A 72089-nucleotide genomic window follows, 5' to 3' on the forward strand; every position below is an offset into this window, starting at 1 on the left:
TTCTTTTTTATTCAACCTTTCTCGTTTCTGTTTTTGTCCAAGTCTAATTCTTTGGGACAATAGTTTACAATATGATTATGTAAGTTATAAGTTTATTAATCAGTAGAAATGAATATATGAATGAATAAGTTAAGTATGTGAACAACTAAATTATTCTAATTATCGTTTGTTTGTAGTTTATTTATTTCACATTAGATTAATTTTGATGGAGTTCCACATTCTATCATATCAAAATACACTTATGTAGTGTGTCAATGCTATAGGGTTTTATTTACATCCATCCTTTCATCTGTACATACATACATATATACATACACACACACACACACGCACAGAAACACGCAGGTACACAAACAAACGTTTTTCTTTTTGCGAACTTTTTCTCAGAAAAGAAAACTTTAAGACATTTTGTTAATTCTTTAAATCATACGTTATTACCGCGATTTATTTCGGTAATCAAATTTAACACACAACAAAAAAATAGTGTAGACACATATTTTTCAATTGTTGTTGTGTATAACAAAAGAAACCGCCATTGAAACCCATCACCATCAATAATGATAATAATAACCATTGGAAAGAGAGAGAGAGAGGGAAAACGAAAAGAAACAAAATAAACACAAAATATGAACAGAAAAATGTAGAGACCTTAAATAGAAAATTGTCATAACTACTAAATCATTGAAAATATATTTATTTTAATAATTCCATTTGGGAATTTATGTTTTTAAAAAGAAAACTTAATCTATCATTGTATTAATGCATACGCTACTGTTTTATATCTTCTTCTTCTTCACCTAATATGCTTTGTGCCCGTATGCATATATATGTACTTGTACACATATTCAAACACACACACAGACTTGCATTTTTATTATGGACGAATAAAATAGCATCAAAACTGTTTATCATTTGACATTATTTCTCCTCGTGAATTACAGAGTAATAATACTGCATTAATAGACATTAATCCGCATATATATGAAAGTTTTACCCTCTACTTTACGGATTTTACTGTCTGGGGTGAAATAAACACTAATCTGGTAATAATAATAATAATAATAATAATAATAATAATAATAATAATAATGGAAGAATTAATAAAATTATGGAGAAAATTTCCGATTATAAATAAGTTTGGAATATGAAATCGAGTCTGATAACAGCATGGATATGAGAATATTATGATTCTTAGTGAAGGTCAGTTATCATTTGATTGATGAGATTTGATCAGCGTGAAGGATCAGACAATAATATTGATAGTGATTACATTATTCAATGAGATTAATTATTGTAATTAAGTAAATAATGCTGGTGTATATATACAATACTTATTAGTATTTAGATGGTAGTTGGAGGTAGTCAACAGGAAACCCTGGACCCGGGTTTCGTGCTACTTGGCACTCGTCAGCAAGGTGTACCTGTAATCTTGAGGGAACTGGTGCTCCCTGGCGGATTCGATCTCGTGTCACCCAGCTTCACAGTCAGAGACGTTACCACTGAGCTATCCGAGCCGTGACTAGCCTCCTGTAGGACTGAGATGTAATCACAATTGATTGATCACTGGGTGGTGATCAATGTCATGCTTGTCTAGTCCTTATTAGTGCAGATCGAATGCTATCGATCATGTTGCAATGTGGCCACCAGTCTCTGACTGTGAAGCTGGGTGACACGAGATCGAATCCGCCAGGGAGCACCAGTTCCCTCAAGATTACAGGTACACCTTGCTGACGAGTGCCAAGTAGCACGAAACCCGGGTCCAGGGTTTCCTGTTGACTACCTCCAACTACCATCTAAATATCAATACATAGTGCCCGCAGTGTCGAGTCACCTAGACTGGTGGCCACATTTCAACATGATCGATAGCATTCGATCTGCACTAATAAGGACTTGACACACCTGACATTGATCACCACCCAGTGATCAATCAATTGTAAATACTTATTAGTGTTCTATTATTGAATGATTAATGAGTAGTGACTAATATCATATTTATCTAGTCCTTTAGTGTTGATTGAATTTTACTGATCAAGTTTTAGTGTGCTTATTAGTATAAGTAATCGCACATTGCGTAAACTATGTTGAGTTGACAATTGATTGGAGGTAATCGACAAAAAAGACTGAACCTACATTTCGTGTTAGTTGGCAAATGTACCTATACTCTTGAGGGAACTGATGCTCCCTGGTAAAATCGAACCTGTTATTATCCAGCTTCATAGATTGAGATATTGCCATTTAACTATTCAGGCTTCGACTGATCTCATGTAAGATTAAGATATTTACAACGAATTAACTATTGAATAGTGACCAATGTTATATTTACTCAGCTAGTGGTACTGTCTCTGATTGTGATTTTAGTCAACTTAAACTCGAATAATTAATCTAATACCCAGTTTTTACAGGATTACAGATATATTACTCAGTATTGTTTTGAAACAATTTTCTAATATCATTTTATGATCAAATGTTATCATTCTTAAATTAGATAATTATTTAGGACATTTTGTCATAGTTGAGATTAATTGAATCTATGATTCGGTACATCTATACCTATATTCATTAGTCTGAATGAGAGTTGAAGCGAGAATAATTTTTTATAGTAGTAGTCATCATTTGGTTTGTGTGAGGGCTGTGATACTGCCCGAGTGCCCAGACTGGAGCAGATTGTTTTCTTAGGGGTCACATCCGGAACATTTGACCTAAAGTTCTAATCCACAAGACAGTGGAGCAACGTTAGGAGATGCAGTCCCATGGTAGCCGGTGACCAATAATTGGTTTATATGCCATTTGTTCCCTCAGGATCCTGGAGTTCGTGTGCATCATTGGTTTGGAATCAGAGTTTTTCAACTCCCATAGGTGAACCCCCATATCCACCAACACGGACATCGATTCTTCGTCTTTTCAATTTCGTAAACAACAATAATGCTGAGAGAAGGCAGTGAAAAGGACTTCCCTGTCAGTGGTTGTATGCACGTGGCCACTTGATAGCATTTGGGAGCCAGTGTGTGGCAAGTATATATATATATATATGGCGCCCCTTTGTACTAATATTTCTATGTTCATATAAATAAATAAATATATTATTCATTAGTAAATTTCTAAAATTCACATGTGATCAGATCCCTCTCCCAAATAAAAGAATTCTTCGTAGTCACAATTTTTGTTTAATTAGTCATATTTTACTATCTCCCCTAGTTAATTACCTTCAACATAGATCTCCACTAAAAATTCCAATGTAATGTAAATTATAAGCAAATGAACATATTTATAAATAAAATATCCTACTTAATTCACTTTTGTATTGGTTATTTGATATCCTATTAATATCACTTCAGATATTTGTAGTAATATATATACTTACTATATGTGTATACACTACCATCGTCATCTGGCTCCAACAACCTGTTTAATGTCTACTCTCATATTCACAATGTAAGTAACAAATTTAAATGAGAGGATTTTACATTTCATTATTTTGTCAGAATGGGGATTTGTGGAGATTGTAGTAATTCTAATGGTTGAATTCATAAGTTGATCTAAACTAAACCAGCATTGAAAACCTGGAAGCACTGGACGACTGTTTAGTTCTAGCATGGGACTCGCCAACAATACAAATCCATGATCCCACACGTGGGACTCGAACCCAGAACCATCAGCCTCGCGGTTCGGTGTTGTATAGATTAGATGTTCGCACACAAGACATAGGGTCCTGAGTTCGAGTCCCACGGGTGGGATTGTGGATATACATTGCTAAGGAGTCCCATACTAGGACAAAATGTCTGTCCGATGCTCTCAGGTTTTCAACGGTGGTTTCGTTTAAATTGACTCATGATTTCACCTATAAAAATTTCGTTGTTTGTTTGTTCATTTTTTTCCTACCAGTAACAAAAAAGAAAACAGTGGTTAAGAGATAATTAATTTAAGCAGAAAACAAGTAATAGATATTTATAAGACAAAAAAATGGATACATATGGATAGATATACAATACAAACTTCCACATATTACCTTCAACATCACCCCTTGTAAATGTGTTCATGTATCTATATTTATTATGTCGAAATGAATTCATAAAATAGGTGTGAGATAGTAGATTAAAAATAATCAGAGAAAATGAAAATAGAACAAGAAATAAAAAGTGTAACGAATTTGCAAATGAATATAAATATAGAGATTGTGTTAACCCTCAAGGGTGAAATATGACAGATTTCATTTAACTAACTTCATTAATATATAGTAGTTATTGATAATAGAAGATAATAGATAAGTTCATATATAGATTATCAAAATGTTTTTGTGGAGATTTTTTAGAAATTTCACTGGTTGAAATCATGAGTCAATTGGAGCTACACCACCATGGAAAACCTGCAAGCACTGGATGGCCGTTTCGTCCTAGTATAGGACTCCTCAGCAGTGCACATCCACAATCTCGCCCCCCACGAAAATACAACCCAGAACCTATCAGTCTCGCGCCAGGCGCTTAACCAACTACACCACTGAGCCGGCATCCAACAGTGTTAATGTCTAACTTCAACTAATCCACAAAATTGCGCCACCGTACACCAATGTTTTTAGTGAGATGATATCTCACAACAGACTCGGTTGAACTCCACTGGTAACGGCTTCTCACTAGAAATCCAGGAGTATCGCTTGAAGTCAGTTACTAGTGAGTAGATGATTATTATCAGAAGGGGTTCTGTAGAGATTTTAGTGATTTCGATAGTTGAAATCATGAGTCAATTGAAGCTAGACTACCATGAAAAACCTGGAAGCATCAGACGGCCGTTTCGTCCTAAATAGATTATTGAGTAGTATATATAGAAATTTTTAATTGACATTGAAACAATCATAACATTTTACATACGTATAGTTCCCTTTTATCATTTTGAAAAGAGTAAGAATAAAGATTCTAGTAGAATAGTATGGATTCATTTATATTTCGCTTGGTTCTTGTCAGCTGCTTACAACCTATGGTATTTAAAATTAATAATCTTATTTTATCAACTGAGCTCTATTCACTATATTCCTATCAATGTTTACTCATTATGTAATCACTTGTTCCTGGCCCTTTGAACTATTGTCACAATCAATGTTGTAGAATGTTCTTTCACATAAGGAATATATATTTACAATATTCAGTCTATTTAGTTTATTTAAACCCTTGCTATACCATACGAATATGTCCTCCGTATAACTTCCAACCAAACTCTTTCATGTAAATAATTTAAACCCATTATGTAATCATGTTTTTAAATATCACAGGTTGTAAGCAGTTGACGGGAACCTACGAAATAAAAATGAATTCATGCTATTCTGTTAGGATCTTTGTTCTTGCCCATTTCAAAATGACATTTTACTTAGCTCTAATGATTAATTTTCAACCTTTAACCATAACTATTAAATGAATAGTGGTTTTCTTTCTTTTTTTAACGGTGTTAACAAAATATATGCTGAATATGTATAGGTGTACACTTTTCCTCGCTTCAAAACGTAATAAATAAAGACATAACATTCAGAGGAATAAATTGTTTTCTGAATGTAGCCACGTTTGACCATGAATCTAAACCGGTAAAAGAGTGATCATATGAATTCATATGCACTTGGTGTTTTTTTACTTGTATCTTCCTATTGTTCTTTAGGACTGCAATTGATTAGTCTCTTGTTGGCATATGTGCATCCTGAGTGGATTGCTTTGATATAGCCTTAAGTCATTAGCTGTTTAAGCGAAGATGGATTACATTGCTATCCACTATCCATCTTTGTATAAGAGTTCACAGTTATTAAAAAGATAATGTATAATTATTGTCTTTGATGTAAATCTCGAAACCATAATAACTAACTGTATCGTTTTTATTATTTTTTTAAATAGTTGAGATCATGAGTGAATTGAAGCTAGACTGCTATGGAAAACCTGGAAGCACTGAATGGCTGTTTCGTCCTATTGTGGGACTCTTTAGTAGTTAGCATCCACGATCCCGCCACGAGGGATTCGAGCCCAGAACCTATCGGTCTCGCGCGGGAACGCCTAACCTCTAGACCATTGAGCTGGCCGGCATCCAGCGGTGTTAATGTCTAACTTAAACCAATCTAGCTTCAATTGACACATGAATTTAACTATAAAATTACTGAAATCTCCACAAAAACTCCTTCTAATAATAACCATCGTATGCACACTAGTGATTGGCTGAAAGAGGTATTTCCTGGAGTTCTAATGAGAAGCCATAATTATTCAATTCTTAATTCATCTAACATAATATTAATATAATTATCATAACACACGTAAAGTAATCAACCTGTTTTTATCTTCACAAATATTCTTATTTAACGAACATTGAATAATGAACTAGTGTCTTAAAATGGCGAAACTATAATTTCTGGACGAACCAATGAAATATAAGTTAACGAGTCACGAATTTTGGCGCGAAATTCATCCATACATTTGAACAAATAGAGTTTTGACATTATAGCTGATATCAGTTCGTGATAAAAACCTTAAATCTAATTTTTAGCTTTAACTATCAACTGTAAATGAGAATTCTAACTGCTTTATAACCTTCATTTGATCCTAATCAGTAAGTGTCCATTCTCAAGGTCACTTCAGCGTCTCTCAGTCGGTTGTCCATAAATTATAGTTTCATCCTTAACATTTTGAAAAGAATAATCAAATTAAAAAGACAAATTCTACCACCCCAATAGTAGGTAGAAGGCACTTTAAATTAATTTACACAGATAAATGTCAATTTTACATTACATACCCATTCATACAACCAGATTTAAGAAGAAACATACTACTTTAATATTTATTTGTTAAATTTACTTCAGACTAAAGTTATTTAAGATCTGTAATAAAGTTTATCTGCAACATGATAATAAAAATTATATGAATTCACTTGGTATTGTTTATTTGAGTCTTCTCATTGATGTTTAAGACTGAAATTGTTCAGTTTCTTAATTGTATTTAAACTTTATTCGATTGCACAAGCAAGTGGTTATTAGAACTCAGTAACTAAGTGGATAACGCGATGGAGTTTGAAGTGAATGGTACTGAATTCTAGTCCCAAAGTGATCATCAATTCTGAGATGTAGGTATATCCAGCTGACGAATCCTAAATAGGACGAAACGCGCATCCTGGATTCTACTGTTAAACACTATCCATTTTTGCGTAAAAATTACATGAAGTTATGAAATTTAGGTTATTTTCGCAGAAATTAAATGATAAGATTTGATAATGTAATCTTATATAACTATTATTATTATTATTATTGTTATTATTATTATTAGCTTTATTGGATATCATATTTTTGGCACATTATAGAATTCTCAACACAAAGTATTTCAGCAGGTTTCCATTTCTTATTTCTTGATCACTGTTAACGATAAATATTGAATGATCACCAGTTCGATGCTAGCAGTTCAGGAAACGACATCTAAATAATGTTCATTCTTTTTAATACATGTTGCCAGCAACCACGATATCTCCCATTGTACATTATTATAACTCGTACAGCGAAATGTCGTAAATTGTTTCATAAACGCATCTGAATAGGTTATGTAATTAATTAGCATAATGATCTGTTCAAATAAACAAGGAATTAGATAGCTTGTTAAAATATCTAGATGATAGGAACAGGTAGTCCAGATATTCAAGCAAACCGCCTATATAAATTCTAAATATAATTTCAAAGAAAAAAAAAACCCTGGTCATAATTAGGAATGTACGAATGAAAATAAAATGAATAAAGTTTATTTCTTCATTATAGGGACAATAAAAGTAGAATATTTGATTAAATAAAATCATTTAGTATTTAGACAAAAATAAGCAATTACAATTATGTACGGTGGTGCAACTTCGTGGATTGGTTGAAGTCCGACATTACCACCATTGGATGCCGGCTCAGTGGTGTAGTGGTTAAGTGCTCGCGCGCGAAGCCAGTAGGTCCTGGGTTCGAACCCTGCGTGGTGCGGGATCGTGTGTAAGCGTTGCCGAGGAGTCCCTTTACTAGGACGAAACGGCCGTCCAGTGCTCCCAGGTTCTCCATAGTGGTCTAGCTTCGATTGACTCATGGTTTTAACCTGTGAAATTTCTAAAAATCTCCACAAAACCCATTCTGATAATTACAATTATAATTAGAAATTAATCATTCCACTTTCTTTTTTTTCTAGTTTTAATAGAGATAAACCACGTACATTAAATCTAATTAACTCATCAATATCATCATCATGATTAACACTTCAAATGTGTGTTTTCAAGTGTGTGTGTGTGTGCATAGTGTGTCTGTGTTTATGTGTATGTCTTCGTCTGTAATATGTCTGTACACTTGTTTGTCTGTAGTAATAATTTACTTCCTAATTAAATTTGACACTTTTCATGTTTTCTTCTTCCTTTCATTAAGATAGTGAAAATAAAATTTCTTGCAACGAAAGAAGAAGAAAAGAATGAAACAAAATATCAATTTATACAATATAAATAACCAGTAGTCACCACCACCACAATAACAACGAGAAAAATCGATTAATTTGCTTTAACAATCTTTGTTTTTCTATATTTGAGAAAAGAATGAGTAGAAACTATTATTATTGAATAAATTAACTTTATATTACATAAGTTGAATCGATTATAATAAACCCAGTTAACATTTAATTATGGTATACAATTTATTTACACAGTTTCTTTTTTCTTATTATTTTATTTAGCTATACAATGTAATAATAATTTAATTCATGATGAAAATTAACAAAGGGGTACTGAATAGATATGCGCCACACAGGTCATTTGATTTGTGTATGGGCTGTGACACTGCCCTGGTGCACAAATCAATGTAAATGGTTTACTTAGAGGACCATTCCTCGAGCATTTGACCTACAGGTCTAATCCACAATTCACTGGAGCAACGTTAGTAGATGCAGTTTCATGATAGCTGGTGATCAACAATAAGTTCATATACTTTTTGTTTCCTCACGATCCTGGAGCTCATGTGCACCATTGGTTTGGAATCAGAGGTTTTCAACTCCCTTAGGTGGATCTTCCATATCCACCAACCCAATTAAAGCGCTGAACATTCGCTTATCGTCCTCTTAATTTCGTGAACAACAATAATGATGAGAGAAGGTATTGAGTAGGACTTCCCTGATAGTGGTTGTACACATGTCGCCATGTGAGAGCATTTGGAGAGAGAGAGCTGACTTTCCCCACCCTCAACTGTGCCATGGCATTTAGGGGGCTAAAATTTCCTAACTATAACGTAAGCATATGTATAGCGTTCATTAGCTTTGACATAGATTTCAATAAGATCCTACTGATAAATAATAACTTGGAGATTTTTTTCTACAGTTTACATTATGGATTAGTTTTAGGTTTTTTAAAAAAACCATTGAAAATCACGAAGCACTGAGCAGCTAGTATGAATATTCTAAAACTGTTCACATCCAACACTTCAACAGAGATTGAGTCCGAAACCTTCAGGCCTCAAAGTGAACGCTTAAAATTAAGATCACAGGGTTGATGTTTTAGGTACTTAGATTTCTAACATTAGTTAATTCGCGGTATTATACAACCATCTTCCAATGCTTTTAGTAGGTAATTGCCTCAAATTTGACAAGATTGAACTCAACTGATCATGTTCTCTCATTGGTTATCTCTCGAAATTAATCAATTGTGACTTGTAAAATTCACTAAGTTTAGAGTTAAATGAAAACAATTCATCAGTGATATATTGCATATAGATTACTCATGGATCCGGTTCATATAACGTGAAGAAGTGTTGTACATAGTACATAACTTCAAAGTGCCCTTAATTCAATATTCATCACTGGGTGGTGATCAATGTCAGGTGTGTCAAGTCCTTATTTAGTGCAGATAGAACGCTATCGACCATGTTGAAATGTGGCCACCAGTCTAGGTGACTCGACACTGCGGGCACTATGTATTGATATTTAGATGGTAGTTGGAGGTAGTCAACAGGAAACCCTGGACCCGGGTTTCGTGCTACTTGGCACTCGTCAGCAAGGTGTACCTGTAATCTTGAGGGAACTGGTTCTCCCTGGCGGATTCGATCCCGTGTCACCCAGCTTCGACTACCTCCAACCACCATCTAATCTCAATATAAAGTGCACGCAGTGTCGAGTCACCTAGACTGGTGGCCGCATTGCAACATGGTCGATAGCATTCGATCTGCACTAAATAAGGACTTGACATTACCTGACATTCATCACCACCCAGTGATCAATCAATTGTGACCAATATTTTGTAGTATTATGTGTATGGATTATTGAAAAAACCCATTAATACGGGGAAAACAATAAGTCGATGTTACCTGGTTTTAAAAATAACTTTTCTAATAACTGATTTGTGACAGATGATATTACTGAATTAACAATCGTTATAGAAGTTTAATATCATATAGATTTTAGAATGAATTAAAACTAAAGATCAACTATAATTCCGTTTGGTATTTATTCAGTTTACCATTCATTTTGTTCCTAAATCAGTATGATATTTGTATGGTATCTGTTCAGCATAATATTTCTTTTATTTCAGTGTGATGTTTAGGCAGTATAACATTTATTCGGTGTAATATTTATTCAGTATAACATACATAATCCGTTTAGTAGTAATTCGGTAGCAAATCAACTTTTGTACTCTCAATATTTCAGTTATGTTTAATATTCGTTGACTAATGATTTTATGACTGTAACATCGATATATGGAAAAAGTATCTGGTCAATATGGTTGTTGTTGTGTTTTTGAAGGGTTTTACCTTCCTCCATCGTGTTGTACAAATCACAATTTTCCTCTCCCTCCCCGTTTGAAGTATTAATTATATGAATAAACACATAATGAATTATTTTTTATACTACAAGCTCCATTGAAAACTGTAAAAATCAACACTAATGAGTTACATTGAAATCATTGATCGATCAATATTAGACCACTGCAAAGTACCTGGAAGCACTGGATAGACGTTTCGTTCCAGTATAAGACTCACGCACACGGGACTGAAAGCCAAGACCTTCGGTCTCGTGTGTGGACGCTTAACCTCTAGACAAATGAGTTGACACCTAACGGGGTTAATGTCTAATTTCAACCAATTAACGATGTTGTGCGACCATCTTTCAATACTAAAACGAAATAGCCATTGATCGGTTCATAATTTCGATGAAATTCAACAATTTCCACAAGCCTATATTGAAAAGTAATAAATTATTATGATTCTTTTTAGATATTACACAATAATTATAACGTTTCAGATATTTTGAAATATACTTCATTTCGTATGGCTGATAATTTTACTGTACCTCTAAATGGTACTTCTTCATAAAGAAAACTAATCTACACAAATTCATCAAAACAAACTATCGTTTTCGAATATGTTTTATGCTAATAAAAATCATAGAAATTGTTCATACCTATTGGTTTTAGGAGAGAGAAAAAAATAAAAGAACCTACTACTACTACTACTACTATTGTACATTGCTTCCAGGTTCTCCATGGTGGTCTAGCTTCAATTGACTCATGATTTCAACTATCGAAATCACTAAAATCTCTACAGAACCCCTTCTGATAATAATCATCTACGCACTAGTAACTGACTTCAAGCGATACTCCTGGATTTCTAGTGAGAAGCCGTTACCAGTGGAGTTCAACCGAGTCTGTTGTGAGATATCATCTCACTAAAAACATTGGTGTACGGTGGCGCAATTTTGTGGATTAGTTGAAGTTAGACATTAACACTGTTGGATGCCGGCTCAGTGGTGTAGTTGGTTAAGCGCCTGGCGCGAGACTGATAGGTTCTGGGTTGTATTCTCGTGGGGGCGAGATTGTGGATGTGCACTGCTGAGGAGTCCTATACTAGGACGAAACGGCCATCCAGTGCTTGCAGGTTTTCCATGGTGGTGTAGCTCCAATTGACTCATGATTTCAATCAGTGATATTATTATTATTATTATACAGCCATGTCAAATCAAATTTCCTATTACGTAACAATCGAATTTTAAGTTACACCCAAATCACGCTCTATTAAATAATAATAATAACAATAGGGTCCTCATTAGATTATATGGTATGCACTCCTCATCTCCCCCATCTTTTTTTCTATGAATTAAAGAATGAAACCAAATGATATTCCTAGTCCTTCATTCTATATCTATTTATCCTTCCTTTTTACTTATTTTTTGTTGTTGTTGTTGAAGCTATAGTACATATCAAGTTCTATCTTGTAATGAGAATCTGTGATATTTTCTTGCATTCATCAAACTGACTTCTTTATATGATTATGATTAATTAGGGAAATATTATTATGGGCTCTCATTTGAATAATATTTCAAAAAATTATGAAATATATAAACATTAGTTTCTTCCATGTATACCGTTATTAATCAATACACGTTATACTATTTTATTTAATGTAAATGGCAAAGATTCGCCCCCCCCTCAATAAAAACAAAAACAAGGAACATGAAAACATGTTTTCACAAGATTTTGAAATTATGACAAAATTATAAAAGAAAAAAAATAATGCTCTTTTCAGTGGGGTGGGGGGTGGAGTGAGTGGGATGATGGAGAGGGGAGTATCAAAATTATATATATATATATATATATATATATATATATATATTTTATGCTTCATTAAACTAATATTTTCACTGATATTATTCTTTTCACAGACATTGACACACACACACACACGTAACAGAGATTCGTGTTTGTGTTCAGTTTATTTCTATCGCTTTTTAACTATAGAAGACAGTCGTTGGTATTTATCATGAATTCTTTTAATACTATAGAAATTTGTAAACATGTCAGTGTGGTTTTATAGTCATTTATCTAATTAATGATGCATATAACTTATTATTCATATTCCCAGTATCTTAGTTAATAGGTTAATTAATCTAACAAGAATTAAGGTAGATTGAATAATATAAGTAGTAAGAGTAGTCAGTAATGATTAAGAGGATATTGTTAGTTAAATTTTTTAAGGAAAATTAATAACTAAGCCTCTTTAAAAAATTCTCATGAAATATAATTTTTAACTAGTTTTAATATCGAAGACATTGTTACAATTTAGGTAAGTTAAAGAATAGATAACATCTAGGTCTTGGGTTCGAATCCTGAATGGTGGGATCGTAGATGTGCACTGCTAGGGAGTCACGTGCTAGAACGAAACTATCATCCAATGTTTTCACTGGTGGTCTAACATTGATCCATTTATAATATCAATCTAAAAAGACTAGTACTTACTTACTCACTTACTTACTCACTTACTCACTTACTCACTTACTCACTTACTCACTTACTCACTTACTCACTCACTCACTCACTCACTCACTCACTACTTACTTACTTACCTACTTACTTACTTGCTTACTTACTTACTTATTTACTTACTTACTTACTTGCTTACTTACTTACTTACTTACTTGCTTACTTACTTACTTACTTACTTACTTACTTACTTACTTACTTACTTACTTACTTACTTACCTACGCCTGTTACTTCTCATGGAGGAGCATAGGCCGCCTACCAGCACTCTCCATCCAACCCTGTCCTGGGTAATTCTTTCCTATTGTCTCCAGTTGCTATTCACTTTTTTCATGTCTGCTTCCAATTCCTGACGCACTGTGCTCTTCGGTCTTCCCCTTTTCCGTTTCTCTTCACGATTCCAGGTAGGCGCCTGCCTCGTGATGAACTTTGGTGATTTCTGTAATGTATGTCCTATCCACTTCCAACGTCTTTTCCTAATTTCCTCTTCAGCTGGAAGCTGGTTTGTTCCTTCCCAAAGTAGGCTGTTGCTGATGGTATCCGATCAGCGGACATTGAGTATCTTTCATAGACAACTGTTTATAAGCATACGTTGTGTTTTGATGATGGTTGTGGTAGTTTTCCAGGTTTCAGCTCCGTACAGTAAGACTGTCTTGACGTTTGTATTGAAGATTCTCACTTTTATATTGGTTGATAGTTGTTTTGAGTTCTGTATATTCTTTACTTGTAGGAATGCGGCCCTTGCTTTGCCGATCCTCGTCTTTACGTCTGCATCAGATCCTCCTTGTTCATTGGTGATACTGTCACTGATGAGATAATTTTTTGTTAATTTCCAAAACTATCTGTAACCCTTAATAAAAAAGAATATTATGTAATTATGGAGGGTGAGATCAATGTATAAAACGATTGAATATACAAAAAATAATACGTCTATGTAGAAAATTTACAGTACAAAAGATATCTGATTAACTATTTTTTTAAACACAAATAATAGAGTAGTAGCCCAGTAGATAGATAGTTTGACTTTCAATCACTAAGTCACAGGTAAGAATATAACCCCCATCTCAACTAAGCAGTATCACTATTTCTCACATTTAGAGTGGTATTCGAAGTCAGATACACGAATCCGTACTCGATAAATGAATTAATAAAAAAAACTGTGGTTTAACTCAGATGATAAACCTCCGAATTTTCAGAGTACTGTTATACCAAGTGATCTGTGGAATAACTAATATTAAGATGAAACTTATGATAAACAAAATACTATACTACAATGTATAAAAATATTTAAATAAAACGAAAAATTAGGGAGAACAACTGTGAATTCCATTTCAAAACTATGTATCATTCAATCTGCAAAACGGTAATTGTGTAGAAGAGTTTATCATCATCATTGTCTAATCCTTCGTGTCAATCAAATGTTATTGACCAATGTGATAGATGTCATTTTCATCCTTAAACTAGACGTGTGTGTGAAGACAACTCAGTACTAGATAATTATTTCATACTGGTTTAGTGTTTTTCATTAAGAACGTACAATGCCATACGAGACCTTTGATCGTGGGTGAACATTGTTGAACCATATCCACAACCTTACCGGAGATCGGTTTTAAGAGCTTCAGGCCAAGAGTCAACTGTTTAACCCTTAGACCAATTATCTAATGCCATTGGTGTGCAAGTGACTCATATTCGGCATGGTTGGACTACACTTGTTAGGGATTTTCACTAGAATTGCCAATGACATTAAGAGATGGTTGCGCAATATTGCTAATTGATTCAAGTCAATATCAAATTCGTGGTCTAAATATCAAGCGCTTGCCGAGTTATCAGAATGTTAGGGACTAGGTCATAAAGTGAAAAAATTAACCACATTTCATTTTCAACTATATCTACGCAATGGACATGACTGTATAAAAGTATAGTACAGGGACAATCCAATCAGGATCGAGAACGCGAATTTTGAGGTTTTACAAGAAATTCAAATATAATGTATGACAAAGAGTAAAAATACCTTTTACACTGCTCAAAATGTTCACAATGATAGCGAAAAATTCTTTTTGTAACTATAGAGTAAAAACGACGGTGTTAAACGTATCCGATGCTTAATTATGTCTTTTTAGATCGCATATAACAGGCAAATTGAAACTATCCTAAACTTAAACTTTTAATTTTGGAATAAATCTTAACCTGGTGGCACCAGATTTTATGAACAAACTAATTTGATAGTTCCTCTAGTATTTTTAGGCGAAATTTATCCGTTCATATGGCTATAGAACGTTTTCGCATTTACGCTAATGCTTGTTCTTAATAAAAACCTTAACCCTTAACCTCCCATTCTAGTCCTACATGCCGAACCCTAATTAGAAGTATTATACATACACTATTGTACAGCTTGACAGTACGTTCGTGGGAAAATGATCCCTGCGCTGAACTCCATGTTTTTAGTACTTAAATGAGAATGATGTCCACCTACGACACATAAACTCGTCTCAATGTACATAGATTTTCAATTATCTCGAACTTTTTAAACGAATCAGACAGATTCTTAACAGACCTCACATTGTTTTTAACTAGGGTTAGGTACACATTTTATTAGGAAATTGAAACAATCAATAGACTATTCATGTAAAAAAATTTTACACTGAAATATTACCATAAACTATTTATTTTTTTTAAAAAAAGCTGTTTTCTGACTGTCTAGAACCTAGCAGATATCAAAAGAAAGAATAGCAACTAGAAAGGATCGCCCAGGACAGATTTCGGTGGATAATGCTGGTAGACAGCCTATGCTCCTCCACGAGAGGTGACAGGCGTAAGTATGTAAGTAAGTACCTAGCTAAAAAGTCATTGCGATTATTTTAAGCTTGTCCCTATACTATACTGTCTGTAATCTATGACTTGAGAATGTGAATACTGAAAGTAGCTATCCATATAAATAAATAAATAAGTGTTTTTTTCAAATATTAAACAGACAAATAAACAAACAAACAACAACTTGATCACTAGATGAAAAAAAAGTTTAAAAGAATTAAATTCCGTTTTCATTTTATACTGATAATCAGGTTCGCTATGTGTTTTGTTTTATTAATCAGAGTACTATCAAATGATTATGTAGCATAAACTGTAATGATTAAGCATGAATAGTTTTGTATCTTACAAAGGAAGCGAGTTATGAAGTTAACTACTCATAATAAACAAAAAATCAATTAATAGTTAAATTCATAAGTCGATTCAAGTTAGACCACCATTGAAAATCTGTACGCAATGAATGGCCATTTTGTCCTAGTATGGAACTTTTCAACAGTGAGCATATACGGTCCCGCCCGTGGGACTCGAACCTAGGACCTTGGGTCCCGCACGTGGACATTTAGCCTCTAGACCACTGAGTCGGTACCCAATAATGTTAATATCCAACTTCAACCAATCTATGGAATTAATGAATGAATGTGATCAATGTCATATAAATTTTATGAGTTAAAGATAATTTTCGAAAAAAAAGCAATACACTTCTTCCCACTTTTTTCTTTCTATACACATAAAATTGTTAAGATGACTGGCACGTGTTTATCTCTACTAACCTCATTATTATTATTATTATTATTATTATTATTATTATCAACAGTGCTTCAATTATTATATTTATAGTTCATCTAATACACATAAGACACAATATGTGGATTGAAGTAACAATCAAGGAGCGTGTGTGAGTGTGTTTATGTATGTGAAAGAGAGAGAGAGACATGATAGTAAAATCAAAGTCAAATGCCGTAATATGATTAATTTGACAGTCTATAACTATAACAAATAGTCATCTCTTCATTACTCACTCAATATGGATATGGATAAATTGAAAGAGTACATCTGGTTAAGCGAAAATAGTTTACGGTGACTGATCATATGTGAATATCTGCTAAAAAAAACGTAAGTTGGATATCGTTTACAGAGAGTTATAACTAACTAACTAACTATGTGTCAAAATGGTATTAAAAATGATATTTAAACTTCATGAATAGAATAAATACAAATACACTTAAATCACAAATAATGAATAGTTAAGGTTAATAATGACTGGTAGGAAAAGGATATTAATTAATTAATACTTATTATGAATAGTAATAACTAACATATCCAGGTGGTTACTTCTTCTAGTGTTTATTTTTATCCATTATTTATTTGAGCTACTATCAAAACTACTGCCAATAATAATTACAACAATATATCATTAACTACAAAGCGAGTTTTATAGTAATTTTCTTACTTTATAGAATGAATGATTTGTGAATTGATTTCTTTTAAGATATTGTTGAAAACTAAGGAGGACTGAGCGGCTGTTTCTTCTTAATATCGAAATTTCCAACAGTTTATAGTCAAGATCCCACTAGAGATCGAAGTTAAGGGCTTCAAATTTTGTGGCAAATGCCTAATCGTTAGGGCTGCTAGGTCAACGTAGAATGATCCAGTTTCAACTCCCATGTTAAAAGTATAACAATTCTCATTAATTAAGTAAAGTGATCATTGTTCTAAATCTCAAGGCGATTGAAGTTATAACCATACCATTGTATGTTGACACAGTAATTCTATTGGTTAAACGTTTATCGTTAGACCTTGCGGTCCTATATTTAATTTCTGATAATGCCGAGAGTTCACTGTTATGAGGGATACCATACTAGGGTGAAACCACCTATTGTTTCGATAATATCAGACTTAATAGTACTAGTTGAGATTAACTTAAAATATATATGATATTTAGAAGGGGTTTTGTGAAGATTGAAGTAATTTCAGTAGTTGTGATCATGAGCCAACTGAAGTTAGACCACCATGGAAAACCTCAAAGAACTGGACGGCCGTCTCGTCCTATTGTGGGACTCCTCAACAGTGTGCATCCACGAACTCACCCCGCGAGGTTCAAACCCGGGACTTATCAATCTTGCGCGCAAGCACTTAACTACCAGACTACTGAGTTGGCATCAGAGTTACTATCTCACAAATGACCTGATTGAACTGCACTGGTCACTGCTTCTTACTAGAACTTCAGGATATACATCTTGAAGTCAGTCACTAGTGCGTATATGTTACATGGTTAAGCGCTCGCGCGCGAGACTGATAGGCCCTGGGTCTGAGTCCAGGATTCACACTCATAACCATTCAAGTAAGTTGAACCCACAATGTTGAAGCAAGATGTTGAACAATAAAAAAATCAAAAAAGTCATTGAATCCGAATTCAGCCACATATATTCTGAAGTTTATTCATTTTATAGCAAAATGTATCGAGTTCCATCTCTACACCAAAAGTAGAATAAAAAGCATGTTCTACTAATATTTCATTTATTGATGAAAACTACCTAGAAAATAAGAAATAAACCTCTCCAAAGCCAATGTTTTCATTATTAGCATAGGCGGTTTGTAGGGATTATCAAGTTTTATAGTTTATATTACAGACTAACCTCGAACAATGTGAGGCGCTTACCTACTAATGGCATTGAAAGACAATTGCGCAATATTGTAAACTGATTGACCTTAAATATGTTAATCATTAGATACTGACTTAACAGTCTAAATACTCGTCTCTAACCCTTAATGTTCTATGTTCAAATCTTAGGGGGATCATAGATATACAGTGATGGGCGAAACAATTATTCAGTACTTCCTGAGCTTTTATTTTTATGTGAGGTTCATCTAAAATGTAAATTGTAAACTAATAGTTTAATAATGTAACTATGTATAAGGAACGTTACATAATGACTTTTATTTCAATAGTTCCCAGATAGGACGAAACATGCGTCCTGGATTTTACCGATAGCCACTATCCATCTTTGCTTATAAAGCTTGTGACTTAGGGCAATATCGAGCCAGTCCGCACAGGATGCATATATGCCAACAAGAGGCTGATCAATTACAGTCGTAAAGAACAACGGGACGATACAAGCAAACAACATCAATTGAATATAACTTCACTCCATTGCACAAGCATGTGGTTATCAGGACTCAGTAACTAAGTAAATAACGTGATGGCGTTTGAACTGAACGGTACTGGATTCGAGTCACAGAGTGAGTGTCAACTCTGAGATGCAAGCACATCCAGTTGACGAGTCCCAAATAGGATGAAACGCGAGTCAGACTAGTTTCCACATCTAGCCACTACCTATTTTTGCTTATAATTTATTCATGTTTAGATATATCTGTCTGTCCGCTTAATCTTCGAATAAAAATTGACAACGCTTTTATGATAATCATAGTTTTAAGTAAAATCCCCATAGAAAATAATACGATTGGCTTAATACATGAATGTGCGTATTCCATTCTATTAGTTAATATATAGTAAGAGAGTAAACCAAAAAAAGGAGAGAGAGAGACAAAGACTAATGAACACAAATTTGGTGACAAGCCGAAAATGGTCTATTACTGTATGTCATTTTATCTACCGACCAACAGAAAAACTCGTTGATTTTAATGTCCGCCTCACTATATATATACATATCATTTCAGCTTTCTTCACCCCATTCTATGTTGACGATATATAGTGTATGAGGGTATATAATGATAATCTGTTAACTCTTACACACACATATATATATATATACATGCATAAAATGGTATTTACATACCTATTTTTACTACATTTTAGGGGGTAGACAAATATTAGTCTTGTTGTTGTTGTTGTGGTGGTGGTGTTTTTTTCTCTTCAAAATATAATAAAGCAATGAAAGGGGTAAGAAAAAGGGAAGTTCAATGAAAAATTATACAGACCAAAAAGAATCAAATTTTTTCTTTACTTTTTTTTTAATGGAATGAATATGAAAGTTTACCGACAAATGGAAGAAATTGTGATATTTGTTATTGTTGATATGATGAGATAGACTTTTCATTGCTTTAACAATGATACTATTCATAATTTAGCATAAAACTTTAAGGAAATATATATATACATAGTGAGACAAGAGTACACAATTACCCTAAATATAGACACATGAAGTTATTTTCCCTTCTTTTACAAATACCTCTCACAATAATATGCATATCATTATATAAACAAATAGAAGTACACAATTTTTCACCAATCCTATTAAATGATTATTATAATTACCACAAAAGATAGATTTCACGTTCATTCTGTTTAACACTTCCTTTAATAAATCCTCCCCACAAACACAAACGCACACACACACACACGCACAAACACACCTATGTTTATCAACTAGGAAACATTACAATTTATTATTGTATGATTCAAATCAATTTACTATTGATAAATCTAAATGAACAATTGAGAATGCTTAAAAATACAATAGATTATCATCAATCTTTAAATCATCATCATCATCATCATCATCATCATCATCCTCATCATGACCATCATGATCATCATCATCATCCATCATTGCATAAATCATTACCATTAATATCATCAATATCAAGACCATCAACATTGAATACTTCTTCGAAATATTCAATAAAATATGGTCATTTATATAAATTATCAAATAAATTTAAATTAAATCGTATTAAAGATATTTCATTATCATCAAATAGATTAACAAATAAACGTAAATTAATTACAAATTATACACATAAATCAATGAAACAAAAACGTTTCACTATGTATCCATCATTATCTATTTCATCATCTATATCTAAATCCCCGCAATATTCATCTGGATCATTCATAGATAATTGTTCAATTGAAAACAACAATGATAATAGTAATTATTCAACAGTATTAGAAGATCTAGATGAACAACATGGATTATTATGTAAATCTTTACATAATCATCTCTCTTCTAATTCATCCACTTGTAAGATGATCATAGATGAATGTGACAATAATGATAAATTAACAAATGATCTAAATCATTTAACAAATGATCAAAATTCATTGATGAAATTATCTGGTAAAGCATCAGCATTTTCAATTGAATCGATCATTTCAAAAAATCAGAAACAAATTCTAAATTATAATGGAATTATTCATTACGATGATGATGATGATGATGTAATCAATAATGATCAAGATTTTTCAATGTCACAAGTTTCTTTATTATCAACAAAGAAATATATCAATGATCCAAAAAATATAATCAATTCTGATCGATTGGAAAATCATTCATTATCATATTTATCTAGTCCAATATCAAATGGTAAGTAATAGGAATAATTTAATTGATTGATTATTGATTTGTAATGAGTGATTATTTCTATGGAACTGTTTCCTATTGGTAGACCATAATTGATCTTAGATTAATAAATCATTGTTCTATAACTTTTATACCGTGCTATATGATAAAAGAATTGGTTTTTTTTTTAAAAAGATTCGATTAGAAATGTTAATTTCAGTTAACAGGTTAGCAATATTATTTATTTCTATTCTGTACTAAGTAGTATGTATCAGTCAGTCAGCCAGTTAGCTACAACGTAGGACCAGGCATACATATGCATCGGTCCAAGTTCCTATACCTCATTAATACAACAAGATGGACACCGGATTCATAGAAGTAGTTAATTCAGAGGTGGTAATATATAAAAGAAAGATTGCAATAAGGATATAGTACAGGCAGAAAGAATTAGTTCATAGAAAGAAAGATATGAAGCGATTTTAATCTCTTAGTTTAAGGGAAGACAAAGTGTATACACCGACGCCATTGTGATTGATTCTGAGCTATGTCATCTAGAGTTTCCAATCATTGGCTACGATAGTCAGGCGGACCACAACCAAGTAGTCTGCATCTACCAACATAGCTCAGACTAGAAGTTAGTGACTTCAAGGACTAGTGCCACATTTTGGTTTGGCCGCTCCTAACTTTCTTCCAACCATCCCCAACACTAGTCAACATCAGGCGTCGTGGTAATCGGTGCTCAGGCATACACAACACGTGATCCAACCGTCTTAGTCGATGGAGATTTACAACCTCATAAACTGATTTACCATCATTCCCTAATACCCTGCGTCTAACCTCACTATTACTTACCTGGTGATCCCAGCAGATACGAGCAATATTTCTAAGGCATCTGTGGTCAAATACTAGTGGCTTACGAGTGTCTTCTACTCTTAATAGCCATGTTTCGCAGCCGTAAGGTAGAACAGAACGAACTGCTGCGCATTCCACTTCTCCCTTTATTAATATACGGATATGTATACACAGTTATGATATTCCCTGTATTCCATACACTTTGATCATGATTATCTTATAAAAATCTTCTGATTAAATTTGAACAAATAACTTGTTTCACAATCGTTGAATACCTAATTGATGGTATCATGTTATAAAGAGATTGAAGTTAAAAAGGACTCCAATGTCTCGTTCAACAACCTGACCTAAGTATCTTCAAATGGTAATAATCAAACATCAAAATTATTAATCATTATTCTTTATTATTAATCTATACAGACTAATAAAAAGGCACTATTATTGTAATCCCTCATTACTTATCAGAAATAGAAGTGATCAGTGTATTAACCATAGACATTTATTAAAGTACTAAATGAATTCTGTAAGTATTCTGTTTCAATAAAGTAAGACTAATAATTACATAACAGGATCATATGCAAATTTATTGATTTACTAGATTCTGTTTATTTGTTTACAATCTGGAAACAATTCTGTTACTAATTATTGGAAGAAGGAAGAAAACAACAATTCAAAATATATGTTCATCCTTTATATCAGAAAAATCATAATTATAGTTAGGTTTCAACTAGTTGGCTATTCATTTAAGAATGAAACTGACTAATTGAGTAAATTTTCCTTCAGTTAAGAAGATAGAAAAATAGGGAAATTATGTTTGACAGTCCAATTTGTGTCTGTTAAAGATAGGTATCTATCTTAGACAGTGGATGAATTGTTGTACAATGTCATAAATCGATTGAAGTTGTATATATTAACACATTTGGGTGATGGTTAAGTGGTCTAAAGGTTAAACTTTCGTTCATGAGATTCATTTTTCTGAGTTCGAGTCCCACATACGGGATGGTGAATACGCACTGTTGAGGAGAATAATACTAGGACGAAAGGGACGTCCAGTTCCTCCAGGTTTTCGGTAATGGTCTAGTTTTAATCGACTTATGGATTCAACTCTTAAAAATTACTTCAGTTTTCACAAACCCCCATTCTAATAATATTTAAGATTATTGAAAAAAAAGTTGCATAAATAACTTTTGAAACTAGAATCACTAAGGCAAATAGGGGTTAACAACTATATGTTTGATTTAAAGCTTTGTATAACGACAATTTCAGCAAAATATGATTCATTTAATGATTATGTTGTAAGATTTTGAAATATATTAACTGTTATAAAAATGATCAACAATTGAACTGTCAAATGCATCATGTCTTTTTAGCATAATCATTCATGATAATGTACTCAAAGATATAGAAATTAACCCTCTTTTCTATTATCTCCGTGTATGAGCTTTATTATGTACATGTAAACTGGTACAAATGAATTAGATATAACATAAGATGGGTAATTGTCTGTGTTTGATTATTACAATAATCTATAAGTTTGATAAAGAGAGACTGGGCTTTTTTTATATTTCTCCTAAAGGAATAATGCTATTGTTCTTAGGTTGTAAATAGATAAATAGGATTGAATAAATAAATGATCTTCATATTCAGAGACAGGTTTTGTGGATATTCTAGTAATTTTAATAGTTGAATTTATGAGTCAGTTGAACTTAGACCACCATGGAAAACCTAGAATCACTAGATGGCCGTTTCGTTCTAGTATAGGATTCTTCAACAGTGTGCATCTATCTCGCGAGGCGGGATATTTATATAATTCTACAAATATTACTATTCTTACTTTATTCAACGTTGTAACTAATGAAAATGGGTAATTAAACGGGAGTGATACTGAAGTTTGAAACATCTTATTAGTATGATCTCTACCCCTTGAATTTGAAACTTTTAGATACAGTAATGAATATTCATAATTTGATATTTTCAGTTGATATTCCCTTTAATTTTTTCCTCAGATCGATAGCATTTATTAGCACTACGAAATATCTTTGTAAAGTCTGAACTTATTCGTAACCTTTCATTAAAATCATGAACCGATATAAGTTGAACCGCTCATGAAAACATGGAAGCACTGAACAGCCGTTTAATCCTAGTACTGGACTCCTCAACAGTGCTCATCCATGATCCTCTATGAGGGAAGCGAATCCAATGCTTCCGAGTTTTCAGTGGTAGTTTAACTTAGATCAGTTTATAATTTCAATAGAATTCAACAATCATCACAACCCCATACTGAAAATTATTTATTACAATTGAAAAATATTGTAATGGACAATTGTTTGGAAGGAATCTGTGTAGATGTAACATAAACCAGAAATTACCCCCTTCATATCTGAGAAGAGAAAGTAGTAACTATATTCATACAGAAAACTACATTTTTCTAGGTTGTAATTGTGACTAAAAGAATAGACTTTTAACACTGTCAGTAAGTTTGTATATGGATTAAAAGATTGTAGAACAATAGTTATGTGGTGTGATAAATCATAATGAACATTGAAATGTACTTCTTTCTCACACTGAAAACAAACGATAATCATTAGCAGTGATACTAGAAACTGAGAATAATAGTGTATTGAGTATGTTACAAAATATATTTTTTATAACTTTCATATACAGAAGGTAACATTTTTCATTGATCTTTCTTGGGAAGAAAAGTCTTTTAGAAATACTTTCTGGTACCCTAAATAAAGTTTAAAGAGAACTTAATTTGAAATTATGTATGAAATAGACCATTAGACTATTATCCGATGAAGATTATGCTAGTTTTGTTATGATATGAGAGGTAAACAAATTTGATGATCTAATAAAATAACATACTGTTTCTTAAATTACTAAAGTATGTTAAAATGAACAATCAATATTTGTACAGCCATATATTAACTATGAATACTCAATATCTGATTATGATGAACGAGTAGTTTATCTTTGAATGATCTAATAGTTCATTTGTTGTTGTTGTCGTCATCGTTGGACCGATTCACACGAAGAATTAAAAGTTCATTTTTCTAACCCACTAAGTACGTAAATCGATAAAAAACAATACGCACATTACTTGAAAATAAATACATTACTCTATAACATTTTAAATGGGAAGTAGTCTAGTGATATTTGGATAATAGATTTTAATTGTCGAGATCATGAGTCAATTGAAGCTAAATCACCATGGAAAACCTGAAAGCACTCGACGGCCGTTTCGTCATATTGTGGGACTCCTCAGCAGTGCACACCCACGATCCTACCTCGCGGGAATCGAACCCAGGACCTATCAGTCTCGCTCACGAGCATTTAACCACTAGACCACTTAGCCGGTATATAACGGTGTTAATGTCTAACTTCAACTAATCCACGAGATTGAGCGACACATCTACCATTGTCATCAGTGAGTTAATATCCCACAACTGAGGGGTCCCACAATATGACGAAACCGCTGTCCAGTGCTTCCAGGTTTTTCACGGTGGTCTAGCTTCAATTGACTCATGATCTCAACAACTGAAATTACTAAAATCTCTACAAAACCCCTTCTGATACTAGTAGATTTTAGTCATTATTAAATACTAATATAGTATGTGGTTGATTAATTCACATAGGATTACGCTTTCATCGATTTACTAAAATGCACAGCTACATGATAAAGATTTAGAACAAAGTGGTAACATAAATATCGTTATATTTCTCTCTCTCTCCCTCTGTTCCTCTATGTTAAATACATGTTTTTGTATAAGCTATTACTAGGTAAAGACTGAATAGGACTTTATTATAACCACTATTGAACGCTTAACGATAATCAAATAACCAAACTGTCTCACATTACATAACAGATAAATAATTAATTTCTAAACTCATAAAATTCAATAATGATTTCCTATAGTAATGGATCCTAATCAGAAAAAAACTCGTATAAAGTGAATAAGTTCTTAATAGCTACTTCATCTTGATCTTGAATAAATCAATAAGTCTCCCTTATCAATTCACAGTTGATAGGATTCAGCACTTTTAGATCTCATGTAACAAGTATAAAACCTTTAAATCATGGAATAGAAATACATTGAGAGGAAGTTATAAGATTCATTACTCAAAATCATTGTCTTATGGGTTTAACTTGATGGACTATGTATATAGACTACAAGTTACCACTAACATATAACGTGTAAATAACTGTCGCCCCCCCACCAGAGTTTTATTTCCAAATGAATTTCCTTTACGAATTCTTTGGTTCATACTAGTTGAAAGTCTTAAATAAGTGAGAAATGATTGTGTTGTTGAAACTTTTTTTTAAAAGTCACAACAACTCGACACAAATGATTTCCATAATCGGTTGTTAAACAGAAATAACCAACCTACAAAATAACATGAAGTCACTATACAACACAATTTCAACTTTAACTATTTATAGTTAGAAAGTCACTAGAAACATATATACTTAGATACAATTTTAATAGTTTTATTTTGTTTTTTTTATCAAAACAACAGATCACATACACACGCACACATACATACACACATACATAAACACATATATTTACATATTGTTCCTTAGTTTGCCTATGTTCTCTTCATTTAATGAACCTAATATGAAATTATGATACAATGAAGTCAATTTATTTATTCGTTTCCCTTCTCTTATAACTTCTTTTACGTTTCCCCACAAATGAAGCATCTATTAACCATGTTCGAAACCATTCAAAAATTTACCAGCAGTGGTAGTATTACCACTATTATTATGATTGTTACCACTACTACTGATAATAGTAGTAAGAGACCCAAGATATATATATATATATCTATGATTATGACGTTTTGAAATTGTTACAAAACATTATAATCGTCAAGATAACATATCTCTTCTTTAAATTCAAATATGATTTGCCGGTTTTATTCAATTATATGAACAAAGTATCATTGTTTATCAATGATCATTATAAATTAATTGCCCATATTTTAAAATTAAAACAAACAAACAAACAAATAAATAAACACCATCTCCACCATTTCAAATCAAATTGTAATTTATCCTATGACATTTAGTTACTTATCCATCATTGAAATGTATATTTATCAAATGTGATAAATTGTCTGTAATATATATGTCTACATTGGTATTTCAATACATCACATGCAACAACAACAACAACAACAATTACATATGGAACACTTTTATTTAGTGACTTTATGAGTTAAATGAAAATTAGTACTCTTTATATATATATGTACACATGTTAGGACGGTGATAATTGCCTCGGTTACTTAGTATCTTTAAATGATGATAAATATAGAGTTTTGACTGAAACAGGAACATAATTTGTATTCAATAATCATTAGGGTATTTAATTTATATTAGCTAACGGATATGTGTAAACCAATATTATCTATGTATTTGGCTTTATATATGTATGTATGGTAATAAGTGAAGTGTGAATTATTTTAATTTGTTTTTTCAAGATAACCTAACCTCATCATAAACAGTTCTGCTTATAATTCTAGTATTTGTAATTTGTATGTGCGTTTTGTGGAGATTGTAGTAATTTCAATAGTTGAGATCATGAGTCAATTGAGGCTAGACTACCATGGAAAACCTAAAAGCACTGGACGGTCGTTTTTTCCTATTGTGGGACTACTCAGCAGTGCGCATCCACGACCCCACCTCGTGGGGTTCGAACCCAGGATTAGTCGGTTAGACATTAACACCGTCGGAGCCGGCACAATGGTCTAGTTGGTTAAGCGCCTGGCGCGAGACCAGTAGGCTCTGGGTTCGAGTCCTGTGAGGCGGGGTCGTGGATGAGCACTGCTGACGAGTCCCACAATAGGACAAAACGACCGTCTAGTGCTTCTAGGTTTTCCATGGTGGTCTAGCTTCAATTGAAAATAATAAAGGCAATTAATTTATTCACCTATTCAGTGATTGATTTGACTATGAGAATAAGTGGTCGGTAAAGAGACTGAAAGATCTCGAAGATCTAGTAAGAAATCATGATCAATGAAGTTTAATCATTCTGAAAGTGATAAATTTGCCTGCCAATAGAATAAAGTATTTGTGTAATATCATTAATCGATTGAAACTAAAAAAATCAAACCATAAACTATCAACTCATTAGTTTTAATTTATCATTTTACTATCTGAAAGTTCTGGATCCAACCCACTAATGAAACAGTTATCCATTACCATATGGTTTTCAATAACTTTCTAGAGTATGATTTTTAAATCAATGAAATTCTATGGGATAGTTAATCGATTCTGTATAACTCAATAGTGCGGAAATTATTACAAACCGCACACGCACACACACCACACACATATATATATGCACAATTACAATTACATAACATAATAATAACATTGAGTAGGATTGTGAAATTCGATATTAACCGTGTAACATTTATGTTGTGTTTCTTATCATTATCGTTTTTATTTTTATTTTGGTTGTTGTATATGAACTGATGTTGTACACGTAATCAATTCAGTAAAAACAAAATGGTTTATTGACTTTGTCTCTTCAAAAGATTCCAATAAATTAGTAAACTTCATTAATGACTTGTAATTCGATAAGATATAAAATTTTATTTTTGTTAATAAGACAAAATTGAAGTACCGAATATCGATTAAATGGATTATGGGTGTATCTGTAAAGTGTGCTATGATACCCAATATATATATAATATATACATGATGATGATGATGATGATGGTAAATTTATCTTTTAATTAAAATCACAATCAAATAGTTTATCATATGTTCGGGATTATTGAGTTGAGTCAATAATATCACTGATTCAATTATGATTTGGTTCACTCTATATATCACACTTTACCTCATTAATACTTTAGAGCAAATATTTTGAAGTTCGTCATAGTGAGTATACACTTAATATAATTAATATGGTTATTATTACTATTCAGTTGTAGATCCCTTTATCAATAAAAATATGAGTCATTACTTAGAGGTTTTTTAGCAAGTTACTTTTCTACGGAATGGGTTCGCTAACCCCATGCCCCCCTCCTTTTTATCCCGGCTTGGGACTGGCAGTACCCCCAGAGGGGCTTCAGGCGGAGTTCCCTTCATCAATAAAAATATTGGTTATTACTAGAAACTTTATCAATCATCTACTAATAATATTCGAAAGTATTAGATTAGATTTCAAGAATTGTATTATCTTTACGTAAAAATTGGGAGGTCTAAAGAATTCCAAGTTTACATCAAATAATATATGATCATCAAGTAGATAAGATGGTAGGATAGGAAATGAAAAAGAATTTTTTTGTTTTATGAATAGACATTACACCGGTGAGCACTTGCTATTCCTACAGAGGTTGGTCTCCCGAACTTTAAATGTTGTGGTGAATACCTAATTATTAGAACTACTGTGTCACTATAGACATGTCTGAATTCCATGGGTCATTGAAACCTTAAAAACTCACCCAGAAGTGAATCACTAGTGATCACATACATATAACTTTCTAGCAAACTGTCTTGTGGCGATTTATTCAATCTTCAAAGTGGGAAAGTTCTATACTAGGATGAAACACATATTCAGTATCTCTAGTAGTCTTAATGTCATAAAATGTAAGTGTAAATGGTATAGATAGCTTTAAAAAAGGATTATGAAGTAATTATCTAATGCATCTATGACTTTTTAGTTCAATTTATCAACTAATCACATTTAAGAGGCTGTAGAATCAAACATTTAGTATATTTAGCTAGGAAGTTCATATTGTAACTAATTACAGAACCCCTGATTTGGTCACACATCTTTTCAGGGATCAAATTCACAACATTTAAGTCACTGGGAATGCATATTCTCCTTACATTACTGTGAAATAATCTATTAGTTTACACTTTGAGTTAAAATTAATCTACATATTACAGAATAATAAATATCCAACATATTTTGTTTTAATAAAATCAGTTTTTAATTCGATCACCTATTTAAGCTTGATTTTGTCATCTTGATCTAAACTACATTGTATGTCGATGTATATTATTAACATTGGTGTATACATTTACATGATTTACAGTAATATAATGGATCTAAACTCCTTGATACTTTAAGACATGGTTTCCTACTGATTATGATCTTAACATTCTCCTCTCTCTCTCTCTCTCTCTCTCTCTCTATATATATATATATATATATATATATATATATATATAGTAATTTATTAGTTGAGATCATGAGTCAATTGAAGCTAGACCACCATGGAAAACCTGCAAGCACTGAACGTCCGTTCCGTTCTAGTATGAGACTCCTCAGCATTGCGCATCCACTATCCCGCCCCCTGGGATTCGAACCCAGGACCTATAGGTCCCGCGCGCGAACGCTTAACCTCTACATCACTGAGCTGGCCATCATCCAGCGGTGTTAATATCTAATTTCAACCAATCCACGAAATTGAGTCACACATCTATCACTATCTTGAGTGAGTTACTATCTTACAACAAACCCGGTTAAACTCCATTGGTCACTGTCACTAGAACTCCAGAATGATGAATAATTCTGAAATTACTATATTCATTCTTTCTGTTCCCTCCATAAAATAAAGGTACTTGCTTTTTTATTCAACTGTAAATAACAAGTTGTTTTCTATCTTTTTTCTTTCGTTTTGGTTTTTAAACAATTTTTCCTTCAATCTGTCAGTCGATATATCTATTCATACATGTGTGTGCATATATAAATGATTCGATGATTCTCCCTCCACCACCACCACCTCCTCCTCCTCCTCCTCTTTATCATCATCACTGTCACCATAACCATCATCATCACCATCTTATATTTTGTTGTTGGCAGGAAATCGATCAATTAATAAAGAGAAAGAGATTGTAACCGATAGTTAGGTACATTTAGATTAGTTATTATTGTATACAAAAGTATAGAGATAAATGTATTTCCTTTTGTTGTTGTTGTTGCTGAAGTGAGAATAACTTCTTAACTAACTTAAAATGAACAAAAATAAATTAATTTACCATAAAAATTGGTCGTTTAGTTTAATAATAATAATAATAATGTGAAAGATTTATCACTTAATTAAATTAGATAAGAAAAGGGAAGAACAAGAAGAAGATGAAGAAGAAGAAGAACAAGAACAAGAACAAGAAGAAATAAGGAAAATGATAAACCAAATTATCTCGTCAATCAAATTTGTCCTATATTAAATAAATACAAGTTGACAGACACAATTTATATCGTATATATGTATAATTAGTCAAGTTATTGTATAATGAATAAATGGTATTGTACGCCAAAATTCGAACACACACATGCACGCATACATACATGCAAACTACGTACGTACGTGCATACACATATACACGCAAAGGGCTAACAATTTATGACACTTGGAAATTATAAAAACGAATATATACTAAATACTTGATTATACTAGTTATGAGACCCTATTAATAAGTTTCATTCATATCCATACATATAATCAATAAATATGTACAAATCTTTAAAAGTAGATAGTAATTCTTCAGTAAGATTCGAACTTGGATCCCAAACTTTGTATATAGAAAATTGACTAGTAGTATAGTTTCTTTCAAAACAAACAACTCATAAGTAAGTGTTATATGAAGAAAAAAAGAATCGACTATTAGATGATAATGCCATATATTCTTTTAGGATAGTTACAATTGAATTTGATTGATTATAGTTATGCCATTTGGTTATATAATATACTACTGTTTCATTTTATTGATCAGTAGGTTATGACTAGAACTGTGAAAAAGAAAGTAAACTACTGACTATGGCTAGAATAGTTATCTTGTTTAAACATCTTAATTTCTAAGCGTTTGAGAACAATAATAATAGTAATCAAACTTTAAACTGTAAAACCGATATATACTTCAGGTGTAACAACATATTCGATGATAAAATATATGTATATATACTCTTGATAGCTATTATTGATTGATATCATTAGTCGATGAATGTTAGGCTACCGTTGAAAACCTCGATGGTTCAGAGGTTAAGTGTTCGAGTGTGAGATCGAAAGCCTTGGGTTTGAGTCCTGTGTGCGGGGTGGTGAGTACGCAACGTTGAGAAGTTCCATACTGAGAAGAAACGGCCGCCTAGTGCTTTTAGGTTTTCAGTAGTGGTCTAACATTCACCGATTCATGATCTTAATTTAAATCAGATTTATCATCTATAAATAAAGTCACAGACAGCTGATTAGCAATTTCATACAGAAGAGGTTAGTGATAAGTGATTGGTGTTTGATTACATATACTTTTGAAATATTGCTCGTATATAGTCTAACCAATGAGTAAATTGTGTTGACGTTAGTTGTAAACTATTAGATAGAGACTAATACTGCTATAAATCTTTATCAACTGAGATAATTATGATGTGCTATACATGCTCAGCTATCGCCGCATGCTGATGATATGTGATTGGTGGTACAGAAGTTAACCGGATAAAGGCTACACTACTTAAGAATGAAGCACGATACCACTATGAATTCAGTGATTGTTTGATTAGACGATATTGGGGGGGGGTTGAATTATTCTAATCAATCCAACTACAATTTCTTTAACTTTTGATAGTAGCTAACATAATCAGCCCAGATCTATGAGTGTTATAATAATAATTTATGAACTTTTCACTGTCCATTATCATTATTGACTTGTTATGAAATATTAATTACCGAAGTCGAATAAATTTTAAATACATAATCATTATTGTCTGCTTACTATATAATTCTCAACTTAAAAATGGGTTTCATGATAATTCTCCTTTTTCAAGTTAACTAGAATAAATTAAACTTGGTCTGAAGACAAATAAATGAACTAACATTTAATTAGTAATTTCAATGGTTGAGATCATGAGTCAGTTGAAGCTAGATCACCATGGAAAACCTGCAAGCACTGGATGGCCGTTTCGTCCTAGTATAGGACACCTCAGCAGTGCGCATCCACGACCCCACCTCGTGGGAGTCGAACCCAGGACCTATCAGTCCCGCGCGCGAGCGCTTAACCACTAAACCACTGAGTTGACATCCGATGGTTTTAATGTCTAACTTCAGTCAATTTACGAAATTGAGCGACACATCCACCATTGTCATCAGTGAGTTACTATTTCACAACAGACCTGGTTGAACTCCACTGGTCACTGCTTCAACTGACTGAAGATCTCAACCATTAAAATTACTATGATATGCACAAAACCCCTTCTGATATTTAATTAATAATTAATAAAACTGGTAAAAAGAAATACTCTACATGAGATGACAGAGATTATTTACAGCTTAGAATGAAGATATTGGAGGTATTATAATCTCTGAGAGAGAAGTATTTTCTCTTTGAAATATATACTGCTGATGATGTTATTTAGAAGGATAATGAATGTTTCACAACTAAATCATTTAGTATAGGGGTCACAATACTTTCAAATACTTCAATATATATTACTTTTATCCACTTGAATGAGTTGTCTTATAAAACATATGTATAGAGAAAATATATATTTCCTATCTATTTTTCCTTTGTTCTTCTTTTTACCTTAATAAATTAAATCTTAACTGAAATTATTTGACAATTATGACAAGTTTACATAGGTGAAATAAATAGGTTTCGCTTCTATCGTCTTGTACTCTTCCTTGCTTTCTTCTACTTTCTTTACTTTCGTTTCTGTTTTTCTCCCTCCCCCTTTCACTTCATTAGTATATTCACCAATATTGTTACAAATAAACATTAGTATTATTGATATACACTTTATCCTATTCTCTGTTTGTTACTATGACAAATGTTAATTTAAATAACTCATAGTTAATGAGATAGATAGGTAAATAGATATTTATATGAGTATTTGGTTTCAATATAACAATTATATTTGTCTATATGTTTAAATACATGTATTAAAGAGATTTGTTTTCATTGATAATGAAATGGTTTCTCTTGTCGGTTTGTCAAATATTCAATGGTCTAGTGATTAAGCTCTTGTGCGCGAGATCGATAGGTCCTGGGTTCGAATCTCACGAGGCGGGATCATGGATGAGCACTGTTGAGAAGTCCCAAAATAGGACGAAACGACCGTCTAGTGCTTTCAGGTTTTCCATAGTGGTCTAGCTTCATGTGGCTCCTGATTTCAACCATTGGAATTATTATAATATCCACAAAAACCCTTCTGATATGAAATTGTTTGTATTGAGTTTATGTATGCGTCTATGGAAAAGGTAAAGACTATGTATTTTCTTTGCAGTTTTATTCTTAGTTTTGAAACTTATAACTAGTTGTAATGAAAATCCCACACTTGTACATATATGTATATACATACGTACATGTATTCATGTATTCAACTATAATGTTAATTTATAACATGAATTGCATTGAAATCATTTATGTCAATTACCTAATTACGAATGAATGAACTAGCCTACACAACATCCTTTCAACTAAATTGAAACAGTTAACTATTTAATGACTTATTTCAAAATTTCCCTGAAATTCTAGTTAGAATTAGTGCTGTGTAGATATGTCGAGAATAAAACAGTTAGGATTAAGTGGATTAGATGATCATGGAGTTATATTCCGAATCTACTGAAATTAAAACTATACTATTACACAATGACTCAGTAATTCTATTAGTTAAAAGTTCTCCATGATAAAAGGAGAACTACGAAAGACATCATCGAAAAGATACAAATGTTTATTAACAGTTGCCTACGCAAAATAATTCGGATCCGTTGGCCAGACACTATCAACAACAACTCACTGTGGGAGAGAACAAACCAGATCCCAAAGGAAGAAGAGATCAAGAAGAAGCGCTGGAAGTGGATAAGACACACATTGAGGAAAGCACGCAACTGCATCACAAGGTAAGCCATCATATGAAATCCTCAAGGCTAAGGGAGGAGATGAAGACCAAAGAACACATTACGCCGAAAAATGGAAACAGACATGAGAAGAATGAACAATTATTGGAAAGAGCTAGAAAGGCAGGTCCAGGACAGAGTGGGTTGGAGAATGTTGGTCGGCGGCCTATGCTCCATTAGGAGTAACAGGCGTAAGTAAGTAAGTAAGAGACTAGGAGGTTTTGATTTCTATCACTGACAGGACGATCGATACTTATTGATAGTAAAAGTCATACTAGGACAAAGTAGCTGTCTATTTCTCTTTAGTTTTCATTGGGACCACAAATGAAATCAATCTGTCACGAATTCAGTCTACTGATAAACCAATATTTGAACTTTTTCTAAAGAATATAAATATTGTTTTAGTGAATGAGAACACGAGTGGGGACAATCAAATGCAATTAAACACAATATTACAGAGTTCTTTGGTAAATGTGAAAACTATACGTTCAACACTTCATTTGCAAATTGTCCATCAATTGTCTCAAACTTCATTGTTTCTTCGTTTGCATAACAAATACTCTATGTTCCCGTTCTCTTCGATCAAATCTTTCCAACCTTCTATTGCCAGGCATTCCATTTCTAACTGGTGTTATATATTACTTATGCCAACATAAGTAGTATACACCCCAATCTGATTTAACACTTTTAATAAATCACGTTTAACGAATTAATTATTTTTTAAAATCACTCTCTCTAAAGTTCGATGATTCAATAAAGCATAAATAATTCCTATTTATGAATGAAATGAATGTAACTAATGATTATAGCCAGATTTACAGTTGTATTTACTGGGGAAAAAGATGGAAATTGAAGTTACACAATTAGAAACTATAGGATTAAGTAAGTTGTATACATATCTTATTTCATTCCATACAGGTGATAAGGAAAGAAACAAACATGGGAACTAAAATCAAACTCGATCAATTTTAAATACTAAAAAGCTACATGAAAGTCATCAGTACTAAAATGTTATTGTTCATTTAACAAGATATCCGTTGAACTGATGTTCATAATGTTATTTGTTTGAATACTATTATAAAACATTGTGTGATAGCTCTCTGAAAGGAACAATTAATCAAGTTTCCTATATTATTGTGAAAGAAAACTGTCGTTTCAAGTTATAATGTGTATTATTTCATGTGAGAAATTCATTTTCCCAAGGCAAATGGAAACAAATTAAGGATATTGGTAAAAGGAGTAGGGGTTGTGGAGATAGTTAGATTTTCATAGTTTAAATCACGAACTAATCTTAGCTAGACTACTACTTCAAACCAAAAGTCACTGGACATTGACCTTGTCTTAGTATAACATTCCTTACTAATGAACATTCACGAACAGGTCGAGGATCAAATCTAGGATCCTGGAACTCAAATCGTGAACGCTTAACTTATAGACGATTAATGATATTTCCTGACCATCTTCTGTTGCGTAAACTGGATAACTGTCTCATCACCGACATGTGGTCTCGGATATGCACTACTGAGAAGTACCATACTAGAACAAGACATCTGTCATCTGCTTCTTGGTTTTCAACAGTGGTCTAGCTAATATTAGTTCATGGTTTAAAGTATGAAAATTATGGATAATTCGGTCTTACATGGATCAGTGGTTGTACTATTTTATCATTATACAGGACGTTTTGTATTACTCACTCTGCTTTTTTTCTCCTCTGTTAGATTCTTCAAAAAGCCCTCATCACTCATTACAATCAAGTGTAAATCGACAATCTTATATGAATGAAAACGAGTTTAAGGAAAAAACAGTAAAGGAATCCAATCTGAATGAAGAATTTCAACTATCTAATGAATTGAATACAACGATCAATGACCTTGACGATGCTACTGATGATGACGGTGGGGAAGTATTAAATAATATTCATTGTCTTTCATCTGTAACACCATTAAATCTTTCCATAGACAATAAATTTATCAATAGAAATAATGATAACTGTACATTTGATTTAATCAAACCTACTGTAAATTTGTCATTTCCTTTCCAATATTCTAGTTACTATGATAATTGTAATCCAATAACTAATATGAATATGCATAAATCTGAAAGTCATATCAACGACAATACTGGAATAACAGTAACAACAACAAACTGTATCTATAATAATGATAATAATAATATTCATTATCATATTAAAGAGAATGATGTAATGAATAATCGGAAGACTCAACAATATTCCACTCGATTTCATATCATGAATAATTCAAACAACAACAATAATAATAATAATGAGAAGAAATCTAAAATGGATCAACAAATTGATGTTGAATCAAATTCAACAGAATGTATTCGTAATGCTACAACAACAACTACTACTATCACTAATTCATCTGGGAAATCTAGACGATCAAAATGTCCGAAATCATTGAAATACACACGACTGTAAGTTGTATTATAGTAAAAAGCTGATGTTATGTGTGATGTAGTTGTGTGGAAGTTTGTTTAAAGTGTAGATTATATTCTTTAAAGATTGATCTCAATCGGTGTACTATAGAAAATCAGGAAAAACTGAACAGCTATCTCGTCTTAGTATGGGACTTCCCAGTAATGTGTATTCAATGTTTCAACCAACTTGGGTTTATTTAATTAATATTAACTTATAAGCAACAATTAAAAATAGTAATCTCAATAGTGCAGATCATGAGTCAATTGAAGTTAGACCACTATGGAAAACCTGGAAGCACTGAAAGGCAGTCTCGTCCTACTGTGAGACTCCTTAGTAGTGAGCATCCACGGCCCAGTCTCGTGGTCGATGTGTCAATCGATTTCGTGAATTGGTTAAAATTAGACATCAACACCACTGGATGCCGGCTCAGTGGTTTGGGAGTTAAGCACTCGCGCACAAGACCGATAGGTCCTGGGTTCGAATCTCATGAGACAGGATCGTGGATGGGCACTACAGAGAAGTCCTGTACTGGGAAAAAACGTCCGTCCAGTTCTTCCAGGCTTTCCGTGGTGGTGTAGCTTCAATTGACTCATGATCTCAACTATTGAAATTACTACAATCTCCACAAAACCCTTCTGAAATTAAAAATTGCATTCATGTTATACTGATCTGAAGCTTCTTTTTAATGAGTTTGATCACTTTTCGCTAAATCTAATCTACATAGCTAAGTATCACAAAACCAACCTAAACTAATTTCATATTCACTAGTCAGTAGTTGTTATAACAAATTTTAGTTAGAGTTAGCAGGTTCAATTCTAATATCGTGATTTCAGAGGTACCTATAGTGAAATTATTGAATCACTTAAATCATATTCAATGGCTTCAGTTTGTAGCCTCACATAAAATATTTCGTTTTGAGCGATTAGTTAACTGTACTAACTCTTATAATTAAGTCGAGGATTACAGACAGATACACTGATATGTACTTGATATACGAGTCACATAACAAAGTAGATATACGTACGTGTGACAATACCCAATGTATACATTCTATAGAAAGCTGTTTTAAAGTTTGTTAATATGAATGTTTTGATTCGTAAAATGGTGAAAACAAAGAATGTCTGTCAATAGATATGTTGTAATCAAAAGATAACTATAACCCTATACTAATAGGTAATTAACTGTTCATGGGATCGAATTATTGATCGGTTAGTTCAAATGAAATGATATTCAATGATAGTAGAGTAGAATATGATTATATATTATCTAACAGATAAGCGGTTGTATCATAAGAGATTTTCAGATCATTCATTTCTCAATGAACTTATGACCTGATTATCAGACCAAATTCTTGTCCACCACAAATTCACATAGTATAGATTATTATAATTAAATGTAATGGATGAAATGGTTTTATTGAAATTCTATCACTAAATTATGACTGATAGAATTCAGACAAGTTAGCAGCGAAACAGTTCAGTTTCTATTAAGTTTACAGATACTCATTACCAATGTGTTCTATGTTAAGAAGAAGCTGTTTCCTAGTGTTCCTTGGTACTTTACAACACTCTAAATGAGTTCAGTCTACGATGAATACTATTTACAAATAAAATGATTATTCTTTATAATATTTATTAAATAATTCATTAAACATTTCATTTTCTATGAATCTTTTCATTTATTCATAACAGTAATTGTTTAAATCAATCGAGTAATACATCCAGATCAGAGGAATTACATTTATCCAATACTCATTTAACAACAAAATGGTCAATTGATGACAAACAACAAAGAAGTCAAAAAATCAAAATACTGGAGAATGATAAACTTGCACAAATTAAATGTCGTTTAGAAACTAAAGAGTTATGGGAGAAATTCAATGAATTAGGCACTGAAATGATCATTACAAAATCTGGCCGGTGAGTTAGGAATTATTATTATTATTATTATCATTATTGTTACTGTTATCAGTTGATCATGATTCTTTCTATTATGAATGTATGAGACTATTAAATTCCCTGAATGATTTATTACATTACTTAAGTTTTATAAATAAAGATGGATGATGGCTAGCAATCGAACCCACGACGTAGTAGCTAAGTGGATAACACTATAATATTTGAAGCGAATAGTACCGCGTTTGGGTAACAGATTGAACATCAACTCTGGAATACGGCTACATCCAGTTGACGAGTTCCGAATGGGACGGAACGCGCGTCCTGGATTCCACTACTAGCTTCCATCCATCTTTGCTTAGAATAACATGAATTCATTTATTTCACGAATTCACCTCAACTGCTTATAACTTAAAACCATGGTACTAATCATTAAAACAAAACATGTATATACACTTTACATTAGAAGTATCTCTTGCATAAATTATATTAACATATGAAGATAGAATAATACTATGAATAATAGATCATAATATGGAAGAATTAACATTATTCAAAAGTTCACTTATAGGTTAAACATATGAATATTCTAGAAGAGCACAGAAACAGAATTTTTATTAATTTTAATAGTTGACATAATGTGTTAATTGAAGCTAGACCACTGTGGAAAACCTGGAAGCACTGAATGGCCGTTTCGTTCTACTGTGGGACTCCTCAGCAATGCGTACCCATGATACCGCCTCTCGAGATTCAAACCCAGGACCTATTGGTCTCATGAGCGAACTGTAGGTCTTGAGTTCGAATCTCACGGGGGAGGGATCGCGGATGAGCACTGCTGAGGAGTCCCATACTAGGACGTAACTGCTGTCTAGTACTTCCAGGTTTCCCATGGTTATCTAGCCTTAAATGATTCATGATCTGAACTATTAGAATTTTTATTCTCGAAATTAAAGATCAATCGTGTAATACATACTTAAAAATATAAATTATTGTTTAAACTTTAAAACCTTTATTTATTTATTTTTTTGTTGAAAAAAATTAATCTATAGACGAATGTTCCCAGTAATTCGTGCATCATTCAGTGGATTAGAATCGGAAGCAAAATATTTAGTTTTAATGGATATTATTCCAGTTGATTGTAAACGATATCGTTATGCATATCATCGATCAAGTTGGTTAGTAGCTGGTAAAGCAGATCCAGAATTACGTTTAAGACATTATGTACATCCAGATTCACCATTTACTGGTGAACAATTAATGCGACAAACAGTATCATTTGAAAAATTAAAATTAACCAATAATGTATTAGATAGACAAGGTTATGTAAGTTATGTTATCTTTTTAATTTTGTTATTTATGCTAAGAAGATTTTAAACGATCTACTTTTTAATATCAAATGGGTTTTGTGGAGATTTTAGTAATTTCAATGGTTAAGATCACGAATCAGTTGAAGCTAGACCACCATGAAAAACCTGAAAGCACTGGACGACCGTTTCGTCATATTGTGGGACTCCTCAGTTGTGAGATAGTAACTCAATGATGACAATGGTGGATGTGTCGCTCAGTTTAGTGGATTAGCTGAAGTTAGGTATTAACATCATTGGTTGCCGGCTCAGTGGTCTAGTGGTTAAATGTTCGTGCGCGAAACCAGTAGGTCCTGGGTTCGGGTCTCACAGATGGAGAGGTCGTGGGTCTTGTTTTTGTTAATTAAATAATATCAGAGGGGTTTTGTAGGTATTATAGTAATTTTAATGGTTGAGGTCGTGGATGCGCACTGTTGAGGAGTCCCACAATAGGACGAAACGGCCGTTCAGTACTTCCAGGTTTTCCATGATGGTCGAGCTTTGATTGACTCATGATCTCAACGATCGAAATAAATAATATCCTAAGATTATTGTCAATCATTGTATATACTGAATTGTTCCATTCTATTTAACAGAGCATAATTAACCAAACCTTGTTATTCATACTCTGATTTAATTTATCAAGGGATCTAGGTCCATGGAATGTTTTAGAAGAAAAAAACGCCTCTTTGAAAAGCTAATCATATTTCATCATAATTTTAAATTCTTTGAACATTAATTTTATCTCTGAATTCGTGATTTTTCTCTTATATTGTGTGGAGAATCATAGTTGTAGTATTGTATGTCAATCTTGTAGTATATCGAGTTTGAATATATCCACTTTCGTATTAGAAGAATATCTCAATTGTTAGTAATTTTGAGATTACTCTAAACCATAACAGTTTACTTCTTTTATTCTACACAATCGATATTTCGGTCATATACAATTATAAAATTTAGTTTAAAGATAACTAGATTCATTCGAAATGAGCTAGATTATATGATTTTGGTATTTTCAAGGTGGTAGTGATTTCAGGAAAACCTTACTCGACTTAGGTTTAGGGTTATTTAGCAAAGTGTACCTGTAATCTTGGGGGCGTAGACGTTGTCACTGAGCTAGCCGGGCAGTAACTAATCTCCTGTAAGACGGAAATTTATTTACAATTGATTGATTACTGAGTAGTGATCAATATCATGTGAAGCTGGGTGATACGGGATCGAATCCGTCAGAGAGCACCAGTTCCCTCAAGAATTCAGGCACATCTTGCTAACGAGTGCCAAGTAGCACGAAACCCAGGTTCAGGGTTTCCAATTGACTACCTCCAACCACCATCTTATCTCAACATAGTGCACGCAATTTTGAGTCACCTAGACTAATGGCCACATTGTAACTTGGTCGATAGCATTCGATCTGCACTAATAAGGACTTGACACACATGACATTGATCACCACCCAGTGATCAATCAATTGGGAAACGATAACTATCTACATTGACAAAGGAAAAGAAGGTAATAATTAGCACTTATGACTTGTAAAATTCGAAGAGGTTCTAAGACTTTGGAAGAATAAAGGATTGAACATTACTCTTTTGTACAAAGGGATCAAACTTAAAATAGTGAATTACTATAGACTCAACTGCGCACAAATTCATTATACAAACCTCTCTTAAACCAGTTTTTTGACATTGTAGAAGATATTGGACGACGATTTACGTGGTGTAATGTGATTTTAATTGAACTGTCGATCGATTTGTGTTCCTCTTTAAGTAGTCATGTAGGACAGTGTTCAAATATTCTCATTGTACATCCAATGTCATCTACTCAAAATAGATAATCTCTCTATAACATGATTTGATTTGAACAATTAACTAATTAAATGAAGTGATTTAGCGTGAGTAAAAGACTTTTATACATTTTGAGTAGGATAACGAATTAGTTAAGAATTAAAACTCTATAAGAAGATTCTTGTGATAATTGCTTAACTTGATAGTTCGAGAATATCAAAAGGATTTTATTTGGTGACATAACAAATGAGATGTTTGGAAGTTTAGAAAGGAAAAGGAGGACACATCAGTTCATTGAAGAAAAAAAACAAGATCAAATTATTACCCAGTCAACTGAAGGTTATTATTATTAACTATTTTCTTATATAAAGCTGAGTGATATGGAAATGAACTTTTTAAGCAAAGATAGATACTGGCTAGCAGTGGAATCCAGAACTCGCATTTCGTCCTCTTTGGGACCCGTCAGCTGGATGTGCTTGTATCTCAGAGTTGATACTCACTCTGTGACTCAAACGCAGTACCATTTACTTCAAACGTCATCGCGTTATCCAGTTAGCTATTGAGTCATGATAGCCACTGGCTTATGCAATGGGGTAAAGTTTAAATTCGCTTAGTGTTGTTTGCTTGGATCTTCCCATTATTTTTTTTAGGACTACAATTGATTAGTCTCTTATTGGCATATGCGCATCTTGTGCGGATTGCCTCGATATTGCCTTAAGTCACAAGCTTTTTAAGCAATATCGAGGTAATCTGAACAGGATGCACATATGCTAACAAGAGACTGATCAATTGCAGTCGTAAAGAACAATGGGAAGATACAATTAAAACAACATCAAGCGAACAGAAATGAACTGTTTTTTGATAATCTTGAACAAATTCATTAATTTTTTAAAATTATGTTCTACATCTATTAATTATTGTATTTTTGAACTATCCTGTTAATTTTCTTCTTGTAAACGTAGGCATTGTTTTAAAGAATTCATCAATAAGATAAATATCAGAAGGGGTTTTCGTCGATATTATAGTAATTTTAATAGTTGAGATCATGAGTGAGTCAGAGCTAGACCATCATGGAAAACCTGGAAGCACTAGATGGCCGTTTCGTCCCACTTTGGGACACCTCAGCAGTGCGCATCCATTATCCCATCTCATGAGATTCGAACCCTAGACCTGTTGTCTCGTGAGTGAACGCTTAACTCATAGACCATTGAGCTTCCAAGTTTTCCATGATAGTCTATCTATTTATTTATTTAAACATATAAACATTGGTACAAGGAGGCACCAAATAGATATGCGCCACATAAATCATTCAATTTGTGTGAGGGCTGGGATACTGCCCGGGTGCCCAGACCGAAGCAGGTAGTTTTCTTAGGGGCCACACACGGAGCCCTCGACCTAAAGGTCTGACCCACAAGACAGTGGAGCATCGTCAGGGGATACAGTCCCATGGTAGTCGGTGACCAACGATTGGTTCATACACCATTTGTTCCTTCGGGATACTGGAGCCCATGTGCACCATTGGTTTGGGATCCGGTTAAAGCGCCAAACATTCGCTTTTCGTCCTCTCAATTTCGTAAACAACAGTAATGCTGCGAGAATGCAGTGAATAGGACTTTCCTGGCAGAGGCTGTATACGCGTGACCGTGTGAGAGCATTTCGAGAGGAGAGGGCGGGCTCATCCCACTCTCGTTCATACCAGGGCATTTGAGGGCACCATGATAGTCTAGCTTCAATTGATTCATGGTCTCAACTATTAATATAAGATAACTTTTCTTTCTTGATATCATTCTCCTTAATTGTTTAATTGAATATTTTATTCTTTATAGATTATTTTAAATTCAATGCATAAATATCAACCGAGAGTACATTTAATTCAATTATCAACTAATCATAACGACAATAGTAATAATCAATTCATTATTAATTCATTATTAACAACATCATTACCTAAGTCATTAGATATATTACCGACTGAAAATATTAAAACATTCACATTTCCAGAAACTATTTTCATTGCTGTTACTGCTTATCAAAATCAATTAGTAAGTTATAATTTTTATTTTAAACTTAAACTTATTATTCTTTTTGATTGAGATTTATGAACTGATTGATGTTAGATTACCATGAAATATCTGAAAGAGTTGAACGGCCGTTTCGTCCTATTGTGAGATTCCTCATCAATACACATCCAAGATCCCGTTCGCAGGATTCCAACTCAAGGCCTTCATTCTTGCGGGTAGAGACAGGTATCTACCTTAGTACAATGGAAAATAGTCACGCAACTTCGTGAATTGGTTGAGATTAGACATTAACACTTTTGGATGCTGGCTCTGTGGTCTAAAGGCTTAGTGTTCGCGCACGAGGCCAATTGGTCCTAGGCTTGAATCTTGTGAGGCAGGATCGTGGATGCGCACTGCTGAGGAATCCTACACTAGAACGAAACGGCCATCCAGTGCTTCCAGGTTTTCGATGGTGATCTAACATCAATCGTTTCATGATCTCAATCAAAGACTTAATAATCTCCATAACCCTATACTGATAATAATAATTATCATTTAAACATTTAAATATTGGTACAAGGTGGCACCAAATATATGTACACTACATTTCATCATTCGGTTTGTGTGGAGGTTGCGATATTACTTGGGTGCTTAAATCGAAGATTATCTTCATATAATCAATTTATTACAAGTTATTTAGAAGAGATGGATTGTGACTAGTACTTATATTCATGACTTTCATCTTATTTGAACTTGTCAACTGGATACATCTATGTCCAATTGTTGATATTCATGAAAAGGCTTAAACCTAATATCTTTCACTTTAGGACTGATAACTCACTATTCAAATAGGACGTGATATACGTTGAAGATTTCACTTTTCACTACAATCTATCTATTTTGAATCATCTTTTTATAGAATGAGTGCCTAAATCGTTTAATGGTGATAAGAAAATGTTTACTGTGTTATATTATAGTAAAAATGAGATGATTTCGAAGTGAAATTCTTCTTTTGTTGCATATTCTATTTGGAACATACATCAATAAGAGTTAATTTATCATTCCTTTGTATAAAGTTAACTTTAAATCAGGTCGGTAAAAGTATACTAAAAGGATCAGCCAATCAGAATCAAGGAAATCATTTTAGATTGTTCAGATGGCGTTAAAAAACAAATGACGTTTACCTCGCATCACGTAAAATGTATGATAAAAATACTTTTGCATAGTTTTATAAGCAAAGGTGGATGGTGGCTAGCAGTTTCGTCATATTTAGAACTCGTCAGCTGGGTGTATCTGTATCCCAGAGTTGATGTTTACTCCGGGACTCGGTCGCAGTACCGTTCGCTTCAAACAAGCAAACAATACTAAGTGAATTTACCTTTGTATAGTGTTTAAAACATTAGAAATTTTAAAAAGAAATGACAGTGTAAAAAGTATCAAGTTGCCATATTTGATATATGGATTTCGCGTAATAGATGAACCAATTAGTTCTTGTTTCAGTTTACTTTTTTTATAATAAACTCACAAAAATTGTTTTATAGTCAGTAAAAGGTTGTGGGGATTTTTCGGTCTCATCAAAATTACGAATCGATCTAAGTTAAATCATTATTGAAAAACTGGGAGTGATGAGCGGCCATTTTGTCCCAGGATGGAACTCTCCAACAGTTTATATCTATTACCCCTCACCCAGGAATCAAACACAGAACCTTCGATTGTGTGCGAATGTTTGACCTCTAAACCATTGGATCTGCATTTAACGATTTTAATGTCTAACTTTAATTAATTCGTGACACTGTGCGACCATATTCGATTGTCTTCAGTGAGAAAGTGCTTTACACTAGATACGGTTTAGCTCCACTGGTTACAGCTTTTCACTAGAACTCCTAAACGTCTGTCCAGTGCTTCCGGGTCTTAAGTGGCTGTCTAACTTAGATCGGTTTGTGATTTTAGTGAAATTATTTTACAAGTTGTTTACCGAATAATAAGTGACCAGATGAGGTAGGAATGTTAGAACAGGTCACGACTTTTTCGCCTACCAGTATTAGGAATATAAATATGGCAATGATGATGGTCCTGATTTAACTTCATCTCCATAACTCTCCAGGGAACACATTAATAGGAACTTTTCAGATAATTATGAGTTTTCTTTAAAACTATTCATGGTTATTAAAAGGTAACAGAAAGAAACTCAGTATCAGAATAAATTCGCGCACAAATTGATGAGGATACGTAGGGGTATTTATACAAAATTAAGATGGGAAAATTGGTAATGAACCTTGAAGAACAAATGTACTTCCTAAAACCATCAGATTTTAATAGAGTTAATTAGTTCTGTTAAGAAATACTTTTGAGGTATAAAAATTTTCTGTTGATTGGCTGTAAAGTGGTTTCAACATCATACTATTATTCTGAGAATCGTTTATACTTACCCTCATGCTATACTTTTATCGTCAAACCACGTCGTTATTAATGGCGGAATTATGGGTAAGGTTATATATATATATAGTACAAATTGCATTAAAAACCTCAGGATATGAACAGTTCCAATGTCATTATCTCATTTATAAAACGATTTGTAACCTTTTAGGTGAACCCAGACACAAACTGTTCTTGAATTAGGGATCTCCTGCATGGAAAAAAATAACTAATTTTTGTGTGGTAAACATGGTTTATAAATCTTGAAAATTCACTAAATATATAATCTGAACTCCGTTTCTTGATTAAAAAGATTAATTTGCTCATTGGTTACTAAGTAGCATGCAGATTCAAGATCATTTCGAGCGACACTTGAGGAGGGTACAACATGATGTACTTTCTTGACTGGTCTCAACCACAGATGTTATTGACAAACTTTTTAAAGTCCAGTTAATCAGTGTGATTTTCTTCTTTTTCTTCTTTTTTTCAAGATAACGAAACTGAAAATTGACTGTAATCCATTTGCTAAAGGATTTCGTGATTCATCTCGCCTTACAGAATTTGAAAGGTTAGTTATTTTATCTATGTATGAATATGTTCATATATATAATAGACTTAGAAAGGTATTAAGAATCGGATAAGCGAAAATCACCCAGTGTCTTAGCTTTGAGAACGACTGAAAACCTGGAAATTTACGACAATTGTTCTATCTTACATGTTTAATTTAAAAATCGTGAGTATTTCTCTAGGTAACGTTAATTCGTAGTTGTCATCACTGACTGATTCTATGAATCCTTTGAAACTCAAGAAACAATCGAGATATGTTTCATGCTAGTATGGGGCTTATCAACAGTCTGAATTTTTGACAATACCAGAAATTGAATTCAAAACCTTTAGGTCTTGAGTTGGAAAGCCGTTTATGGTGAAATAATCATAATGACAATGATACTCTACAACGTACAGGATTACTTTACAAAAGGCTGATAAATGTAAGATTTAATACGATTACTTATTTCTTACTAAGGTAAAAAGTCAAATTGTTATGTAAGCTTAAGCAAATAATAGTAAATTAGAGGAGGAAAGAGAAATCCCAATAATATACACCAAGATCACTTATCTATCTATCTATCTATCTATCTATCTATCTATCTATCTATCTATCTATCTATCTATCTATCTATCTATCTATCTATCTATCTATCTATCTATCTATCTATCTATCTATCTATCTATCTATCTATCTATCTATCTATCTATCTATCTATCTATCTATCTATCTATCTATCTATCTATCTATCTATCTATCTATCTATCTATCTATCTATCTATCTATCTATCTATCTATCTATCTTTCTACTTCTTTCCATTAAATTCTTTCTTCTTCTTCTCTAATATAAAGTTGTAATCAGATCACGTAACTATGGTTGTATTGTTTTAAGAGAAAACACGTTGCAAATTTGCATCGTTTATCTTTTGTACGTGTATAGAAGTGAGAAATATTGTTTCATATGTATATTCTAATGTCTGATGTTTTCTCAAGTATATTAAGTTAAACTTACATCGGTTTGTGTTGTTAAATGATTTAATTTATTTTATCAGTTAACTAGTTCCATGATTAACACACGTGTCATAACATTAAATGTACCAATTAGTTATTGACAATTGTGATATAGAAAGGTTTGCTTATATGTAACTTTTTCTTGGTTTATTAACACATGGTAAATGGATACTGTGGTTGTTTGTTTGTTGTTGCTAGTAGTTATTAAAAAAATTGATAACTTATACTGAATTGATTGAAATCAGATAAATAGCTGTTTTATTCCATTTTGGAAACTTTAGATTGTTAGAAACAATTAAGAAGTAATGAACTTGGGTATTACTGTCGTTGGCAACCAACTAATATCATAATGCTATACATGCTATGTTGAGTAGTCATTTGAATAAATCACCTCACTACAACTCGGATGATAGTATTGGAACAATTACTAAAGATTAGATAAATATGACGTTCGTTACTACCCAGTGATCAAGTGATGTAAATATTTCAATTATGCAGGAATTTGTACGCCACTTAAATAGCTCAGTTGTGTCGTATCGCATTACAAAACTGGGTGGTATGCGTTCGAATCCACCAGGAAGCGTCACTTTATTCAAGGCTCCAGGTACACTCTGTTGACAAGTGTCCTCTTTTGACTAATTCTAATTACTTTACGTCAAGATATGATGCATAGGATATTGAGTCATTTAGATTAAAGGTCAAGTTATAATTGAATCGACAGAATTTGGTCGTCACTGAAGATCAGGTAAACATGAAATTAATTACTTCTCAGTGATTAACCATTATATAATCTGAAACTACGTGTTCTTATGAATACTCTGTCTGTTTTTATCTCGGTTCATGACACGAAAGCGATACGATAGGAACGTTTACTTGAATAGTCGGCAAGACTATAATTTATGACCGAACCAATCAGAAGCGTTTCAAAGATTCCAAGGTCATGGCGCCAATTTCAGTACCTGGTGCTTACGTACGATCGGTTCATAGAAGATTCTAGAGAAAACGTGATAAATGAGCGGATACAACAAATGGGACTACTAAGAAGTTCCTTTATTTGTGATTGTTGTAATCAAATGACTTAGAGGAAGAAGTCTGTTAGAATAGGAACTTTTTTCTCTCGATCCAAATAGAGACTAAAGGAAAGTATAATCATTGTTGTGAATCGTATAATAAAAGCACCATTAACATTGGCTGCAACATTCGCAGATGTTACTGAAGCTTCGGTTGTTAAGTGGTATGAGTATTTTAGAGACATAACAAGCTTACACAACCGGAGTGCGCGCAAACAATATTGAAGCTATGTGGTCGAGGCTGAAAGAGCTTTTGCGACCTTATCATGGCTCCAGAGGCCTACTATTATGAAGTCGTATGGATGAGTTCCTATATCTCATGCATTAAGATGTTAGAACCTCTGAACCACTTTCTAACCTTGAAAAGTTTTTGAACTATGTAAAAGAAGTGTATTCACTTTAATTCTTTGGTTTTGTATAATACATTCTTACTATACTTACTGTTTTCTGATCGGCTAATATTTCTCAAGGTCGCCTGATCCTCGTTAAAGGTCGTTCATAAATTACAGTCTCTCCAAAGTCATATGTACGATTTCCACTCATAGTGAAATCAGCGTTTGAATAGCACAAACCTTAGTATTTAAAACCTCCAGTCATTTGAGATTTTCTACGAAGTATCTAACTGAAATTTAATGTTCTTATAGTAGAATTAACAAGGATAATGAAAAAATATGTAAACAGAGTGTTCTACAGGCAATGCCATTATTAAAATTGAATTCACTTTCGAGAAAATTTGAAGCTCAGGAGGATAGTTTCGCTGTTGTCAGTTTCTTTTTTAGCTAGATGGTTTAGTCTCAGAGCTTTGGTTATTGTTCTAGATATCTGCATAAAGTAGGAGCTATGAATATTATCAAGAACAACTATGAAATATCTGAAATTAAACATTCCAGAACTCAATAACATTTAAAAAATGCGTATTGTTATGGTCAGATGAACATTTTATATACTCTACTTGCTTCTTTTATTACTTATCACTTCTCAGTTTACTCATTTTGTCTCAATTAGTTTTGCTGGACCAAATAATTCTGATGGGTTCTGTCATCAATAATCTAAATTATGGAATAGAAAGCTCATGTTGATTAGTGAGTATTCACAAACGTCATATTTGTCTTGACCTTAGTGATGACTGAGTTTTATTGATCAAGTTACAATGTGGTCATAGTTTAACTGATCAAATATCGTACTCATTATATTTTGATGTTTGATGATTAGCAATAAATTTCGAATACAGGTCTCATGCGTTCTGTCACTTATCTTAGAATGTGTACTTGTAACATGTAAGAAAATGATGCTCTCTGTGGAATTCAAATTTGTATCACAGTTTGAAAGATTATCACTTAGCCACTCAGTTATAGATTAATAATAATAGTTTAGTCCTAAAAAACGTTGTTTTTGGCTTATCCACTTCACATTCAAATTGAAAGTCTACCATCATTTTTGTAAAAGTGATTCTGTTCTATTTTCATCTATGGTATAAAAATTACTCTCCCAATGTTGTTCAGTTAAATGATTACATCAATCCTGTTAAAACTTTTTTGAAAATCCTTTGTTATACATTAAGTACATACATTTTTACTGTATTAACAGGTGATAATTTGATAACAACATTAGATAGACTAATATGAATGATTAGTAACATAGATGAGATGATTTTCGCATCTGAAAGCATACTTCATCATCACTTATCATTGTTATCTTTCTTTGACCTATTTTTGACTTCATATCCCCCCCCAGAGCATCTATAATTAATCCTATGGTCTTATTTAGTTCACAACCACACACACACACACACAAGAAAATCACAGCTTTTTTGTATATCATTCTTATGAATAATAAGAATACCATAGTTTCATTCTTTGAATACAATTTCAGCCATTAGTTAAAACAAAATAGTATACTTTACAATATAAACATTTTTTGTACATTCATACAAGTAGAGAATATTTCCTTGTTTATCATGACAACACATAGACAACCAAAATATTAATGACAGTAACTACAAACATTATTGATTTGTTTATCAATTCAGTCAGTTATAAACCTTTGAAATTATACTCAGTCATAGATATACATAGTTAGTTTCTGGTTGATTCTTTTTATCCTCCCCATAACTACACATATCATTTATATCAAATGCCACTGTTATTTTTGTTACTGATTGTTGTAGCTAGAAAAAAAATTAATAGTTATTGAATTTTTGATTGAGATCATGAACCGATTGATGTTAGACCAACTGAAAACCTGGAGCACGTCGCCTATGCCGTGGACTCAGCAGTTAATAAATTGCGCGACCAACTCGGACGTTTCGCGCAATTTCGTGGATGCGCACTGCTGAGGAGTCCCACGATAGGGCGAAACGGCCGTCCAGTGCTTCCAGGTTTTCAATTGTGATGGTCTAACATCAGTCGGTTCATGATCTCAATCAAAACTTAATAATCTGCACAACCCTATACTAGTTAATAAATTGTCGACAATATTTGTATCAAAGAAATGAGAAAAGTGACAAAGAAGAAGAAGAAGAGCGGGGGGTAGGGGTAGGAAGATTATGAAATACTAATGAACCATGAAATAAATAATAACTAAGTTATCAAGAATTCTTTCTAGACTTTCTACTATTACAATCTGATAGTAACTATTCCATGTCTATTAGTTTATGAAATTGTTTTCTATTCATATCAATCTAAAGTTTGGCGTACAGTAGTCTCTCTCTCTCTCTCTTTTCTCCATACTATCATAGTCCAAGAATAAAACATTATGCTTATAAGTCAGTTCTAAGTTGTTGAATCGTTTATATTTATTCATCAGATTATACAATGTATAAAGTGATATTCATTATTAAAGGCGACAATCTATACTAACAGAATATCACATACATGTTTATATATAACATTTAGCAACTAAAAGGTAATGGGAAGTGAATTAGTTTGGCGACAATTTATGACATTCCTATTCAATCTTAATGAACATGTTTTTTTGTATAATAATGTCTAGATTTAAAGAGTGAAAAGGAAGAGTATATGGGATAGTGTGGTGTGGTGTGGTGTGGTGTGATATAGATGATTTGTTTTCATCATTATTCATCTTCTTCATACTATCATAATGATTATATTAATAGAAGTGAGTGAAATATAGGAGATGAGGAAGAATCAAATTTTTGGTAAAAATATTAATGACATTGTCTCCAACTTTTGAAAATAGCAATTAGATACTGTTTTCCTATTTCTTTCTTCTACTTGTTACTAAACAGAAAAAAATTTTCCTTTAAACTTATGGCTAATCTATTCATTGATAGACATAAACACACAGTACATATTGAAGTGTACACCTGCATCGGTTATTGTAAATACTTTTGTGTATTGATAATGTAAATACATTCATTGACAAACTGTATTTGTTTACACTATTCACTTCTACAATGAAATGTAAACGTTCATTAAGTTGGATATGTTGGTGATGATGATGATGTTAACTGTAGTTTATTTCTCTTCTTTACTACTTAATTGATTATGTGACATTTAGTTAACAGAATAGTTTGATACATTTTTATAATTATTGTGTGGCTGTAAGAAATCCAAATCAAGTTGGGTAGGGAAGGTTTGTTTACATTATATATATATTTCTGTACCTAGTCACAATATCCTTTAGTTTATCTCTTTGACTAAAAGTGAAAGACAATGAATGTGATTTTACATGACAAACATTATTCTCTTAAATAGTTGTAGTTTTTTTTTAATAGATAAACTACTGATTTTCATAGTTTACACCACAGATTAGTTAAATAACCATTAAAAACCAAGGAACACTGTATAGCTAGTTTTAGAAGCTATCAAGTGTTTCTTTGATTTTTAATGGTTGTTTAACACTTTCCAGCAATCATCTGTAGTCATAAAATATTGATTACAAAAGCATCAAATAATATTTACTGTATCCTTGTATAATTTTCCCAGAGTTATAAAAATAACAGACAAGAAATTCTACAATTATGTAATAATACTTTTCATCACTGACATGGGATGGATGGTTATCATACTAAATATTGTAAACTGATTGAAGTTGAAATGGTATCATTGAATTCTAACCAAGTAATTCTAATGATTGTGTTTACTGTGAAACCTAAAGCTTTTGACTTCGATCTCTGTCGAGATCATGAGTATATATTGCTAGTGAGTCCTATACTAAAATGAAATAGATGAGCACCGCTTCCCTGATTTTCAATGATTCTCCAACTGAGATCAATCTATAACGGATATAACGTATAGATTAAGATAATTTATTAGTAAACTATTTACCTTTAACATTTGTCTTTCCTTTTCCAACTATCTAACTTACTAATTTACTTACGCCTGTTACTCCAATGGAGCATAGAACTCCGACCAGTATTCTCCAATCCACTCTGTCCAGAGCCTTCCTTCCCAGTTCTATCCAATTTTTGTTCATTTTTCTCAGTGTACTATGTTCTTTGATCTTCCTATTTTCCTTTGGCCTTCAGGATTCCATATGAGGGCTTACCTTGTGATGCAGTTGGGTTCTTTCCTTAATGTGTCTTATCCCCTTCCAGCGCTTCTTCCTGATTTCTTCCTCCTCTAGGATCTGGTTTGTTTTATCTAACTTACATCATGAATATATTTCAAATAATTGTAATTTGTTTTAGTTATTACATGGTAAATTTATTAGTTTACCATTAATTAGTCATAGTTTTGTTTATGACTACACTATGTATGTGGGTGTTTGCGTGTGTGTATTCGTGTATCAGTTTGTGCAAATCCTAATTGGGATTACAGAAGCTACACGTAAATGATAATGATGCATAACTCTTTTCTAGTTCAATCACTTTTTGTTTTACTGCACAAATTCGTTAGATACTTATTACTTTTATGATAACAAATTTATGAACTAAATTGATTTTTATTAGTGTAGGGTATTGTGGAGATTGTAGAATTTTGATAGTTTAAATCATAAACTGTTGTTAGTTGAATATTATTGTTTGATTTCACTTTTACCTAAATATCTTAGCGTCGATATGATTAACTTCATATAGGTCATGATCTCTTATCATCATTAGAATCAACAGAACTATATGTAATCCATATTGAAATTACCCACCGATGAAAAGAGTATTGTTATTATTTACTAGTATGAAGTAGTCTTTAACTATGATGAAATACTGATGTCAATGTCTCCTGATTTCGATAACAGGTTATAGTGAGAAAAATTACTTTCGAACTAGAAAAAATCAGTTGTTAGTCTAAAGGTTGGGCGCTCATGCACGAAAGTGAAGATCGTTAGTTTGAGTCTCACATACGGGGTCGTGGATATACACTGCTGAAAAATCTTAGACCAGAGAGGAACAATTGTCTAGTGCTTTTTGGAAATATGAATCACTGGGTTGAAACTTGATAGTTAAAAAGCATTGTGTTTACTACCAAGTTGATAATTATTTAGTTCAAAGATAGTTTATCAAAAACTGATTGGGTTTAGTTGGATAATCAGTGTAAATCATTAATCAGTTATATAATTATTTCAGTTTGGTTTCTAATTCTTGAACTATCATTTAGTACCAACAGTGATATTCAACTCAATCTATACCGGACTAGATTCGGCTGGTTACAGATACTCACCAGGAACTTAAGAGTTCTTTTTAAAGTTCGTTGGTCATCTAGGTACATATAAAATGACCAATTTTCAAAAGAAAAATATTTCAACTATAAACAGTCGAATAGTTTACATAGCTAAAAGTGTTCAACTCTGATTATAAAAACAAGCAGTTTTATTAATATTACTCATTTAAAATGATGAACAAAGGTCCTATTTCGCTAAGAAGTTATATATGTTGTTTAAAGGCATAGTTCTATTCTAAACAAACGATCTACAGTAATGTTTTTTATGACATAGGCCACGAGAATGGATACACCACGTTCCATTTTCAAGGTGTCTGGAAAATGTAAACCGCGCTAATAATCCTAATCATAAAGAGAAAATTCACATTAAGAAGGCTGGAAAGTTGATCACTTTTGATTATTGATAAACCGACAAGAACTTCAGTTGTAAAATATGTGAACCATTGAATTTTAATTCAATGATCTTAAGGAAAAATACTAATTACGAAGCATGAAGGTTCTAGATCTAATCACTTACAGTTTTCTAAATATTCACTGCTGATGAGTTTCATAGCATGTATTCATTGTTTCCTGATTTTCGAAAGTTCTTTATGTCATGGCAAAAATTTCAACTGGCCTTTAAATTTTTTAAAACGATTCAATCTACTCATAAGTAGCTTGAAATTACTAGAGAAAAATAAAACCACTATCACCCTAAATTCATGGGGTATTTAGTCGAGTAAGGTTTCCAATTTATTTATATATATATATGCACTTCCGATAGCAATAAAATGTAAACTTCTGATACAGAGAGGAGGAAAATATGACAACCAGTAACATTAAAAAGTATCGAATTCATCTGATATTGTTTACTTGAAACTTTCCATTGATATTTAGCGCTACAATTGATTAGTCTCTTATTGACATATGTGAATACTATGAGGATGGCCTCGATATTATCTTAATTCACAAGCATTATAAACAAAGGTGGATAGTGACTAGCAGTGGAATCCAGTTTGACGCACGTTTCGTCCTATTTGAGACTTGTCAGCTAGATGTACCTGAATCTCCGAGTATATGAAGTATCTAACTATTTAAAATGCTCATTGATAAATCCATGATAAATATCTTATTTCAGTTGGAAATCAGTCGCGTTCGATTCATTCCAGTGGGGTAACTTCTCTTTGACCGTGATAAAGGTTCGACTGACGTAGACACCTGCGTTTCTATAAGACTATATATATATATATATATTTCTAACGTGTGGGAACTAGCTTACAACTATCAAGAATATGTTAAGTCACCTGTTGGATTGTTTTTTTTTGTAATTAAAATTTAATTTCCCACATGATTTTATACTTATGCAACTTTCTTTATTCTTCCTAGAGATAAAACGATGAATTAAATAATGAAACAAATTGATAGTATCCATTAAAAATTATATATTCTAGTTAACCTATTTCATCTCTCTCATTCTCTCTCCCTTATACACAAACTCTTTTTGTATTTCCTTTAGAGAATCTATGGAAACATTACTAGCACAACAGGCTGTAGCAGGTTCAATGGTTACTGGCATACCACCACATATATTTAGTTTACAACCATCAACAACAACACAAATAGTCCATGGAAATGCAAATCATCCATGTAAACAAATTTCTAAAAAAGGCTTTTTACATGATATTGATCAATATAAATCAATAAATAATGATTCTAATTTATGTAAAATATCAACTGGATCAGTATTTACATCTAAACTAACAACAACAACAACAGCAACCACCACCACCACAACAACAACTAAACCATCAATATTACCAATACCAACAATATCCAATATACTTAATACATCAATACAATATACTTCTAAATCAATAAATTCACATTCTACTAATCAAGGAACTCAGTTAATTAGTACAATCAATGATGAACAAGATTATAAAAATCAATCATTTCAATCCATTTTAGATACAAGTAAACCAACTATTCTTTCATCATCATCATCATCATCATCACAATCTAATCATAATCAATTCATTGATTCAAATAAATTATTATTATGGAACCAAAAATTTATTGAAAATACTTTTATAGCATATTTTAATCAAATTTTATATGAATCTAATATGAATCAATTAGATCATCAAAATATAGAATATTTTAAACCATCTATATCATCATTATCATCATCATCTTTATCATCGTTATCATCCTCCTCCTTCCCCTGCTCCTTGCCCTCCTCATTCTCATCATGTACATCATCACAACTATCATCATTATTACATAATCTTTATCCATTAATCAATAATAAATTAAATCAAGCACATTCTAATTTAAATCTTCCACAAGATACTTTTAATGTATCCACAATCAATGTAGATAATAATAATAATAATCATGGAAATGATCCATATTCAATAAATAATCCATTCATTAATCAATTAACCAATGATTCTTCAATTTTATTACAATCATATCAACAATTTTTAAAAAATACTTTACATTTAAATGGATCATTATTTAATCCATTCAATAATGATAAGAAACAATGTAATTTGATAAAACCAATTGACGGAGACAATTGTACTGTTGTTAATAATAATAATAATACTAATAGTAATGATAACAGTAGTAGCGGTAATAGTAATAATAGTAGTGGTAAAATTAATAGTAAAGAATTAACGTCACAATCAACACCATTGACAACTGATTGGACAGAATGGACAAGTTTCAATGTATTAAATACATTAAATCAAATATGGAAATCACAATGGAATACAATGAAATTAGATGAATCTAATCTAAATGAAAATAATCCAATCAATAAACAAGATTTAAATGAATCAATTAAACATAATCATAATCATGATTGTACTACTTATAATGATACCATGGATACTACTGATTATCAACAGATAAGTATATTAGAAAATTTAAAAAAATTTAAATTCATGAATTCTAATCATTGGATGAATAAAGATCATTCTCCTAGAAACAATCATTTATGTAATTCTAATGAGACAGAGGAGATAATTAAACCATTAACAGATTCCATAACATCTATTACATAATGGATTGAAATGTTCCTTTTTTTTGTTTTTAATTTTTATTTTTTAAGTTTTAATGTTAGTTCATTGTGACAATGAATATTCTATGTATTCATATGTATGAATTTGTATAAAACTTATCTATAATTTAGATTATTTTAAATCATACATACTACTACTATTACTACTATCTATACTACTATTGATACTATCATTACTGCTACTACTATGACTACTACTACTATCATTATCATTGCTAATATCACTATCACTATCACTACTAATACTACTACTATTACTAATACTACTACTATTACTGCTACTACGACTACTGTTACTACTACTATTACTACTACTACTACTACTACTACTACTACTACTATACTACTACTACTACTACTACTACTACTACTACTACTACTACTACTACTACTACTACTACTACTACTACTACTACTACTACTACTACTACTACTACTACTACTACTACTACTACTACTACTACTACTACTATTACTACTACTACTACTACTACTACTACTAATACTAATACTACTACTACTACTACTATTACTATTACTACCAATCTAATTATGACTCTGATTATCAAACATTTCACAATTGAATCAAAGTTTCAAATCGTTTAACTTTTTTTCTCTTTATATACCATTAAGACTGTATTACATAATTGAACTAGCATTTAGTTCAAATTATACTTAATATTAAATTCAAATATTTAGAAATTGTCAATATTCATCTTAAATTAATCATTTGTAATTTATCTAGTTTTTAATTCTTTATAATTGATTAGAAAGGAAACAATAATACGTATAATATACATATATACAAATTATGATTACTATTTATTATTTCAGTAGTTGAAATCATGAGTCAATTAAAGCTAAACCACCATGGGAAATCTGGGAGAACTGGATGGCCGTTTCGTCCTAGTATGGGACGATCGCGCCCCCCGTGAGACTCGAACCCAGGACCTATCGGTCTCGCGTGCGAGCGATCAACCACTAAACTACTGAGTCGGTATCTAACGGCGTTAACGTCTAACTTCAATTAATCCACGAAATGGCACCACCGTATACCAATGTTTTTAGTGAGCTGATATCTCACAACAGACCCGGTTGAACTCCACTGGTCACGGCTTCTCATTGGGACTCCATGAAGTGCCTCTTGAAGTCAGTCACTAATGAGCAGATGATTATTTTCAGAAGGGATTTTGTGGAGATTTTAGCAATTTTAATAGTTGAAATCATGAGTCATTTGAAGCTATTATTTATGTAAATAATGAGTTATAATATGTTAGATATGAAAACTATTTCCTATCTATCCGGCACTATATGATTACTGATAGTGTTATGATAAAAAGGGAGATTTCGATGATTATCATATATAAACTTTGAATAGATACATATACGTAATACTGTAGTGAAGAAGAACAAATATGAGGACAACCGAATCATATTTAGCACAAATGTACAGAGTCACTTGATGAAATAGAAAAAAATCATACTGTAATACTTCATTTGCAAAATGTTCATTAATTGTCCCAGACTTCATTGTTCCTAAACTTCCATACCAATTGTTGTCTATTCTCATTCTTCCCTTCTTGATCTTCTCAATCTTCTACTACCAGACATTATATCCCCGACTTGCGTTGTATACTACTTATGTCAATATAAGTAGCACACACCACAATACTATTTCGTTGAACTATGATATTAATTAATAATTGACAATGAAGTCAAATAATAGTGCACTTAGTTTCGTTTAAATAATTCTCAGAATGAGAATTTGTGGAGATTGCAGTAATTTTAATAATTAAATTTATGAGTCGATCTAAGCTAGACCACCAGTGAAAACCTGGAAGCAATGGACCGCCGTTTCGTCCTAGTATGGGACTCCTCAGCAACGTGGGATCGTATATGTGCATTTCTGAGGAGTCCTATACTTGGAAGCAACAATTATCTAATTCTTTCAAGTTTTCAATGATGATCTAGCTTAGATGGACTTATGAATTCAATTATTAAGTAATTCTGTTAAATGTAATATAGAAGAAAGTAGATTTCCTTGTAAAATTGAAAAAAAACTAATCCAATCTCCTTACATTACCAATAATTACTTTGTTTATTCTGGTTGCAAGGTTGTTTTCTACGGGATGGAGTTGTTGACCTTACATCCAACTCTCCTCCTTTATCCGAGCTTGAAACCAGCAGTAGCCTTTAAAAAATCTATAGACAGAGTTACACAAATAATGGTTTGCATGTAAAACAACAAATAAACATATAATGAACATACGTTATGTTTCAAACCCTACACTTGAATATTTAGTTTTTGTAAAGCGTTTATGTGTTATTCAACCAAATGAATCAGAAATTGTAGATCACTATTTCTAATTTCAATGATCTTTTCATAGATCTCTAACATTATTCAATATCAATGAGTAATCGGTTATAACTTAGTTCAATTTAGTTGTCAGGTAATTTATACAAAATATGAAAGAAATTTTCCAAGATATGATATGTATCCATGGATTTATAACCCATCTGTCTTTTCGTATTTTGTTTATAGGATGCGTTAAGTATTTTCGGTTATTTTTCTGTTCAATTCAATTGCTCTTTCATTCAAGAAGTTGGAATGGATTATTATTAATGACATTTTCATAGAGAATATTTATATAGACAGCTTCAGATAATTGAAATGAAATCCCCAATGAAAATCCTGTCGTTATTTACAACATTCACTTACTAATTTAACGGAAAATGTTGAATATTAAAAAAACAAGGATGGTTAACCTCACCTCACTCATCATAAAAGAAATAATGTTTCTTGTCATTAAATTAATCCATTCAGTATTTATCTTGTTTTAATGCACCATTTCAAGGTTACATTCTGATATCATTTCATACTGTATTTAAGATATCAGTTATTTGTGATATGAATATTAATGATGAATCAGTATGTGACCTTTTTTTTAAAACAGTAATTAATGTCATATAACTTGCTTTCACTTCTATTGATTTCGGTTCAATCCCAGTGTTGTTTTTGATCATATTTAGTTCAGAATAGGTTTAAACGCATAAACTCACTATTTCAATAGATTCTTAACCGAAAAAAACAAACAGTTCACAGAGGAAAAGATGAAGTAAAACTCAAGAACTTTATACTGAATATAAAGTTTTAGGTGTAGTGTAGTGTTCAATTTGGATTATTTATAATGACCCTTTAAATTAAATTTACATCGGTTTGATGGTAAACATTAATTTTTAGTGAAAACTGTATTCATTCTAATCAAAAACCATCAAACTGTCAACATGAAATAGGTAAGGAACTTTGTACAGATTGACAGCGATTGATATAGTAAGTAGATCCAAAGATGAAGTCTTATGTTGTGAAAGAAAGGTGTTGGAGGGTATCCTATGTATTCTTCGAAAATCCAGAGGTGCACTAAAATACTGAAAGTATTTCATCCAACCAGTGTTGAATAGAAGTTTATCAGAAACATTTAGATAGTAAGGAGTCATGTTGTCACATTTCTCATTGAATGACTACCTATCCTGATACTATGTTTAATGTGGTTCCAGAAAATTCCAGAAGCCAATAGTCATTTGATATACTGTAAACACCGACTTTCTGTACATAAATTAACTTTGGAGTAAAACGTTCATTTCACATTACACGCCTTTTCTCTCGTGTTCAAGTTGTTCAGTGAATTTAGCCTAGGGTTATTAGGTAACTGACTTAAGCGTTCAGTTAAAAGACTTATCACGATTAGATCAAAAGGTCTAAATCTTTGATTCATTCATTTAGAGGGAGAGAGAGACAGGCATGATGATCTTAAAAAGAAACAACAATTTTAACTGGGCTACTATACTATCAAGCTAAATAGGTTTCAGTGTAATTTTGGTTCTTGTGTGTTTATTTGAATTCATTGTCATATGAACGAAAGATACAACATTAGTTACACTTCAGTATACCAGTATACCAGTTCCATTGTACGGAGCTGAAACTTGGAGAACTACACCAATCACCATCAAGAAGGTACAAGCATTTATAAGTGGTTGTCTTCGCAAGATACTCAACATCAATTGGCCGGATACCATCAGCAACAGCCTTCTCTAGGAGAGAACAAACCAGCTTCCAGCTGAAGAGGAAATTAGGAAAAGACGATGGAAATGGATAGGACATACATTACGCAAATCATCAAACTGCATCATAAGGCAAGAGCTAACTTGGAATCCCGAAGGGAAGCGGAAATGAGGAAGGCCATAGAACACATTACGTCGAAAAGTGGAATCAGATATGAAAAGGATGAATAACAACTGTAAGGAGCTGGGAAGGACTGCCCAGTACAGGGTTGAATGGAGAATGCTGGTGAGCGGCCTATGTTCCTTCACGAGGAGTAACAGGCGTAAGTAATTAAGTAAGTATACCACATAAAAATCTGGTAAAGCAAAGAGTTTTGACGGAAATCTTACCCTTATTTTGTTATGGCAGTTAGAAATAAATGAAAATTATATGTATAAATACACTCATTTACACAGTGATTTTACTCACCCTGGACGATTCGTTCACAGTAAGGGAAATACATAGAATTATTACAAAAATTCAAACGGCAAATGATACTGAATTAATTTTACACTGAATTAATGCAGATGATATTACGTTGAATAAATATTATACTTGAGTAAATCAATTCATATTCACAAACTAAACATTTGCATTCAAAAGAAGTTTGTACAACCATTCACATTACCTTATTCATCGGTATAGGGGAGTTTGTAGCAAAACTTTGATAAACTATTTTCACATCTCTTCCATTTTTTGTATTTTGCTTATTCTCAACATTCGTCTCTTAATTCTTATATAATTACTGTAGTACTGACCATTCATCAAAATATCTTGTTAGTTTCTTCTCCTTTTTATATATTATGCAACGTAGCAACTACTTGACTTTCGAATAATTACTGTGATTATGAATTTATATTCCATATCTGATTATATAATTATTACGTAACGTATCTACTCGATAAGTATTGTTTTATTAGTATCAGAAGGGGTTTTGTAGACATTGTAGTAATTTCAATAGTCGAGATCATGAGTCAATTGAAGCTAGACCACCATGAAAAACCTGCAAGCACTGAACGGCCGTTTCGTCCCATTGTGAGATTCCTCAGCAGTGCGCATCCACGATCCTGCCTCGCAAGATTCGAACCCAGGACCTATTAGTTTCGCGCGCGAGCGCTTAACCACTAAACTACTGAGTCGGTATCCAATGGCGTTAATGTCTAACTTCAACTAATCCACTAAATTGAGCGACACATCCACCATTGTCATCAGTGAGTTACTATTTCACAACAGACCTGGTTGAACTCCACTGGTCACTGTTTCCCACTAGAACTCCAAGATATATATCTTGAAGCCAGTCACTTTGAGAATATGTTGATTAGTATCAGAGAGGGTTTTATGGAGTCCCACAATAGGACGAAATGGCCCTCCAGTGCTTCCAGATTTTCCATGGTGGTCTAGCTTCAATCGACTCATGATTTCAACTACTGAAAAGAAATTTCTTTGCTCATTTCACTCCGTCTTTATTTACCAAATATCAAAATGGGAATTTTCACTTTATTGAAAATCAATATTATACCGAACGAAATATCACACTAAAGAAATAACCAGATATTACACTGAATAATTATCATATTGAATTAGAAAAAAAATGGAAGTAACGTTGAATAAAAGTTCACAATGAGTTAGAAACATAATTTTACCATTCTATCCATGTCGGGTAGAGACAGGTATCTACCTCAGTACAATCGAAGATGTTAGACACTATCACCACTTGATGCCGGTTCAGTGGTCCAGTAGGTTAAGCAATCGAGACCGAAGGCCCTGGGTTCGAATCCCGCGAGCGGGATCGTGGATGCGCACTGCTGAGGAGTTCCACGATAGGACGAAACGGCCGTCCAGTGCTTCCAGGTTTCCAAAGGTGGTCCGACATCGATCGGCTAATAGTCTCAACCAGAAATTTTATTCTGTGTTTTCTTCATATGTCGTTGGATTTTGAATTTCACTATTAGGCACAAACCAGTTTAGGCAACAATATCGATATTAACAGTGACAAGTATATAATGTTTCAATGCACTCTAGCTTTACTTACTATTCTTGAATAAGAAAACTATGTTTAAAAGAAAGGAATCTTCAGTATTCAGTATATTTAATAAAACGCACAGGGATAACGTTTTATGGAATGATCTAATGAAAAAAATTCGAGACTGACAAACAAAAATATTATTTTTTTTCTATTTCATAGTGACAGCTGGATAGTTTGAAGTTGTTTTTATCATTCGTCTTTTAAGCTGCTTAGTTACCATTCTGTTGGAGCAGTTGATTGATTGCGGTGTATCTATAATGATCAGTATAACCTCATGAAGATAACAGTTGTGAACGAGTGATACATGATTTTTTTCATGGAAGCTTGTCTTTAGTAATAGTTTTATTTATTTATTTTTAACAAATAAGATTATCACTCATGGAATGATCATATATAGAACTCGATTGTAAACCGGAAAGTACTGGCCGGGTGTTTTGTTCTAGTATGGGACTCCTCAATAGTACGCATCCACGATCTTACGAAAATCGAGCCCCGGACCATTGGTCTCTTGCACGAACGCCTAACCTCTAAATAACTGAGCCGTCATCCGAGTGCACTTTGTCATGGAATCTCAAACTAGGAGGAAACTGGAGTTTAACGCTCTCAGTTTTTCATTAGTAGTATAACTAACATCAGTCTGTTAATTAAATTTCTACGAACCCTTCATATTAAATAAAATTGTATTATATTCTAGTAGGATACTACAGCTTAAGTATAGTGGTTTCATTTGTGATGTGTTCTTTAAACTATATAATATAATTACAAAACGTTCCCGTCGTTTTTCACAGAGTCATCATTTATCACTTCAAATTATTACATACCCAATAATACATTTAACAATTACGTGAATCAGTTTTTGACTTGGTAGACTGTTTCAACATTTAATCATGATATTTTAGATAAACTTTCAAGAAATAACTAGCCTACTAACTATTTATAAACAGTATAAAACTTCATGTCAAAAAAGTAGGCTCCAAAATCGATTGACCCAATATATATAATAGTAATAGTCAAGATATAAACAAATAAAACCAGTTCAAATTTTACTCTTTTCAAGATGAACATATTGAATGAGTTAAACTTAAACTGATGCCCAAAAACATAGTTACATAACAAGAGAATCATGTATAGATCATCTACCTTATGTATATATATATATAACAAACTACTGTAATTTTATTGTGCTTTTATGTTTTGTTGTTATATTTTTTACAGACTACTGGAGAAAATATTAATTGTGTTCAATCAGCACTTTGTTCCGATGGAATAACTTTGGATTCAAATGAAAACTTAAGACAAAAACAACACCAACCACATAGTCGACATGAATCTCCAACTATACAAACACATACTGGCTATTTATCTTCTTCAATATCACCATCATCATCATCATCATCATCATCATCATCATCATCATCATCATCATCATCATCATCATCATCATCATCATCATCATCATCATCATCATCATCATCATCATCATCATCATCATCATCATCATCATCATCATCATCATCATCATCATCATCATCATCATCATCATCATCATCATCATCATCATCATCATCATCATCATCATCATCATCATCATCATCATCATCATCATCATCATCATCATCATCATCATCATCATCATCATCATCATCATCATCATCATCATCATCATCATCATCATCATCATCATCATCATCATCATCATCATCATTCATCATCATCATCATCATCATCATCATCATCATCATCATCATCATCATCATCATCATCATCATCATCATCATCATCATCATCATCATCATCATCATCATCATCATCATCATCATCATCATCATCATCATCATCATCATCATCATCATCATCATCATCATCATCATCATCATCATCATCATCATCATCATCATCATCATCATCATCATCATCATCATCATCATCATCATCATCATCATCATCATCATCATCATCATCATCATCATCATCATCATCATCATCATCATCATCATCATCATCATCATCATCATCATCATCATCATCATCATCATCATCATCATCATCATCATCATCATCATCATCATCATCATCATCATCATCATCATCATCATCATCATCATCATCATCATCATCATCATCATCATCATCATCATCATCATCATCATCATCATCATCATCATCATCATCATCATCATCATCATCATCATCATCATCATCATCATCATCATCATCATCATCATCATCATCATCATCATCATCATCATCATCATCATCATCATCATCATCATCATCATCATCATCATCATCATCATCATCATCATCATCATCATCATCATCATCATCATCATCATCATCATCATCATCATCATCATCATCATCATCATCATCATCATCATCATCATCATCATCATCATCATCATCATCATCATCATCATCATCATCATCATCATCATCATCATCATCATCATCATCATCATCATCATCATCATCATCATCATCATCATCATCATCATCATCATCATCATCATCATCATCATCATCATCATCATCATCATCATCATCATCATCATCATCATCATCATCATCATCATCATCATCATCATCATCATCATCATCATCATCATCATCATCATCATCATCATCATCATCATCATCATCATCATCATCATCATCATCATCATCATCATCATCATCATCATCATCATCATCATCATCATCATCATCATCATCATCATCATCATCATCATCATCATCATCATCATCATCATCATCATCATCATCATCATCATCATCATCATCATCATCATCATCATCATCATCATCATCATCATCATCATCATCATCATCATCATCATCATCATCATCATCATCATCATCATCATCATCATCATCATCATCATCATCATCATCATCATCATCATCATCATCATCATCATCATCATCATCATCATCATCATCATCATCATCATCATCATCATCATCATCATCATCATCATCATCATCATCATCATCATCATCATCATCATCATCATCATCATCATCATCATCATCATCATCATCATCATCATCATCATCATCATCATCATCATCATCATCATCATCATCATCATCATCATCATCATCATCATCATCATCATCATCATCATCATCATCATCATCATCATCATCATCATCATCATCATCATCATCATCATCATCATCATCATCATCATCATCATCATCATCATCATCATCATCATCATCATCATCATCATCATCATCATCATCATCATCATCATCATCATCATCATCATCATCATCATCATCATCATCATCATCATCATCATCATCATCATCATCATCATCATCATCATCATCATCATCATCATCATCATCATCATCATCATCATCATCATCATCATCATCATCATCATCATCATCATCATCATCATCATCATCATCATCATCATCATCATCATCATCATCATCATCATCATCATCATCATCATCATCATCATCATCATCATCATCATCATCATCATCATCATCATCATCATCATCTACCTTGTGTTGTAAATCATCTCCTAACAAAGTTCAACAATCTCAAGTACCACTTTGTGTAACTGTTCAATCTCCTTATCGTACAAAACAAGAATATTCTTCATTTACGTATGATGTATACAATGACACAACACACTAAAATATATGAATGTGATCAGCATTTAAACATATTTAAGCTGAATGAAACTATTTTTTCTATGACAGAGTATAAGGTCATCTTTACAAGATATTTTTCTTTCACACATGTAGGTTGATTATTCCTTTATTTTTCTTTTCTTTCAAAAAAACGAACAAACAAACAAGTAAACAACCACCATTAGAATAATTGATATTTTGTATAGAGATTATAGATAATCATAAATAGTTTTTCTTTTCTTTTCTTTTTCTTTTCTTTCCTTCTCTCTTTTTTTTTAAACCCCTAATAGTAAATTCATTTGTTCAATTGTTCAATGATTTATTCTGCGTTTGTTTTTCTTTTCAACATGATAATATTTTGAAACTTGTATCCAGATTAGTTTATTTTTTAATTTTTTAAAATTTATTTATTCGATTTCAACAATATTGAGTCTATAAATGTTCAATTATTCATGAAAAAATTAAATGATTAATATTGACAGTTTGAACTAGTGGTAACTAAGTGTTTACTTGTTTGTTTTCTTTTTTTGTTTTCTTTTTCTTTTTTTTTCATTTCCTAGAGAAAAAATCATTGATCAGTTCTTTTTTTCCCCAACATTTTATAAGTTAAAATCGAGTAGTTATTATAAAGAAAGAATAAAAAAAAAGCATTAAAGAACAGGGTGAGACTATAATTTATGAACGAACTAATCACGTATTTGATAAGAGTGTAAGATCCAAAACTAAGGTTTGAACTGAAGAATAGCTGTCTAGGTGGGTTAGATATGGGCCCTTGCCCGGTTGAAACCAAAACAAGGTAATTGGGTAAAATCAGGGTTCTATAATTCATCATAAATTTAAATGTACATCTTTACCTAAACAAATATGATCATCCAGCTATCCAACCAATAATTGTTCAATTAATCAAATCTAAATTACAATAAATAAGGAAGTTGATAAATGATGCGAGAAAATTACCAATCACAACAAATAAATGTTGTTCTATCCTGTCTGGATAGACCGCGAAAAGATTCGTTCAAAAGATAATATGTAGTTGCTTTATAACACAGAGTGTTTGCAATTCTGGAAGAGTGACTCAATTCACAATCAAAAATACACGATTCCAGTCGATACAAACAACACAATCAAAGGAAGGGACAAACCGATATGACTGCCGCCAAGACTAAGTATCAAGTAAAACAACATAAATGCAGTTCAGGAAGAAACGTGGAAACTTAGTGAAGGCGTAAGAAAAATAAAAACTATAATAAAATACAAATATTAACAACTCAAATGGAATAAAAAACGTTAACAATGTATAACCAAAGGAATCAATAGGAACAAACTGCACGTGTATACATGGAGGGATTTTCACAAACACAAAACATTCAAAATGGATCTTACAAAGAGGTCTCGGATTTTGGCGTGAAATTCACTCATCTATTTGGTTAAGTAGAGTTTTGGCATTATAGCTCATGTCAGTTCGTGATGAAAACCTTAAATCTAATTTATAACCTTAATCATCAATTGTAAATCATAATTCTAATTCCTCATACAGCTTTATAGCCCCCATTTGGTTCTAGTTATTAGATGGACACTCAAGGTCAGTTTGGTGTCGCTCAAAGGTCGTCCATAAATCATAGTCTCAACGAGAATAGTAAGTTGCAGTAGAACCTAGAAGTGTTTTCAATTACTATGGACAGTTGAAGAATTATTCAAATCAAAGGAGCATTAATACAGTTGTTACACAGTAATCTGAAGTTATTTGACAGTGTGAATCTATAACTTTGCATGAGAATGAACCGAAGATTTTCCAATCCAACAGTAATCATAGCACCTTTTAAATTAATAGTTCTACATTTTATTCCCAATCTTTTCAATTTCAGCAAATTTATGTTGTAAGATGAAAGTCTTGAATTTAATTTTGCTTAAGGTCGTTGATGTACATTTCATAGGAACCATAAACCTAAATAGAAACTTTTATCTAAAGTTTTTCAGTTTATAATGATTCTTTATCTGATTGAGATCACATCTGGATACATAGAAAATCAGGGATATTTCAATACAGTTAAAAGTAACCTTAGATTATTAGGGCACGTTGGTTACTTTGAATTGACCAATTGCTACTATAGTTATATAATTTGGTAATTGATTTGATGGAGTAATCATTAAGCCTGATATTTTGGTGTTACATTGATGAAAGAGTGCATTATTCATAGTTCACATATAATAGCTTACCCCAATTAAGCACTTGTTTTCTATTCTAGTATCAGTTCATTTAGAAAGATTACGTTCAGAACTTGATCTCATAAGTAGTTATTACTGAATCATAATTTATCATTATATATAATCAATCAATCAATATATTTCATAGTTTCATCTAATAATATTGGAATACAATTTCGGACACGTATATTATGTACATCTATATGAGTATTAGGTATACGGGGAATTGGTATTTAGCCAAAATCAATGAATAAAAAGTGACTCAATTTTTAGAATAACTATACAAAAATAAGTAGGTAGATGGATACATGCATTATTATGAATACATTTAATAAAACGATCAAGATTACAAGTGAATAATTAACAAAACCAGATAGTAACTCATTGAAGACAATGGTGGAAGTGTCGCTCAATTTCGTGAATTAGTTGAAGTTAGATATTAACACCGCTGGATGCAGGCTCAGTGGTCTAGAGGTTAAGTGTTCGCGCGCGAGACTGATAGGTCCCGGGTTTGAATCTCGCGAGGCAGGGTCGTGGATGTGCATTGCTGAGGACCGTCCATTTCTTCCAGGTTTTTAACGATGGTCTAGATAAATTGTAATTATATTTACAATTACTAATGGAAGAATTTTCAGTAAATTATTCTGGACTGATATTTTTGAGTTCTGTAAAACTTTATTTCTGGAGGATTTTCATGTTAGTAATAATGACAATCGCTGGTACAAGAAACATTGACCGACTAACTTTCGTGTTTGTCAGCACTCAGTCATTGTCAGCTTGACTAGTAGAATATGATTATCAATAAGCACTAGATAACATGAACATTACTTACTGTGTAGTGAACTGAAGACGGGTGGGTACAACTGAGTTATGCTTAGCACGAAATTACAGTTACTTGATAAAATAAAAAATCATACTCTAATACTTCATTTGCAAAATGTTCAATAATTGTCTCGAACTTCGTTGTTTTTGCATTTCCATACTAATTGCCTTCTATTCTCGCTCTTCCTTTCTTGATCTTCCCCATCTTCTGCTGCCAGACATTACATTCCTGACTCGCGTCATATACTATTTATATCAATATAAGTAGCACGCACCACAATTTCACAATAAGTAATTACTTTATAAACACTTCAGTTCGAAAGAGGTTAGATATGGCTAAAATTAATTAGTGATATCGTGTCTGACTATAATATTACATAAACTCAATATGGAACATCAGTTCTTTTGAAATCTAGGTCTAATACAACCTACCGATCATCTAGTCATATTACTTACTTACTTACTTACTTACTTACTTACTTACTTACTTACTTACGCCTGTTGCTCCTTATGTAAGAGCATAGACCTCCCACCGGCATTCTTCATCCAATTCTGTCCTAGGCAATCCTTTCCAGTTCTTTCCAGTTGCTATTCACCATATTCATACCTGCTTCCGATTCCAGATGCAGTGCGTTCTTTGGCCTTCCTCTTTTCCGTTTCCTTTCAAGATTCCAAGTTAGCGCTTGCCTCATGATGCAGCTTGATGATTTCCGTAATGTATGTCTTGTCCTCCCTCTCTCTCTCTCTCCCTATATATATATATATCAAAATAATTGGATGAGTAGTGTGAATGTATATCTTGCAGGAATATCATACGAAGTATTGGTTAGTAGACGCTTATGGTGTTGTATTTTGATATTTTCATATGTCTGATCTTTCTTTTGACTTAGTAATCTTTACCATACCTTTTAATATTACAAATTTATCAAGAAATGATTTTTTCCCTATTACTTCAGTTTTGTGTCATTTATATATAAGTTACGTGCACATTGTTATTCCCTAATTGTGTTGCTATGT

At 32.4% G+C, this 72089-nt stretch overlaps 1 protein-coding gene across 1 annotated transcript; it reads left to right on the forward strand.

Annotated features, from left to right (window-relative positions):
* The first annotated feature begins 20251 nt into the window (after positions 1–20251).
* MS3_00002237 (uncharacterized protein) lies at positions 20252–58601 on the forward strand. The gene is made up of 7 exons (XM_051209810.1): positions 20252–21393; positions 36789–37506; positions 39202–39429; positions 40455–40728; positions 44359–44574; positions 47439–47515; positions 56689–58601. The coding sequence occupies exons 1-7, from the start codon at positions 20481–20483 to the stop codon at positions 58241–58243; spliced, it is 3981 nt and encodes a 1326-aa protein (XP_051073113.1). The 5' UTR covers positions 20252–20480; the 3' UTR covers positions 58244–58601.
* Positions 58602–72089: the final 13488 nt, after the last annotated feature.

Source organism: Schistosoma haematobium, chromosome 1 (genome assembly GCF_000699445.3).
Source record: "Schistosoma haematobium chromosome 1, whole genome shotgun sequence".
Lineage (NCBI taxonomy): Eukaryota > Metazoa > Platyhelminthes > Trematoda > Strigeidida > Schistosomatidae > Schistosoma > Schistosoma haematobium.

Excerpts from the sequence above, each read along its gene's own strand:
- MS3_00002237 (XM_051209810.1), top strand. The coding sequence starts at position 20,481 with ATGATTCAAATCAATTTACTATTGATAAATCTAAATGAACAATTGAGA. Across the intron at positions 37,507-39,201 it reads TCATTGAAATACACACGACT|TAATTGTTTAAATCAATCGA; the intron begins GTAAGTTGTATT and ends TATTCATAACAG. Across the intron at positions 47,516-56,688 it reads CGCCTTACAGAATTTGAAAG|AGAATCTATGGAAACATTAC; the intron begins GTTAGTTATTTT and ends TATTTCCTTTAG.